Genomic DNA, 72,089 nt, shown 5'->3' with positions numbered 1-72,089 from the left:
GGACAAATTTTCAAATTAAAATCAGCACACAGATAGCTAAACAAGTCTCTGGCGGCTCAGTTTTCAAATGTGGGTACCTAAAGTTGGGCACCTAAATCTGCAACGAATAGAACTGGTCAGCAGATGTATAATTTTTTTCCCCATGAAAAAAGTTAATTGAAATTTTTCCTACATTATTTTCAGCTTTCATCAAAAAAAAAATCAGTTCATAAAAGACAAAACGTTTTCAGATTCCAAGAACTATAAACTTTTGTTGTTTTATTGTGTTTTGAGGTCTGTGGTTTTACAAACCCTTAATCAAAAAAGTATTTTGCATCTTTTTTTGTGGAAAAATATTTCCACTCGTTGTAGTAATTAGACATCTGAACAAACTGTTTGATTTACAGACGGCTGAGAATTAAAGTCAATTTTGTAGGTGTTTTCCTGAAAATCAGGCCATTTACTTTGGGGCCTAAACACTGGAATTGGAAAATGTGGCCTTAATACTTGTAAGCTTAACTTTCAGGTCTTGTACCAGGAAATCCCAGCTCATCACATTACATACAAATAAACTTGTTTGGGAGAAAATGAGCTTTTCCTGCATGTTTGCACCAAATTTTATTGCCGTAGAATATTTCAAAATTAAAAAGAACATTCTTGTCTAAGCAGGATCATCAACAGGCTATAACACATGAAATTATTGCTCTCCTGTCAGAGCAGGAATTAACTTAAAAACATTGTAAGAATAGCAGTAACAGTACCTCACGAAAGGCATTTTCAGAGCATTTGGCACTGCAGGTTGCATGGTCTGGGATCCATTCAGCACCTATTGAAGTCAACAGGAGGGTTAACATTAAAGAGAGCAGATTCAGCCCCTATCTGCTTATGAGCATCAATAGAGATCTCATCGCACTGCAGTAAATGGGGATAATTGTCCAAAGTGGACTGGGGAAAATGAAAAATGTGTTGTAGGTTTGGATGGAGGGCAGGGGAGAAGATGATGAAGGAGGAAGAGGAGGAGGAAGGGTGAAATCCTGGCCCAAATGAAGTCAGTGAGAGTTCTGCCCTTGACTTCAAGGCAGCCAGGATTTCACCATGTCCTTAAAATGCCCCTACATTCACTCAATCGTATTTAGTCTGTCAAGGCTTTAGCTGAACTCTGGCTCAGGTTACAATTCAATGTCATTACTGTACAAGGAAAAAATATTAGTTTCCTACCAACAACAATTTACTCAAAATGCTAACAACTAGAAAGAAACCACGTTTTCCCTGGCTACTGCGTGTGGTTTTTTTCTTAAAGTCATTTTGCGTTCAATGTCACTTAAATAGCTAACCTGGAAAGATGAGGGATTTCATCGTTGACTGGCATGATGTAGATGTAAAGTGTCCCTTGGACTGTGTGCTTGCCATCTGTCAGCTGCATGGTAAAACTATCCTCTAGGCTTTCTGTGTCATCATGCATGTACACTAGCATCAGTCCTATAGGAAGGGGGGGGAAGGAAACTGGACAGTAAAAACTTAGAACAGAACACTCAAGTCATCTTCAAAAGGACATCAGTCATGGGATTCAAAACCCAATCACTAGGATTGAAAGTACAACTACAAGGCCTGGGACCCAGTTATTCCATGGCCCAATCATGCTCCTGTTGAAATGAGTAGGAGTTCCATGGAAGCAGCAACAGCCTTAGGACATGATCCCTTTTACATTGGATCATGGCAACTGAGATCCACTTGGCTGCTCTCGCTGTTATTCCTGTTCGTGCACAGCCAGTGGAGAACAATCTCAGTGGAAGTCCCTCCACTTTAATAGTTCATCACCATCCAAGTTTGGCGAGCTTCAGTGGAGACCATCAGTGAGTTCCGTACAAGAGGTGAAATCATGACAGCTTCTTGAATGTGTTTTCGGGGCCTTTAAAATAGTTTTGGATAGCCTGGGCCTGATCCAGCATTTCTTCCACAGCTAGAACTGCCATTAAAGTCAATCTCTCTAGGTATTTGCATAGCCCTCAGCATCGTAATATCGAAGTGCTCCACAACCATTATGGATTTTATGCTCCCAACACCCCTGGCAAGGTAGAGAAATAGTAAGCCAATTTTTTCTCAGAATAAATGAGAACATATGCACAGGGCAGATTAAGTGAATTGCCCAAGTCACAAAGGAAGTCTGTGGCTAGGGTGGGAATTAAATCAAGGTCTCCAGAGTCCTAATCTAACATCCCATCCACTAGACCATGATTCTACCCTTGTTGGGAGAGCTGGCTACAGAAGAAATGTGGGATCAGGCTCTTCATGGACCGGACTTACCTAAAATTGAGAGAGCAATTGACTTGAAAAGCACCTAGCTAAATAAATCAAGAGTTTGTCAAATTCAAAAGGGATTTGAATACAACAAGAAGGTATTTGAATATGCTGGAATTTTAAAACAGCATTAAAGGAAAGACATTCCTAAAAATAATTGGGAGTTAGTTGAATAAATAAAGTTGTCCTGAGCAATTGCAAGAGATACAGCAACAAATATTTTACAGGTTCTTATTCCTTCCATTGCTGATGACAATTTTTATGCAGCACCTTAACCAAGTGCCTCTCTATTTAATTTAGATTTATCTCCTTGCCACAAAATGTGCTCTGACAATTCTAATAATTGTTATTCACCAAATGTATCATGTGTTTGCTGGGTTAAAATGTTTCTGTGCTTGCAGACTCTTACGCCTGTAAGGTTCCACTCTGGCCTGGGTCTTTGCCAGTACAGTGCAGCTTGCAAAAGAGAGGCCTAAGAAAACAGAACTCAAATTCAATCACATCTGTAAAGGGTTTTTAACTCATTGTATAAAAGCTGAACAAGCTTCTTATTTTTAGGAAACAGCAAGCAATGGACTGTGTTTCGTGGATGGCCCTGGTATAGATGGAATGCACAGATATATTCCCTTCCAGTTTGCAAAATAAGCTTTTTTCTAATAAATCAGCTTCAGGAAGCTAATTTCCTCTAGTCTCAGTTTTTTCAAAAACGGAAGCAGCCATTATGTACAAGTTCCTTAAGGGCCATTACACTTCTCTGGAGTGTGCAATCCAAACAGTGTGGAGGATGGATCCAAATGATGTATTCATCTTCTTGAAATCGCTCTGTGGAACATGCATATGTTCAGATGTGCTCCATCTGAGAAAGCTCTAATGGATTGAATCCCTACATATCCTTAGCTGGGGTCACTGGGCTGGATCCTTAGCTGGAGTAAATCAGTGTGGCTCCATGATTTCACTGGAATTAACAGAGCAAGGCCAATTTACATCAGCTGAGAATCTGGCCCACCAATACCCCACAATATCCTATGGTCATTTTTGGTTTAGTTTAAAAACAAATATTTATGGAAAAGTACAATTAAATAATTGAAAAGGACCCATTGAGCTTGTCAGACTTTCCTGGGAATAAGAAATTAAGATAACTAATAGTAAATTTTCCAGAAGCTTCAAACACCTGTCTTATATCTTGCTTCAGATGATGAGGATATCAACTTTAAGCAGTCAAATCCATTTGAAACTATAGGAGAAGTATGCATAAGATTCTAGGAAATGTTCTGTACATACATTAATGCAACTCTATCAAGTTTGCAATAAATAGGTTTTTTTCCCTTATACACAGTTTAATCTATACACAAATCTGAGATTTCTTTTTCCTCACTCCAAGGCCTTTCTCTGTGAAAAAGGTTTGTATCTCACTTAATTCAATTTACAGAATTACTGTTGCTAGTTTTTTAAAAATTTAAATTTGGTCTTTACAAATTTTAAACACACAAGTGAAACAAAGCTCTGTGGTTGGTTTCTCAGCTTAAATCATAATCGTTTTTGGGTTTTTGGGGTGCCAAATAGCCCACAGCCCTGTACTGCTTCTCCTCCACACCCTGCTCCTTTCTCCTCACTTGGCAAGAATAGGACACAGATGCCAAGCTGTGCAACATACTTTATCTGCTGCATCTGGTTCTTTAGCAGATTCTAGAGGCAGTTGTATTGGCAGCTTCCGAGATGCCTTTGGGTCCATCACATGGTTAAGCTACAGACTGAACTGGCCAATTCTCTTTCACATCATGTCCCTTTGGCTTGGCTTGGCTTGTGTTGTGGAGGGTATGTACACTTTCATCCATTTATCAACAATCTCTTGTGGAAATCTGTACAATCAGTATGGAAGCTATAGTGTGGTTAGAAAAAAAGGGGGGAGAAGGGAAGGAAGATTTGCGCAATTACTCCTTATATTTGCAAAAAACTCCCATCTCACTGACCTTCAAGCAAGCCATACATTCTATACAGTATGTACACTATAAATTATCACCATAGCCTCGGTTCTTTCTGTTTTCAAAGTGAAATCCCCAGCTCATTTTGCATAGATCGTATTAAGGAAAGTGCAATTCATCCTCTTTCTTGAGTCTGAAAAGCTTAAGCATATATCGAGCTCGTTGCAATGAACTGTGGTTTCCAGCAGAGGACATCCGCAGCTCATACAACGTAAATCTAGTTATATCAGAGGCAAGCTCTTGCGCTGTGAAGCTGATAAATGAAAATTATTAAACATTCAGAGCCAAGGATCTGACCCCAGCCTTTTAAAAGTCTTGTTCAGTAAAGACAAAACATTCTATGAACAGATGACCATATTCCTCCTGAACAGGCCACAAGAGAGGCTGTAATTAATCCAAGTCTCATAATAGTGTGTTAACACTGTGAGACCAAGGAGACCATTTTGTACACGTGCAATCATATATAATCCACATAGCCCTGATGCAGCGAAAGTGTACGAACAATAAAAGGCAGTAAAAGAAAGCTAAAGTTCCATTACTCAGACCTTGCTTGAGTTCAGCCAAGGAAAAGCTGTGAATCTGTAAGTCTTGATAAAGGACTGCTGAGTTCAGCTCCTTGTACCAACCAACATCTCCGCCATAGACTCCATTTAATATCAATCTATGAATGGGTGGGGCAACGACAGAGAAATGAAGTGAGCTGTAGCTCACGAAAGCTTATGCTCAAATAAATTTGTTAGGCTCTAAGGTGCCACAAGTCCTCCTGTTCTTTCAGTGCATTATGAGGGACATCAAGATCTTCAGCATTCAAAGTGCCAGGCCCCAGCTCACACATGTCACCTTCCATTATCTAGGGGAAGAGGAAGAAGTAAAGGAAATTTCTGAGATTTCTGAGATGGAGAATGAGGAATTTTTAAAGCCAGAGTGAAAGATATTGGAGGCTATCAAAGGAAATTTCCCAAGAGATTCCTCTCAAAGTTTACTGTGCTAAGAGAGAGATTAAAAATCAGATGGGAGACACTGGTTTCCTATTGTTTGTAAAAGCAGATTTCTGGAGACCAGATGCACACAGGGGAGAGTGAGAGAATGCAAGGTTTGGGCAAGTCTTTTAACCAGGACTGACTGAGATAACCTGGCAGATCTGCTGCAATTGCAGGGGGCACCCAGGACAGATGAGAGGGGGAATAGCAGTGGGTGAGATTGCATTATTTACCTTAAATACATTTACGCAGGCTCCTTCCTCCCCACAACTGGAAGCTAGATACTCCACAAGCATGCCCAGATTTGCTTGCACTGCCTTCATCCAGGGAACTCAAGATTTCATCAATGATCAAAAATCTATCTGTGTTATGAGCTCTCCCTGCCCCCCAATAAATGCACATTTGAAAAAATACTATATTTATCCCCAGTATACTTTTTTTGCCCTTCAAACTTGTGTATAACACAGTATAGAGCAGACACTTTGTTTAATTTCAAGTCATGAAAAAGCAAACAAATGTGTGTAAACAGTTCAATACCTTCTTACATAGCTCATCTAGGATATTGGTTTGATTCCATTAGTTAACTAGTTTTTGTCATTTAATTGGGAAGAGGAATGTGAACTGATGGTCCCACTCAAAGTGCTGTAGCTCAGTGCTATTAGAGAGGGCCTCACTAAATTAGAAGTGTCATCTGTTTTGATTACAGATTTTATTTGCGCAGAACTGGAGTGTTGGACAAATACACTTATGAAGCAAATGCTCTCACAAAGGACCATGACAGATCATTTTTTCACAACTGGAAAGTTGGAGGCAAGCTGCAGCCCTACCTAATAAAGCTTGGATTCGTTACATAGGCCTGATCCTGAAATCCTGGCACAGGCAAATGGCATCTTGACATCAATGAGTATTAGAATCGTTGTAAACTCAAGGGGATGAGACAAGGCCACCTTGCAGGTAATGGAAAGATTAGGAGTCAGGGGTGTAAACATCTGTGAATACCTTGTTTCAGATCCATTTGAATGAGCCAACTCTTGAATCCTCTCTCAGATTGGCTCCTGTTCTCAGTTCCTCCATTCCTGAAGTTGGGGAGGGAGCTGGGGGGGAGGGGAGAAACGGGGGGACGGCGACACACAAAGGTAGCTTTAAAGCACCTTTGTGATCCCTGTATTCTGGGGCAGACAAGGGCCTGCCCAGCTCCTGGGGTAAATTAGAGTAGCCTCCAAGCTGTTCTAGCTTCTGTTCTGGTTCCCATCAGGCCCAAGGAACCAGACAATAGCCACAGCACAGTGCAATCTAGTCACACCCGGACATATCCCTATACCAGGGGCGGAGGGGGGGTGGGATCGAGAGCAGATCTGGGATAGAATCCATACACCAGTGCTATACAAGCCAGGGATGTCCTCTGTGGAGGATGTATTACCCATTTCCGTCACTGTTAGGCTGCCAGCACAGCATAAAGGGTTTTTTGCGTAACAGTAAATCAGGCCCAATTTGTTCATTTGGAATTTTTGCCTTCTGAACAGAAAAGACTCATTAAATATTTAATATTTCAATTAAAGAGTCACTTTGAAAAAAAGTTAAATATTCATTCTTCTGCAGTGCTGTGAGCTCAGAGCAGCAGCACTGGTCCAGGGCATGAGAACCAGAACCTGGGACTGGAAACCCAAGGGAAACTGTTCAGCCTACGTTCACTGTCTGAGCTGACTGACGTACAAAAAATAAACAGTCAAGTAGATTTTTAAATCCTTACATTTTTAATAGTCTCAGGTGTCTCATGAATTTTGTGCTCACAGAGTCCCTTAAGAACTTGGAATGGATTCCTTGGCATTCTCACTTTATACAAGGAATACTCAGAGAACATAAGAATGGCCATACTGGAACAGACGAAAAGCCCATCTAGCCCAATATCCTGTCTTCTGACAGGGCCTGGTGCCAGAGGCTTCGGAGGGAATTAACAGAACAGGGCAATTATCAAGTGATCCATCCGCTGTTGTCCAGTCCCAGCTTCTGGCAGTCAGAGATTTAGGGATGGGGTTGCGTCCCTGACCATCTTGGTTAATAGTCATGGACATATAACCCCCTTGAACTTACCTAAGAAGAAAGATATAAACGCCACACACCTGAATCAATGGATGGAGGTACTTGATGGGGCCAGCGGTGAAAAGGGGGTAGGTCTGTTGTACCAATAAAATAAAAACCAGCAGGATCTTATTAAAGGGAAAAAGGCAAAATACCACATTTATTGTGAATACAGAAAGAATCATAGTAAGCAGTTAGTTATAGCTATAACATTCCATTCAATCTCATATTTATTCTCACATTCATTCAAACAAACACACACACACACCCACACACACAGGTTCTGCAAGGTTGTTATCATAGTTACCAGCCTTAGAGTTGCTCATGCCAAGCCACTGGCCAGGTGGCCTGGACATGAGGAGGGAGCAGGGCCTTGTCAGATGCTCATCTGATGCTCCTGGAAGTTGGTTTGCAGAATCAGACCCCAAAGTTCTCACTTTTTAGAGTCTATTTTTATAGGAATTTCTTCCTATGCCAGTCTATGGGAATTGCTTCATCATGCTGTTGCTGAATCAATCAGCAGATAGCACATTCCTGACGGCTCCAAGATGTTATCTTTTTCTTTGGTTCTCCCATTCTTGAGGCTGTTGGGTGGATTCCAGTCTGCCCTCCGGGGGGGGGGGGGTCCTCTGGTTATTTCCACTTGACGCCTTCTTCAGCCGATGGACACTGGATTCTTAGGCTGGCACCTCCCTGATCATTCAGTTATTATCCACACCAAGCATCCATCCACATACATCCTCTATCTCTATTTTAATCACAATTGTTAATACAACAAAAGGGCGGGGAGTCTCTGGGTGCTGTTGCTGTTGTTAGAGTATTGCTTTGAGTCTCTCTCTCTTGTGAATTGCTTTGAGAATAGACTCTGTCTTAGAATGTACTAACACAATTAGCAGCTTGCAAGTTTCACACATAGAGGGAGAGAAACAGTACCAAAAACCAAGAGACCTCTTAATTAGTAATACCCTGGAATTTAAACTCTGGGGAATCAAACTCATTTGTGATTTTAATACAGAACTTCTTTAATATGATCCAACAGGTCCAGTAGCAAGGGAGGGAGACAGTCGCCAAGGGACAGTAGGTAGCTCCTCCCCCCGGGAGTCTCCAGCACCCACTGGCCAGCTGGGGCAGAGGGGTGCTGATTGGCCAGCATTTCCCAGCTCCCAGGATTTAGCCCCGTGCAGGGGTCATGGGGAGCCTCTTTCAGTTCCATTCCAGCAGCCCACTCTATCCACCCAAACTAGAAATGGGGATACAGCCTAACAGATGCTGTGGGTCTAGCAATCACCTGTTTAAGGGGTCAGAAAGGAATTTTTTTCTCCCATGGGCTAACTGGCAGAGGACCAGGGAGTTTCTTGGCTTCCTTGCAGCACCTTCATACCACCAGGAGTTGAGATGGAGCTTGCTTTAGTACCTGACTGAGGTGGAGTTGTTTATTCATTGTAATTTACGGCTGGTTTCCAGTGAGATTAAGAGAATAAAATTAATGGTTCCCAGAGGCAAAATTCCTGGGATTTTTAAATCTGTGAATTAATCACAAACAATTGAATATGTTATTGATGGCGGAGCCAAACCTGAGTAGCACTACGACTCTGTGTACCAGGTTGAAATGCCTCTCACTGAAATTTGGCATGGCAGCCCATCCAGCATTTTGGGAGCTCTCTCAAATGGGGGGCCCAGGGAAAACTGCCCCCTTCCCCCGGGACCCTGGTTATGGACCAATATACCACTGTGTTAAGTGCTGTACAAATACAGAACAAAAAGACAGTCCCCTGCCCCAAAAGCTTACAAGCTGTATATCTGTTCCTATTGCCCACACTGCTCCATTCCAAGCCCCAATGCCTTTGTCAAACCCTATTCCTGAGTACAAAACATACCTCTTTCCATTGAGGGAAGAAAACTAAAACTATGCATCTTAGCTGACCAGTCGCATCTAAGCAAACACAGTTTAAATTACATCTATCAAACAGTGAATATTTGCAATTGCTCCTGATCAATCCATAGATTTAAAAGAAAAAAAAAACTTGACAAACACTGGCAAAATTAATTGAAATAATGAGCAAATTTGAGGAAATTACAATTTGCTTGCAGCTATTCAACAATTCATGCCTCCTAGACTGTTTGCCAGAAGCTGGGAATGAGCAGCAGGGGATTGATCACTTGATGATGACCTGTTCTGTTCGTTCCTTCTGGGGCCCCTGGCACTGGCCACTGTCGGAAGACGGGACTTTTGGTCTGATGCAGTAGGGCCATTCTTATGTTCTACCACTGTACTCTGCCCACTATTCCACACAGTTGTCCTTGCATTAAATGTACATAATATTATATCTGACAATTTACAAGGTCCAATCCCTGAAAATAATCGTGCTTTGGGATGACACAAAATGCACAGTGATAACACGTGGTCATTGCCCCTTTCACTGTCACCTTCTGCTGCAGTAAAACATTTCAGCATTCTTCAGAATGTGCTGTTGGCATGTTGGTATTGCCAAAGGACATGGCTTGGATGGGGTCAAAGTGTGTATCAGTTGGTACCCTTTGTATCAGGTAGATTGATAGTTCTCTAGTATTTAAAGTGTTGAATCAACAGACTCCTAGGCATTAGAAGACACAGTGCTGACAACTATGTAATTTAAGTAAATGAACTGACATTATTCAAGTAGCAGCCCCTTCACTAGTTCCATCTTTTCCAGGACACGCAGGCTACGTCTACACTGAAGGGCTGCAGCTGCACCACGGTTGTGCTTCGGTTAGTCACTGCAGCAGCAGGAGGGGTTCTCCGAGTTAGTCCACCTCCCTGAGAGGCTGTAGCGAAGTCGACAGAAGAATTCTTCCATTGACCCGCGGGGCTTAGGCTAGCATAGCTCAGAGAGACATGGCTATGCCAATGTAAGCTTTCAGTGTAGAGCAGCCCTTACTTTTAACAGCACTGAAACACTGATGCTCAGGAATGAATGAAGAGGGTTTCATTTGTTTTATTTATTTATTTATCATTGTTCTGAGATGGATGAAACCTTGTTATGGGTTGAGCTCAAACCTCATTCAAACTGATCTGTGAATCATTTAAGACAGGGTACGGTTAAGGGGCCATACCCAAAAGAACACCTCAGAGAGTCTGCCCAGAAACGAACATTTTGTGGACAGAAGGCTCCACTGGGGATTGTGACTTGGTGTGGGGGAGGGCTGTGCAAGAGGGAAGAGAAATCATACAGAAACTGAGGACAGGCCAGGATACAGAGAGAGGAAGAGGCAAAAAGCAAGCAGCCTCTGAGCACAGTGTGACAAATTTCAGAGTAGCAGCCGTGTTAGTCTGTATCCGCAAAAAGAAAAGGAGGACTTGTGGCACCTTAGAGACTAACAAATTTATTAGAGCATAAACTTTCATGAGCTACAGCTCACTTCATCGGATGCATACAATGGAAAATATAGTGGGGAGATTCTATATACACAGAGAACATGAAACAATGGGTGTTATCATACACACTGTAACAAGAATGATCAGGAAAGGTGAGCTATTACCAGCAGGAGAGCAGGAGGGTGCGGGAACCTTTTGTCGTGATAATCAAGGTGGACCATTTCCAGCAGTTTACAAGGACAGAGCACAGTGTGACTCTGGAAAAAGTTAGAGAGAGAAATTTTGGGTCTGTTGGAGCTGTAAGCTAAAAACTACTGTTTTTAGTTTTGATTCCTCCTGCGTTTGGAGAAGCAGGACTCTGCATGTTTCTTATAAATAAACAAGATTGCGTCAAAGAAAATGCCATACTCCATCAATTTCTGCTTCCTACTGGCACATCCCCAGGGCCTTGAAATTTGAGTAGCTGCTCACGTTGAAAAGAGGCAATATTTGTACTGCTTTGCATAGCTTCAGAGACACATGAGAGGCACCGGCTTCATTTAGAATTAGTCGTAACATGCAGATTTCTCCGTCTCCCTTTCCCTCCACTCAGCTTAGACTACAATGGGGGGGAGGGGAAGGAATTGCAATTTTTTCAAAGTGCAAGTACTTCTGGGTAATTTGCCATCAAAAATATACAAACTTGATACAAGTTTATTTCTTTAATAAGGATTCTTCTAAATGATCAGATTCCAAAGTTTATAATACACATATATAGTAAAATAATAAATGTCAAGATTAAAAAAGGGAAGCAAAATGGTCCAGTCTTCTATTTTATGTCCAAATTTATGATGGGGATTCATTTTTGTACTTTTTCCCTTTTAACTTACTCTGTGATTATAGTGCATTGTTCAATTAAAAAATGATTGCTTACCCTCTCCCCATGTGATCTCAATATTCCGATTGTGTATCCCTTGAAATGCATCAATGATGCATAATATCAACAAGGACTCCAGCTTCCATTTATCTTCCAATATTTCATAATCCACTGCAGAATATTCTCAGCTGCAATTTTTGCTTTCAAGTTTGGCCACCATGTGTGTAGCATTAATTTCTCTGTTCGCATGTAATTCATTCAGGGACTTACACCAGCTGAGAACCACATATGGAGGCCCAGATTTACGGAGCTTTTATTTTGTGCCATGGAAGCCGCAAGAAACAATTTTCTATTTGAATGTTGATTGTTTACAGTGGTCTTATCATTCACTAGAGACAGTGCATTATAAAATCGTATTCTGCAACAATACTATCCAAAAATCTAAGATTTAACAAACCAGCTTTATTTTATTTTTAAGGCATTTTTTTAAAAATTCCCCACTCTCTTTTAATGTTTGTTATTAGATAATATCTACCTCTTTTTTTTTTTACTGGTCCAGTTTCAGACAGTTTCTGTCCCTGTGTGTGCCACCATAGCAACTCTCAGGGCTACATTCAGAAATGAATTTGTGAGAATGTGGATCTATGCAGGTGTCACTTATTAACAGAGGGACCTGGAAGAAGGTATAAATCACACTAGCTTAGATTCACCCTAAGATTCACCTCTGAACTTAGCCTTCTCCCTCTGTCTTCCCTCTCTTTTCCTTTGGCTGTGGCTGACTCCAATGACAAATTCCTTCTCCTCAGAATAGAAATATTGATTCCCCCACCCCCACCCCAACATCCACCCTTTCTAATATTCATATTACTGCATTTGGAATTCAATATAAAAACAAACAAAACCCAGGCAATACTAGGCAATTTGGTAAATGTATGGATCTTAACCAATTTCAGCCTATAGATCGAGCTATTTGTAAGAACAGTACTCATTCAATTATGCACAATGTGCAATTTGCTATTCAAACTGTAGGATTACTCATTAGATCACATAATATTCAAACTGGGCAGTTTCTGCTGGAAAATGCTGATTCACTGAAAGTAAAACATTTCGCGGGAACATGTCAGTTTTGATTAAGCTTTGAAAGGAAACCTGCCTCCTCACCCACCTGCCCCCTCAGCAGCCCGGTGAGTTTATTTCATTTCAGTAACACTGAAACATGTCCCACTGCAAGAACATTGTGTTGTTTCCAAAAGGAAATATTGTGAAATTGCACTTCTGCAAACTGGACCCAACAATCTTTTTCCCGTATGAATGTGAAAAAACTTTGATCACTAGAATGCTTCCACTCAACTCTACTAAAGTCCAAGCTGAAACTAGCTGGGGGATCTAGTGAGGCAGAATGCAATAGCCCAAACTGGAATATAGCTACATCACTGGGGTTAACATTTCCATTTTTGTGAAGACATGAAGGAGATTTTGCATGACCACCAAAGGTCAGGAACTTGCCTGAGGTCTCATATAAAAGATGGCACCTCCAGTAATACAGATTCCCATAACACCATGTCAGCATTCATTCAGCGTTCACTCTGATAAGAGTGCCACCTATGGAATCACTAAATGGTGTGATCTTAACATTGTGGCTAATAGTTTATCAAGATTCAGAAAGGGACTGGACATTTATATGGATAACAAGAATATCTGGGATTATAATAGTTAACACTAACAACAATTTTAGAATGAATGCTCAGGATTTAAGCCAATCTGACTGTTTTAGAGAACAGGATGAGACCTAAAGTGGGGGACAGTTTATCCAACATATGCCAAATGCAGCATCTGGTGCTGGCCACTGTCAGAAACAAGATACCGAACTAAATGGATCAGAGTCTGAACCAATATGGCAGTTTCTGTGTTCTCATTTCTAATTTCAAATGTCTCTTCTTATTGTTGCTGAAAACAAGTGTGCAGCTCACTCTAATTCCTTTCAGGCAAACAAATCAACATTAGTTATGGCTCATCTCTGTGTTCTTGGAAGTATTAGCTTTAAATCAATAAATATCAGCAACAGTCAACTTCTTCTTCCGCCCAAAAATAGTTCTATAAACTCCCTTGCCATAACAAACTATAAAGGACAGGCCATCACACACTTATAAACATTGCAACATACAGTAATCCAAGTTACCAAATAAACTACAAGTACTAGATACCATAGGGCATCTGGCTTTATTGAATTTGCTTTATAACAGGTAATAATAACATGACAGCACAGCTGACATGTGGAAGAGCATGTCGGGCCAACTATTCAACTTAGCCACAAGCCAGCCTCCAGGATTGTATCCACAAAAGTGAGCATATGCTCATTTTGCAGCCACGTGCCCAGAGTGAGTGTGCAAACACGGGGTTCTGAATGCAAAACAGGTGCACACCAAACTGAAGACTGGAAAAAGGCTAATGTAGTGCCCATCTTTAAAAAAGAGAAGAAGGAGGATCCTGGGAACTACAGGCCAGTCAGCCTCACCTCAGTCCCTGGAAAAATCATGGAGCAGTTCCTCAAGGAATCAATTCTGAAGCATTTAGAGGAGAGGAAAGTGATCAGGAACAGTCAGCATGGATTCACCAAGGGCAAGTCATGCCTGACTAATCTAATTGCCTTCTATGATGAGATAACTGGCTCTGTGGATGAAGGGAAAGCAGTGGACATGTTGTTCCTTGACTTTAGCAAAGCTTTTGACACGGTCTTCCACAATATTCTTGCCAGCAAGTTAAAGAAATATGGGCTGGATGAATGGACTATAAGGTGGATAGAAAGCTGGCTAGATTGTCGGGCTCAACAGGTAGTGATCAATGGCTCCATGTCTAGTTGGCAGCCGGTATCAAGTGGAGTACCCCGGGGGTCGGTCCTGGGGCCAGTTTTGTTCAATATCTTCATAAATGATCTGGAGGATGGTGTTGATTGCACGCTCAGCAAGTTTGCAGATGACACTAAACTGGGAGGAGTGGTAGATACGCTGGAGGGTAGGGATAGGATACAGAGGAACCTAGACAAATTGGAGGATTGGGCCAAAAGAAATCTGATGAGGTTCAACAAGGACAAGTGCAGAGTCCTGCACTTAGGACGGAAGAATCCAATGCACTGCTACAAACTAGGGACCAAATGGCTAGGCAGCAGTTCTGCAGAAAAGGGGACCTAGGGGTTACAGTGGACGAGAAGTTGGATATGAGTCAACAGTGTGCCCTTGTTGCCAAGAAGGCCAATGGCATTTTGGGATGTATAAGTAGGGGCATTGCCAGCAGATTGAGGGATGTGATTGTTCCCCTCTATTCGACATTGGTGAGGCTCATCTGGAGTACTGTGTCCAGTTTTGGGCCCCATACTACAAGAAGGATGTGGAAAAATTGGAAAGAGTCCAGCGGAGGGCAACAAAAATTATTAGGGGACTGGAACACATGACTTATGAGGAGAGGCTGAGGGAACTGCGGATGTTTAGTCTTCAGAAGAGAAGATGAGGGGGGATTTGATAGCTGCTTTCAACTACCTGAAAGGGAGTTCCAAAGAGGATGGCTCTAGACTGTTCTCAGTGGTAGCAGATGACAGAACAAGGAGTAATGGTCTCAAGTTGCAGTGGGGGAGATTTAGGTTGGATATTAGGAAAAACTTTTTCACTGGGAGGGTGGTGAAACACTGGAATGCGTTACCTAGGGAGGTGGTGGAATCTCCTTCCTTAGAAGTTTTTAAGGTGAGGCTTGACAAAGCCCTGGCTGGGATGATTTAGTCAGGGATAGGTCCTGCTTTGAGCAGGGGGTTGGACTAGATGACCTCCTGAGGTCCCTTCCAACCCTGATATTCTATGATTCTATGATTGTGCGCCTGTTCTTCGCAATTCCTCCCAAAAATGTTGACATTAACTTTAAAAGGGCAGGGTACAAATTAAAATTGGGAGACCATCAACTGCATCTCTGGAGCAAATCTCACCTACGTACCCCATTTATTTAAACAAGCTATTTGAGGGAGGAAGCTTTTTTTTGTCATGTCTTTGTACAGTGCCTAGAAAAACATAGGGCTCCTAGGCCCTATTGCAATACAAATTATAATGAACATATGCAGTGAAGTTATTAACTACTGTGCCTGTGTTCATTGTTTTCCTGCTTAATGTGAATTGCCATAAATGGGAAAAATATGCCCTTGACATACAGAAGTGGAAGCAAACTGTGAGAGCAGCCAAGGACCTCTATGGTCTATAGAGCCACGGAGTAAGTAAAAAAACCAATTACTGCCCTAAACTAATTTGCGTAATGATTTTGGGCCAAGTGGGGAAAAGAGCCTGACAACAATTTAACATGTTAATTGTAAAGATGGACCAAAAATTCTGAGATCTGAACATCTGCAATATCTGGGATTGTCATAAATATAAAGGGAAGGGTAAACCCCTTTGAAATCCCTCCTGGCCAGGGGAAAGCTCCTCTCACCTGTAAAGGGTTAAGAAGCTAAAGGTAACCTCGCTGGCACCTGACCAAAATGACCAATGAGGAGACAAGATACTTTCAAAAGCTGGGAGGAGGGAGAGAAACAAAGGGTCTGTGTCTGTCTGTAGTCGTCTTGGCCGGGGACAGAACAGGAATGGAGTCTTAGAACTTGTAGTAAGTAATCTAGCTAGGTATGTGTTAGATTATGATTTCTTTAAATGGCTGAGAAAAGAATTGTGCTGAATAGAATAACTATTTCTGTCTGTGTATCTTTTTTGTAACTTAAGGTTTTGCCTAGAGGGGTTCTCTATGTTTTTGAATCTAATTACCCTGTAAGATATCTACCATCCTGATTTTACAGGGGGGATTTCTTTATTTCTATTTACTTCTATTTTTTATTAAAAGTCTTCTTGTAAAACACTGAATGCTTTTTCATTGTTCTCAGATCCAAGGGTTTGGGTCTGTGGTCACCTATGCAAATTGGTGAGGCTTTTTATCCAACATTTCCCAGGAAAGGGGGAGTGCAAGTGTTGGGAGGATTGTTCATTGTTCTTAAGATCCAAGGGTCTGGGTCTGTAGTCACCTAGGCAAATTGGTGAGGCTTTTTACCAAACCTTGTCCAGGAAGTGGGGTGCAAGGTTTTGGGAAGTATTTTGGGGGGAAGGACGCGTCCAAACAGCTCTTCCCCAGTAACCAGTATTAGTTTGGTGGTGGTAGCGGCCAGTCCAAGGATAACGGGGGTAATATTTTGTACCTTGGGGAAGTTTTGACCTAAGCTGGTAAAGATAAGCTTAGGAGGTTTTTCATGCAGGTCCCCACATCTGTACCCTAGAGTTCAGAGTGGGGGAGGAACCTTGACAGGGATAATATGGGTCCGCCTACAAATTTCACAGGTGACACCTATTCTGTAATGGACCAGACAAATATTCAAGATTCAAGCACTTCGAACTTTGTGAAAGCCTGGATCAGAACTTTACAGCTCAGGCCCATCTCTAGTTAGTGGAAAGGTTTATGGCAGAATTTGAACCACATAGTGGATCTCAGCTTTGGTATTCTGCTCTTCCTACTTGCAGAGAACTCTTATGGTCTCCAATAAGGGATCGCTCCCAGGAAGAACAGGATATTAGCAGAGATCATCTGAGGGGATCAGAGGGTATTTTTTTAACCTTTGGAGAGTAAGATCAAAGTTACCGTTATGTTCCCAAATTGCAGGGCTGGGATTTCATCATTAACTGGATTGATGATAACATAGAAAGGCATCTCTGTGGACTTATGAAGACCATCATAAACAGAGATCATGAAATGATCAGCAGTGGGTTCTGAGCATTCATGCTTGGACAGAACATAGTTGATATAACCAGCCCAGAGACTTTGAAGACTGAATGAACCTTGGTAGAAAGTAGATGAGATTAAAAATAAAGTAGGGGAAGTTTAAACTCAGACTTTGTAGGTCAGACTCATCTCTAAATATTATTGATAAGACCAAATAAACACCAGTGAGGTCTAGTAGACTGTGGATTCATTCCTCAAGGGAATAGTGGAAATCCTTTTGCTTGAATCACTGAAAATTATGCTAGACAAAGCACTCATGAATACACTGTGAAGAACTGCATGCTGAATGATGGACAAGATAACAATAAGTTTCTATGATTTGACGCTGTTTAAATAGATAATGATTAGCTAACTAGAAGCCACTTGCTGCACTGTATTTCCTCAAGATGTTCTCTCTCTCTCCTACCAATACCCACCATTATATAACCAGTTGTGAAGCATTACCCAATAATCTTTTACCACATTAAACTCCAATAAGTCCCTTTGTTATTAGGAATACATCACAAAAAGTCTGTAACTCACTTATATTGTTCCCAGCATTGCTTTTTTCATAGCCTGGTGAGGGAAGTGTGTCTTCTAGGTAACCATACTGAGGATTTGTCTCCAAGAAGAAGGTTAGTTCCTCAGGGATGGTGTCCTTATCTGAGGCATTCAGATAGTCCAAACTGATACATGCTGAAGACCCCTCATCCACTGTGAACATGCATCCTGACAAAAGCCAAGTCAGCATTATTCTAACTATTTGGAACAAATCGCTTAGTTGCATCAGTTATCGACATCTGGTTAATTGATTAAACCAAAAGATTACCAAGTACCAACAACTGCCCGAGCAGTCAATTAATACATGGACTGTCAATAGGAGTAGCTGTTTGTAAGGGGGTGGTGATATTTATTACTATCGGGTTAGAGTGAGAGTTTGTTAGCAAAGGGCAGTGCATAGCTGCTCTGCCCCAGGAGCAGACCAGGGAGAGAATTGGGACTTTCAGAGGCTCAAATCCCTACCTGGTTCCTCCCTTGCTCCAAAGAGGAACAGTCTGGTATCAGGTCTATACCAATAGTGGGTTACTTCCCCCTCTGAAATGAGATGGCCGGTGCATTAGGGAGCTGGAATTCAGGCTCCATCTACTCCTGGCCAACTTGTAGGAGGGGAGGTAGCTCCCCCATGGAGTGAGGGCTGTAGCAAGCCCTCTAGAAAAAAAGAAAGTAAGGGAAATGGTAGCCAGGAAGTCTTAATAAATTAACTGAAGAGTCATTTTAGATCAGGTCTACGAGGTCTATTTAGGTTTATTATTTTGTTTGCTTTTAAAACTATACTTTTCCTTTCCTATGTACTATAAGGATTTATTTAAATAAACATACATATTAAAAAATATTCTCAAAAACTACACATGCATATATGATTTCTGAAAATAATTCTTTAATATATATACACCAATTAATAACAGAAGCACATAGGGACAAAATCAGAAAGGCTAAGACACAAAATGAGTTATACCTAGCAAGGAACATAAACAGCAATAAGAAGAGGTTCTTTAAATACATTAGGAGCAAGAGAAAGACAAAGGAAAGTGTAGGTTCTCTATTTAGTAGGAAGGAGAGCTAATGACTGATGACATCAGGAAAACTGAGGTGTTTAATGCCTATTTTTCTTCAGTCTTCACTAAAAAGCTTAATGGCAACCGGATACTCAACACAAACAATATTAACAACAAGGAGGGAAAATCTCAAGGCAAAATAGGGAAAGAACACGTTAAATAAGTGTGACAGGTTGGATCACAGAAACCCCCTTGGGGCTGCCAACTGATATGCCAAGACTACTTCTGCCCCTGCTTTCCCTGCCCTCCCAGCTGGGACTTCAGAGCCCTCCCTGGTCTGAGACAGACCCACTAGCCTGCTGCAAACCCAGACCCAGGTCTGAACCACATCCCCTAATGTTGTAGGCTTAAACTACAAAAGTTTTTTTTTCTCCTGCTGATAATAGCTCATCTTAATTAATTAGCCTCTTACTCCACCTTTTTGTATTCTCTGTATGTATATATGTATCTTCTTAATATATGTTCCATTCTGTGCATCTGATGAAGTGGGCTGTAGCCCACGAAAGCTTATGCTCAAATAAATTTGTTAGTCTCTAAGGTGCCACAAGTACTCTTGTTCTTTTAGCTTAAGAAGTGTTCCTGTCTTTAACACTCAGATGCCCAATTCGCAAATGGGGTCCAAACCCCAAATAAATCCATTTTATCCTGTATAAAGCTTATACAGGGTAAACTCATAAATTTTTCACCCTCTATAACACAGCTGTTTCTCCCCCCGCCACCCAGTATTAATACATACTCTGGGTTAATTAATAAGTAAAAAGTGATTTTATTAAATACAGAAAGTAGGATTTAAGTGGTTCCAAGTAGTAACAGACAGAACAAAGTGAATTACCAAACAAAATAAAATAGAACACGCAAGTCTATGTCTAACAAAACTGAATACAGATAAAACCTCACCCTCAAAGGAATTCCAGTAAGCTTCTTTTTACAGACTAGTCTCCTTCTAGTCTGGGTCCAGCAATCACTCACACCCCCTGTAGTTACTGTTGTTTGTTCCAGTTTCTTTCAGGTAACCTTGGGGGTGGAGAGGCTATCTCTTGAGCAAGATAAAGACAAAACAGAGGAGTCTCCCAGGGGTTTAAATAGACTTTCTCTTGTGGGTGGAGTTTGAGTGAGATGGGTCCTGCCAGGGTCAGTCCTGGGTCCACTACTATTCAATACTGTCATTAATTACTTGGATATTGGAGTGGAGAGTGTGTTCATACAATATGCAGATGACACCAAGCTGGGAAGGGTTGCAAGCACTTTAGTAGACAGGATCAGATTTCAAAAAGACCTTGACAATTTAGAGAATTGTTCTGAAATCAACAAGATGAAATTCAATTAAAACAAGTGCAAAATGTAAGAAGGAAAAATCAAACACACAACTACAAAATGGGAATTACTGGCTAGGTGGTAGTACTGCTGAAGAGGATCTGGGGATTATTGTGGATCACAAATTGAGTATGAGTCAACAATATGATGCAGTTGTAAAATAGGCTAATATTCTGAGGTGCATTAATCAGAGTGTTGTATGTAAGATGAGGAGGTAATTGTCCTGCTGTACTCAGCATTGGTGAGACTTCAAGTGGAGCACTGTTTCCTATTCTGGGTGCCACACTTTAGGAAAGATGTGGACAAACTGGAGCGAGTCCAGAGGAGAGCAAAAAAAATGGTAAAAGTTTAGAAAACCTGACCTCTGAGGAAAGATTTTAAAAACTGGGCATGTTTAGTCTTGAGAAAAGAAAACTGAAGGGGGACCTGATAACAGTCTTCAAATATGTTTAGGGCTGTTATAAAGAGGACAGTGATCAATTGTTCTCCATGTCTACTGAAGGTAGAACAAGCCGTAATGTGCTCAGTCTGCAGCAAGGGAGATTTAGGTTTGATATTAGGAAAACCTTTTAACTATAAAGGTAGTTAAGCTCAGGACTAGGCTCCCAGGGGAGCTTGTGGAATCCCCATCACTGGAGATTGTTTAAGAACAGGTTAGACAAACACCTGTCAGAGACCATCTGATTTTCTTGATCCTGCCTCAGCACAGGGGGCTGGACTTGATGATTCTCAAGGTCCCTTCCAGCCTTACATTTCTATGATTCTACGATATATGGGCAAGACCTGACTTTTTATTAAGAAACATGGTTTATATTTATGACTGGACAAGCCAAGTGGAGCCTTCATGCCAGCTAATGCACTTCTTAGGTGTGTAGCGCCAAGTGCCTCACTAAATCCCCCCAGGATGCATTAATCAGCACTACTGCACTGGCTTGTATCTCTGCCCATATCTAGTTGATGCCAGAGGTTAAATTGTCTTCTGACAGCGCTGGCAGAGTTTAAAACCACAAACTTGTAGAAATATGCACAGTTCAGTGTGCCAGTTAGTGTCAATATTATTATGGGACTGAGGTCTGAACTGACTTCCCACTGGGCCCCTCTGAACCACCCTCTTCCAGCCGACCTATCTAGGCATTTGTAGCGTGCCTATCATTGTAGTATCTAGCCTGCCTCTAATTCCCTACTGCTAAGACCCTGTCCTTTTGGAAGATCTTACGGGAGTGCTGATATCTCATCTCAAATCACATCACCACATACATGTCCACGATCAGAGTAGGACCACAGTGCACCTCTCACAAGAGAAGCAACAGAGCACAGGGAAAACTGAACAGAGCTGAAGCCCAGCACAGAAGCAGAGCTGCACATGATGACACAGCCAGGATGGGATTTAGGAAGTTAGCAAGGGGGCAGGATGGAACTGAAAGTACAGTGGTAGGTTGCAGGAAGGGAAAAGGGAGCACGGCAATGGATGCAAACTCGTGTTTTTGAAACTGAATGAGTAGCCAGAAGTCCCAATGAAGCCACAGAGGATTGAGAGTACTCAGCACTTCATAGAATCATAGAATATCAGGGTTGGAAGGGACCTCAGGAGGTCATCTAGTCCAACCCCCTGCTCAAAGCAGGACCAACACCAACTAAATCATCCCAGCCAGGGCTTTGTCAAGCCTCACCTTAAAAACGTCAAAGGAAGGAGATTCCTCCACCTCCCTAGGTAATGCATTCCAGTGTTTCACCACCCTCCTAGTGAAAAACTTTTTCTTAATATCCAACCTAAACCTCTCCCACTACAACTTGAGACCATTACTCCTTGTTCTGTCATCTGCTACCACTGAGAACAGTCTAGAGCCATCCTCTTTGGAACCCCCTTTCAGGTAGTTGAAAGCAGCTATCAAATCCCCCCTTATTCTTCTCTTCTGCAGGCTAAACAATCCCAGTTCCCTCAGCCTCTCCTCATAAGTCATGTGTTCCAGTCCCCTTATCACTTTTGTTGCCCTCCGCTGGATGCGTTCCAATTCTTCCACATCCTTCTTGTAGTGTGGGGCCCAAAACTGGACACACTACTCCAGATGAGGCCTCACCAATGTTGAATAGAGGGGAAAGATCACGTCCTTCGATCTGCTGGCAATGCCCCTACTTATACAGACCAAAATGCCATTAGCCTTCTTGGCAACGAGGGCACACTGTTGACTCATATCCAGCTTCTCGTCCACTGTAACTCCTAGGTCCTTTTCTGCAGAACTGCTGTCTAGCCATTCGGTCCCTAGTCTGTAGCGGTGCATGGGATTCTTCCATCCTAAGTGCAGGACTCTACACTTGTCCTTGTTGAACCTCATCAGATTTCTTTTGGCCCAATCCTCTAATTTGTCTAGGTCCCTCTGTATCCTATCCCTACCCTCCAGAATATCTACCACTCCTCCCACTTCTCAGGCCCTAAGGACTTGAGCCCTGTAGAATAGTTGAAGAAGGACTCAGCAAGAATTTTCAAAAGGGATGGTAAAGGGTGATGTGCGTCTGTGTATTTGGGGGAGGTTGGGAGAAACACCAATGTAGAGAAACAAACATCAAAGCAAATCTTCCCCATGGTGCTGGCATCAGCAGTGGCTATTCACAGATTTAACTGACTTCCTTTTCAATATGCCATCTTCATAGAGAAGTCCCTGCCCCTTCTCAAGAACTGAAAGCCAACAACTCATAAATACCATGGGCCTGATTCTCAACTGTTTGCATCCGAATAAAACTCCATTGATTTCAGCAAAGTTACACTGGCAGACAACTGAGGAATGCAATGGAGAATCAGGAGACAGAAGCTTAGACAATCTTTTTCTATGGCTGAACTTTTCCCATGTTTGATGGTGGTCCAAAAGGTAAAAACTCCTTTTGGAAGTTTGATTATGATCATTTCAGGTATTTTTGAGCTCCACAAACATGAAAAATAATTTCCTCCCTTAAATGTGTGCTTGCATAACTCAAAATAAGCCAAAGCTAGAAACTTTTAAATTGGCTGGTTTTATAGCTGTCATTAACAGGGAAATGAAAACAAAAAACAAAAAACAAATAGTCATATGAAGAAAAGTTCAGTGGTCCAAATTTTGACCTCAGGTTGGGTGGTGTAACACAGGAAAAATTAATAGGACTCTATAACAATTCTTTCTTTAAAAAAAAGAAATCCATAGAATTTAGTTTTAAAAAATGATAATCTTAAATTTTGTAGTATTTTTCCAGAAGGAGTAATTTCAATTATTACTTGTGTATTATAATATGTAATTTAATGGGACAAGTTAATGTTGCAATAGAAATCTTAAACTTTCAGAATTTCCTGGTCTTTGTTTGCTCACTATCTCAACCTTGCTGTTGCAGTGAGGTTAGTTTTATATTTAGTATCATTATTTAGTTTGTACTAGACCTGGACAAAAAGGAGCAGGAAAAAATAACCAAAACCAAAACACTGATGAAAAAATTCTAACCAACTCTAATTTACACTTTTATCGTGTCCTTCATCCAAAGTTTGCAAAGCCTTCTATAAAGAGAAATAAATTAGACCCTGCTCCAGAAGCGCTTTTAAGCACATGTTTAATTATAAGCACGTGAGTAGTCCCTTTGGGATCTGCTCACATACTTAAAGTTAAGCATGTGCTTAAATGCTTTGCTGTACTGAGCTCTTAAACCTCTGTAATTACCTTAAGTAATTTTTATACCTATTTTACAAAAAGAGAAACAGAGCCACAGAGATTTGAAGGTCAACATTTTCAGACATGTCCACTAATTTTGGTTTCTTCCCTATTTCAGTTAAAGGCGCCTAGAGCCTGATTTTCAGAAGTGCTGAGCACCACTCACTTCTCCAGCTCTACTCACTAGACTATGCTCCTTTCTCCTATGAGAGGAGCATGAGTCCTGCATTAACGGATCCCCGGGTTAACAGTGAGAATAGCATTTAATTTCTCCATTTAATGGGTCAGCCAAGTTGAATTACTGAACAATGAGGTGCTTGGGTTTCATTACCAAATGCAACCAAAGAAATGAATAATAATTTAAAAAACAAAAAAAAAAGGAATTAAAATAACGCGACGAATTAAAGGGAGTTCCAAAATATCATGTTGCTGAAATCCTTCTGCTAAGTGTGTGCCTGCACAGATGGAGCGGAGCACTGTCACCAGTGACCTTGTTCACTCTTCCGCACCAACTCCATTTTTCCAAGTTTCTTCCTCCTACTGGAGCTACGGACCTTCCATCCTCAGCGGTATTGTGATTTGCCAGCACACATCTTTGAAAGGAACGTCTTTAAGCACTCATTTGAAAACAAAAAAAAGAGAGACAGGAAAATGATTTCCCTGGAAAGTGAGCAGAATAACCACCATTGCACAGCATAACATTGCAGCACTAAATGTACATCACCCTTGTTATAACTGGAGATTGTCAGTAATCATTATCAGAGATCTAGGCTGTGAAAGCGTAGTAGTTAATCACCTGCTCTTATCTGGTGGTTTTAAAGGATCCACTTACATATATATGTAAGTGCTTTCTGTCAGTGGGAATGGGATTATACAGGAGTCAGAACTGACATGGGTAATTTCTGATGAACTCTATTCTAGAGATGGACCTGACTTAAAGAGCACAGAGTCTCAAAAGCTTTGCGAAGTTTCAAATCCAGACATGGATTTTTGAATCTGTCTCTACATCTATTCTCATTCAGACTTTCTGACTTCTAACCTGTCCTACTCTAGTTTTTTCACTCATGTTTTCCAAATGGAGCAGTCACTTAGGACTAGACTGTACCTAGCCTGTCCAGATGTACAAGGTGAGGGGAAGAGTGAGTCTTCTCCCATTTTGTGTGACCATGCAGAGGATACACACAGTACCTATCACTGAGCTCCCTCAGTGTAGAAGGGCCCTGATACCGTAATGCTGACAGCCATGCTAGAAATCCACTGGGAGCGTGGAAAGACAGGGCAAGCCCATACTGAAGCTACTAAAAAGTTTTAGAAGCAGTTGCCACTGTATGCTCTCCTCGGGGCCCGCTGCAGGCCTAGTGCCTGACCCGGCACAGTGACTGCAAATTACCATCTCTACATTCTCTACTGCTGCACAGTGGCTAAAGCCACAGGGCACAATTCTGCCCTAAATCCAAACTCTGTTCAAAATAGTGGGTTGGAGTCCTACTTCTGTGCATCTAGCCGTGGCATCTGTTAGAGCAGCCTTAAGGTGGCTCTAAAATTACTCAGCTAGAATGACAGAGCACCACTCTCCTATCTCACTGGGGCAGTGATTGGTAAAAGAGCCAGCTTCAGCAGCTTTACACCAGCAGAGCGTTCTTCTCCACAAATAGGAATGCTCCACTGCCCAGCTACAGCCAGAATCCAGCCCCTTTACGTCACCTGAGCAGTGCAAAGAGAAGAGGCCACAAGCTACAATATTGTCCACAATTTAGCCCTCAGTGTTCTGTATTTCGCTTAGGAGCTGAAATGCTATTTTTTAATCATGTTGAAATGCTACTTTTAAACAGTAGGGCAAATAATAAAATTGGGCCTGATCCTGCAGGCCTTACTCAGGCAAACTCCTATTGCCTTCAGGAAACGTTTAGCCTAAAAACAGCAGTATCTGGCCTATTGTAATTAACTTGAAAAAGCAGATTAATGTTATAGACACCTCATGCCTGTGTTGTGTAGGGTTTTATTGACTTCAGAATGTTTAATATTTTGAGAAGTAAACTAGAAAGACGTAGCCAAATTAAGTATTTTCTCTAAACTGTCAGTGTTACTTGCACTGGCAAAGTGAATGGGATAAATTGGATTAGATGCTGTCTATACTTCAAATCCTAATTGTGAAGGATCCAAATTTTTTATCAATGCGTGGAGGCAAACGAAAAAGCAAATACTACATTGTCTGCGAAGCAGCAGATAGCTCAGTTTACCGATTAGTCAAACGGTTTTGATAGCATGACTAATCTCTGAACAGAAGCATTCCATGTCTTTTGCGTCCTTTGCAATGAGGTTTATGACAGCACAGCTCTCCATCCTGTGTCATGAAAAACTTTACAACCTAGAGTACAGAACAGCACTTCCAAGCTTTTGGTGTGTATTCTGGTGTCACCCACAGTAACTCCAAACCAGAGTAGGCTGCAGTGGGTGAGAAATCTACTTTCTGAATTATAATTTGGAAAAAATTATAGTCCGGAAGTTCAGGTTGAATACATTAAAATGTGAAACGGTGTTAGGAAACATACCCAGATGAATGGTGGGACATTGGTTGTTGATGGGGAGGACTGTGATGTTCAGATCATAGACGGGGAGACTGGTGTGAAGAGGCAGTGGTGGAAGGACAGCTCTATTAAAACAACAACTAGTAGCTTCTCCATATGAGACAATGAGGGTCAAGATGGCTACACAAGGACTATGTCCTATTTCACCTCCTAGAAAGAAACAGAGAATAGAGATACTGAAATCACACTCACAGAAGAGCAAACAAGAAGAGTAGAAAAGATCATCTGACTTTTCCTTGGAAAACAAGCTATCAATCAAGTATTTTCAAAGGCTGAGAACTTTGGAGCAAAAAACAAAGGAACTTGTGTGTATTTGGAAATGTTTTAGATTTGACTGTCAAATAAAATTCAGTCTCATAACAGCCATTGAATTTAACAGACCAGCTCAACAGACCCTTAAGTGATGCCATTTAATGCTCTCCCACATATCTTACAGATTTGCTATATTACTGGAAAGTTAATACTAGAATAACAAACGAAATAGTGCATAGTATTATCCCTTTTATAGCGTCTTCGGTGTGAGGAGCTCAAAGCTCTTTGCATACTTTAACGCATTAAACATCACAACAAGCCTGTCAGGTAAGGAAGTCCTGTATTATCATTTCCATTTTACAGATGGAAGAACAGAGTCAAAGCGTTTAAGGGATAAGCTTTCAATATCATCAGCTAGTTTTTCTCTGATTTTCAGAGATGTTGAGCACCCACAGTTCTGAATGAAGTGAAATTGTGGATGCTCACCATCTCTCAAAGTCAGGACATATGGGTCTTCAGTTGAATGTCTGCACCCAAAAAATGGATGCACCCACAATTAGTAGATACTTAAAAAAATAGGTCTAAGGTCACACAGGAACTCTGTGACAAAGCCAGAACACACCTCAGATGTCTGGTTTCTCAGTCATGGTCTAGAGCCACAAGAAAACAAATGGAGTCAGGAATGTCTAAAATATAGGTCAAAAAATGTGTTCTCACTGTGTCCCTTCACAAGATTTTGACAGATGCCCCAAAAAATTCTTTTCATCGAAACTTTCCACAGAAATGTTCAAATTTTTGACAGAAATTCCAGTACTGAAAAATGTACCCAAAATTGAAATAGTTCAGTGTTTTGACCAAAAAAATTTTTTTTTAATTTTCTACAGAACTCACACACTATTTTTTACTAAAAATTTCATTTGGTCAGAAACCTAGTTTTCTGTTTAAAATCAGTTTCAACAGAAAAATTTTGACCAGCCCTACACAACACAGTTCACTGTGGGGAGGCTAGAAATCTGATATCTAACTCTGTGCAGTGCACAAATCCATTTTATAACAAGAGTCTTCTGTTGAGTACAACAGGCAATAAGTGCCACACACAGAAAGCATTATAAGTGGAATTTTATTGCCCATCCTTAAAAAATAAATTGTATGTACCATACTGTACTAAAATAATAGCAGTATATAAGCAGGATTCGTTTCTCTAGACTGGGTGGGCTTTATTAACTAACAGGTTACAGTTTTTCATTTCAGATAGGCCAATATTCTTAAAAACAGCTTTATCCTTAAGTATACAAAAGGGCTAAAAAAAATCCCAACAACTAAGGGATCTCATAGAACACAGTGTCAGAAAATTCAAGAGAACACAAAAGACCCCTGCGTCCATAAAGGCTTGCTGCAGCGGATCTCAAGGTGGAGATATATTATTTAACAATCACTAGGAGGCATCTACTGACAAAACAGTACCCACCAGGATGAGCATACAGAATGCTAGTGTGCAACTGGCAATATTTCGAGAGCCCGTTCTGCCCATAGGATGAATAGCAGTGTTCTTGGGGAAAAGAGCAGAGCAACAGAGAAAGCGGTCTCCTATCGCAAAGGCTGCTACAGTCACAGGGTGGGAGAGGAGGAGCAGGGAAAGCAGGTGGTTTTGAACTTGAAAGAAAGATTAATGTATTGAAGTAGTGCTCTGCTCCAGGCTGATGGCATGAACAATAATCTGCTATGCTTGAAATCTGTACAACAGTAGCATTCTTGCTGCTGTGCAGGAGGAATTGAATGATAATGTATCTGGACATAAAAGCAAAAAAAAAAATGTGAGAAACAAGGATTTTTTCCTACTGAAATGAAAGTATTTTTAAAGACAGTCTTTTGATGTTCTCTATTGCAACTGAAACTGCACAAGAAAGGGGGTTGGCGGAGACATCTTCTAATACTCATTACTATATACAAACACAGTTTTAAAGTAAAATCAGAAAAGGTGCAGGAGAGAATTGCAATGAAAATTTAACATTCAAAATATTGGTTTGACTGAGAACAGCAAAGACAAGGACAATTCAGGCGGCTATTCCACCCTTAACTCATCCTGTGCTGTGGTGCCCAGGTAACTCAGAGCAAGTGGCACAGAGCAGGTCTAGGGCTTAACAAATACACTGGGTAGAAACAAACTATCAAAATTGTTTCACCCACATTAGCAGGTGATTAAATGTTTGTTTCAGACACCTATGAGATACGTGTGTCAAGCTGTTGTGATGGTATGTCTCTACACAAACATGCACTGAAGTCAAGGTGAATGAGGGTAGCACAATCTGGCCCTAAAATAGGAGTCCAAGAGAGGAATCTGAAACTAACCAAAATACAATCTAACCAGCTGGAAAGAGCCAAATCTTCTTTGACAACAGGTTCCAGTCTCAAGCAAGTTTTAATCACAGAGTTATAGACCTCTTGATAAGAAGGCTTAGAATGAAAAAAATAGAAACAGACCATAATACAATAATCCATAGCTGTGGTGACATTTAGTAATAAGAAAATATAGAGGTAGCACTTAATAAGGAACAAGCAAACTGTGAAAATCAGAATTGTATATTACCAGTATGTACTTAAGTGATCAATCTCTGAGTGACATCTAGCTGGGATAATTTATCCACCATGGATCCTCTCTTTTGAATCACCCCATGCGCTGGACCACGGGCAATCATGTACATCAGTTTTGTGTCATCACTATTAGAATCTGTTGCATAAAGTTATTCTGTGGTGATAACGATGTATCCTCCCTCCGGACACTCCAGTCTTGATTTTAATCCTGCCTGTAGCTCTGGGGGCTTATCATTAACTGGTATAATCTTGAAAGAATGAGAAGGGGAGGGAGAGGAGAGATATTTTCATGTATAGTTCAAAGTCCAAAAAACAGTGTTCGCCTAGATTTTATTCTAACAACAACCTTATTTCCTCTATCACTCCTATGGGGGAGCTCATCTAACAAGCAAGCAATAAACTGGTGCCACTCAGATGTACTCATGTAACACATTTCACACTCTGGGAAGGTTATTTGATCCATAACGGTTATCAGCCGCTGTTTATTCTAATTGTTATGGTCAAATGTTCAGCATCTGAGACTTTCTGGGAACTGGAGTCTATCAGTAACTTCGGACATAGTTGGTTGGGAACAAATCCACCAGCACCACCTACAGATGTAATGAATTCTGGGTAGTTTCCCCAGTTAGATGAAATCCTATAAAACGTGTTCCAATTAGAGTGCAAATAAAAAAATTAAATATTTTCTTTAGAATGTAACTTTACCAAAAACATCTTGATGAGCTATTATGTAAATATCTCATTTCCATCAGCATCCTGAATAGCAAACTCACAGTGCAGAGGAGGTTACAAAGACTATTTCATGTTATAAAGCAATTGGTTGAGATGCAATAGTTAAGACTTAGCCTACGCTTCCATTTCAAGACTTATTTTCTACCTCCCTTTCCTTCAACACTTTAGCCTTTTACTGAAGGATCAGGTAGGGACCAGGGAAGAGAATTTAGTGGGGGAGAGGTGGTGAGAGGTTTGGATTGCTTTTGAATTTTATCTCAATTCTGAATTCCTGGGTTTCCAAAACTTGTTTTTTATTTTAAACTACAACATTGTCATTAGTTTTATTTTACCCTCCACTCTGATGGTATATTCTCTCAGCCTTAACTCCACCTTCATCTATGTCTGGGCATCTAGCTTCTCAGACAAAATATTAAACTTTAACATTACTTATGGCACTTTGAGTTACATTTCAGACCTGCAGCCATTCAAAAAATGTCCATCAATTTGTTATTCAACAGAAAATGGGAGTTTCAACTGAATGAAGTTTTTCATGAAAGGTCTGCTTTCCATAGAAAAATTTAGATTTTTCATTGGGGGAGCTAGGGTGAGGGAAGAATGCCCCAAAACCTAAATATTTTAATTTGGCTGTGCTGCCATGGTGACTCATGTGAGTTGCAGTTTGGCTGTCTTTTATCCCCATTCTCCTCTGTGGGCAAATTTGGTTCCTTGGCCAAATTACATCTCCCACGGTGTACTCCCCCACCATGGTGGGCCTTCTCTCCATGGTGCATCGTGGGATATGTAGTCCAACCAGGGAGCCGGAGAATGTGAGCACAAGGCACATGATCTACAAGTCCCCATAAGGCTCTGTGACAGCATTTCCAAACAGAAATAGTTCATTTTTCATCCATATTTTTTCTGATTTTGAATTTCTGCCAAAAAATTGAAATTTTCTGTGAAAAATTCAAACAGCTATATTCAGAACTCAATACTCCAAAGTTCATTGTTCTATAGAACCCCAAGGAAGGAAGATAGATCACATGATGTAACCCAAGTTATCTATTTTCTAACTTCACAAATGAAGTAGTATTTTGTAGAATTACAGTAAAGGAAATCTTTCCAGATGAGAAGAAAGCATGCAAATAACAGTCACCAAAGCCATCAAACTTGCATTCCTTAATGAGGCAAGATTCCCTTTGAAATGCCAACTGGGCTCCTAGTGCAACTGCATTTACCTGTTCAAAGATAGATTTTAAAAGGGCTATGGTAAATTTCTACCCTGGTTTTAAAGAAGCAGCAGTGTCTGTTACACAGGATTGAGAAGGTTCAATAGCAGGAGAAAATAGCTACTAGGAAGAGAGAAAACCAAAGTGTCTTTCCCCATTTTGATCTATAGGTAGGCTCCTGATTCTGCAAAGATTTATGCATATGCTTAGCTAGACACACACTGTGAGCAGTCTTATTAATGTCAATGGATCTACTCCTAGTGTGTATAGTTAAGCATGTGCATACGTCTTTTCAAGATCAGGGCCTCAGTCATTAATAACTCTGGAGTTGTTTTATAGACATTTCACCCAGGAGTCAGACTCAGCCTAAGCTGAAACCTTTCCGGGAATCTGGTAAAAAGACTGATGAAAATTAAAAATCTACTTAGTCGAGCTGAAGTAACCAATATGTGATTAATACTTTCCAACTATATTTCAGTATAGTACATTGCTGAATTTGTTATTACCTGCACTCTTAACACTCCATCTGCAGTGTTAAATCCATCTGTTGCTGAAAATATGACTATATCTTCAAGGGTTTCTGAATCATCATGCTGGTACCTTTTAACATCATGATAATGAAAAGTGATATTCATTAAGTAATGAAAATTAGAAACCTATAAATAGAAGGTGGGGGGGAGGGGAGGACTAAGGTCTAGCAATGCCCACCACTTACAAATGATCCTGTGAGATGCTTCTGTTTAATCTTAGCATATTGGTCTAGATCTTCAGCCAGCATAAAACAGCATCACTCCACTGGATTCAGTGGAGTTACACTGATTTATGCCCGCTGAGGATCTGGATCATGATCATTATTCAGAGGTAAGCAACAGAAATGAGTCCATGACATGAATCACAATTGTCTTCACTAGTGAATATAAACAAAGAAAAAATCCCATGTGTGCATAGTTGTGAAAATGTCTTGCACGACATGACATGATGTAAAAGACATTTATGTCCTCACCTCTAACAGGTGAAGAACCCAACACCCCAGTCATGTATATTTTTGGATAGTATTCGATTTAGATAGCCCTGTTTTCTAAATGCACTCTAAAATTAATGACAAAATGATTTTTTCCCAAAAAATTTCTATTGGAGAAACAGAACCGTTGTTAATTCTTTTGAAAGAGAAACATTATTTGTAATGCAGATATTGGTGTTGTGTTTTTTTTTAAAAAAGGTGGAACCCGAATGCATTACCTGACTTTGTAAGACTGCAAATCCTCAAGAGTAAACATATCACCTTCCTGTATGAGTCCATGCAGTTCAATGTGCCCATACTGAGGACATTTCTTCAGCTGGATTCGAAGGTCATCATCCCTGGTGTCTAAGTCTGACACCATTAAATTCTCCCCAGAGATGAAGAAACTGGCACCTTCTTCTGTTGTTAGATGATTGGTGAAAATCTAAAACATTGATGAGCTCACAAAATGCACTGAGGCACTATAAGGAATAGCAAAATAATATAGACGTGAAAATCACGAGTTTAACATGTCAACAACAAATGAGTATTTCAAAGGCAGACTTTGGCATAGGAGTGTCTATATTGGATTTCCTACTGATCTGCAACCATTCTCGGTGCAGGTTCAGAGTCTGCTTCCCAGATTTCATCCAACGTCTCACCAGAAAGAAACCCACCTACATTGCCCCATGTTAACTTTCAGATGGTGCTATCACACCACATGGATATGGGGAAGGTAGTTCTGGTTATTGTTGCTGTCCTGTGACTGGGATGGAGACAGCTTTCAATGTTGTACCCACATAGAACCATGACAGCCCATCTCTGCTTTCAACAGATAAACACCACCTGTTTTAGCAATCAGATGAGACCCATACTTTTCTTGGAGAAGCACAGTTAGATATTAAAAACCAACTAAGCGAAAAAATACAGGCCATTTACCAAACAGGAGAGTAAGTGCCATAACTGAGCAGGAGGATATTGTGATCTACCACATTTCCTTGTATAGGAGGGAGGTTTGGGCAGAAGTGTCTTTAACCAATCTTTTCTTAACTGCAAAAAAGTTCACCTCAGTTAGATACAAGTGAACACATATACAGGTGATCTTATTTAACTAGGTGGCTTGCCCAACACTGCTTGGAATCTGGATCAGCACATACAGTCCTCCTGTGCTTTCAAAGCCCCTCAAATAAGTTCTAAAACCCTCACAGAAAGACTAAACTGAGGCTCCTCTTCATCTGCAGGCAGACAGGCCCAAAACACCCAAGGATTCCAAAGACAAAGAAGCCTCCATACACAAACCTACAGTCAAACAATGAAACAAGAACATCAATAACCGCCGTGATGTATTCGCTTTGTATGTATGAGTAGGGATGATGCTGCCCTGCAGTGGCTCATCCATGGAGACGATAAAGTGACTCACTACTAATTTCAGCTAAAGGAGTTCTCCTTGCACTCAGTGGTGGAGGCCTGTATGTTTGGAACTGAATCCCCCAAGTTCTACTCCCAACTCCCTACGCGTGTGTAATTTATGTTCTAATTGCATCTGCTGTCTGCAGCATGTGGATTTGTCGTACCACAGAAACTAACAACCATCTCCACAGCAAACTAATAGCAACCCAGCAAAATAAAAGACAAGGAGACAAAGCCTTCCTTTTAGAATTCACCCATTCTCAAGGAAGTAGATGGGAAGAGAGCACGTCAGAGAGACAAGGTCAATGAGGAACATGTGGTCGCAGATAACAACATCATTCAGTCCTCAGGAAGGCTTTCAGGCTTGACATTCACATCAGTAGGATTCAAAGGTCCCAAGAGTCCCTGGTTTAGAGCTTAACAGTACTGCCAAAAATCTACTTGGCATGAGTTATCTTATCTCCAGCCCTCTCGTGAAAAGCTTGCACTGTAGCTTGATGAAAGGTAGTTAGCACTAGCAGGTGAGTCATAATATTTCTGTCCTGTAGCTGTGAATCAAAGAGCAGGAAGAAAACCAATTTAATAACATATTTGTTTCCATCACATTGCTCATAAAATACTGCCCATTTCAGTGAGTGAAACCATAGACAGATAATGTAAAGTATTGTTTAGAGCCTCTCTCTCTTCTCCTCTAACTCCAACTAGAACAAAAAGCTTTCTCTATCTGCCTGCCTGAGAAAAGTTTGCTGGCTCTACATCCCCATAAACAGACACTGGGACAGCACAGGGGCTATAGAAAACCACTGACTGTCCACTGAGATATAAGGAAGCTTATGAAGAAAGATAACTTTCCCTTAGAAGGAGGAGAGCTTGCCCCCTTGCTTCAATAACAGACAGAGCAACTAAGGAAGGGCTAGATGCTTTTGCCTAGAAATCTTTGAGTCATAACTTAAACTACTACAAGTTGTGCCCTAGTACTCTATCAAAGAGGCTTTTCTAATGGACAAGATTTTTTTTTTTTTTTTGCACTGTGGTGGTTTTCAGGGCCTATCAATGGCTGGAAGGTGTGACAAAGTCAGTCCTGACACAGATATCAGAGAGTGGTCCGATTGGGATCCAGCTTCCGCCCACTACTAAAGGACCTCCCCCCAGCCTAAGGGGAGTATCCACAGGTCCGGGATTCCAAGCAAGTACGGGGGACAACTAAAGATAAAACAGGGACAGGAGTGAGGTCAGAGGGCTATACAAAGAGAATATAAGAGAGTAGTGGAGGGCAGATATATCAGCCCTAGGATGGTAAAGGCCCTGTGACCTATGAGCTGAAAAAAGGTTATCTCAGGATAATCAGAGACACCTGAGGCCAGTTAAGGGCTGCCAGTGACCTTTCAAAACCCCTCTTCTGGCAAGAGAAAGGAGGGGAGAGATAAGAGAGAACCTGCAGCAGAGGTACCAGCAGCAGGAAGCAAAAGCTTGTCCTGGGTGGAAGGCTGTCTCTCCTCCAGATAGGGAAAGAAAGTTAACAGCTGCTTGGGGAAGGTCTGGCAACTAGGAACCAGCGTAAGGTAACTACTGGAGAGGGGGCAGGGGAAAGTATTTCTGTTTGCATTGTGAGTTGGGGAGGGGGGGAAGTTGTTTTGCTTAAGAGAACTTCTTGGGATAACCCTGTGGCCAACCATGGAAATAGGGAAAAATAAAGCCAAACTGAAGAAAAAAACCTCCAGAGCCAGAGTGATTTGTTCCATGACTCCCACTGCCCAAGGGAGAAACTCTGAGGCCGCTGAGTTAAAGGAGGGGGCCTGCCACAAAGGGTATAGTTAGATAAAGAAGACAGAGATCAGAGAATGGCCCCAAGCACAAATGCACATTAGATAACTGTACTAGTTTTAAAGAATAGGGGCCTGAAGTAAAAACTCAAAGAAAAAGCAGCAATGAAAGTGACTAAGCTTTAATTAATTAAACTTAATGTTTATTTTCTTCTTAATAAGCTTTTACTATTATTTTGGGAATATTATCAGTGATCATTTTCTACTCTGAATATGATCAAAACCTTGCCAAAAAGAAAGGAGTACTTGTGGCACCTTAGAGACTAACAACTTTATTTGAGCATAAGCTTTCGTGAGCTACAGCTCACTTCATCTGATGCATTCAATGCGTCCGATGAAGTGAGCTGTAGCTCACGAAAACTTATGCTCAAATCAATTTGTTAGTCTCTAAGGTGCCACAAGTTCTCCTTTTGCGAATACAGACTAACATGGCTGCTACTCTGAAACCTGTCAAAAGTTTGCCAGTGACTAGAACTGCCTGAATAGCTCAATGAGTTTTGCCTCTTTCTGTTAATATTTTTGTGGGCAGATCAGTTTTCTCAAAAGCATCCACCATTCATAATTATTTGCCAAATACTTCCTGCAAATAATTCTAGGTTTGTAGTTTGTTCATGAGTAGTTCACTGTATTTAATATTCTAAATTCCATCTGCCTTGGACAAATAGATCTCAAGGAAAGACTCAGTTATCTGACTGGAGCGTGTTAACTGTAAGAGTAGGTTCCAAGTGTGTACTTAAAAGTCACTTTCCACAGCTATTCTCTAATACTGACAGAAAGCTGGCTGTTTTGCTGAACACTCCTGCCAGGGAACACATTTGCTAAAATATTTGTGGAAAGTATACACAATAGGAGCATGAATATAGATGAAGCAAATTCAGTGAATAATTCCAACTAATATGACCAGAGAACGTTTAGCCTGTTCAAAAGAATGAGAGCACACTGGAAAGTCCAAGCATACCACTTTTGGAATGACTCATCTGCCAATTAGTACCATACCACTGCCCTGGCATATAGGGTCTTGCATTCACATCCCATTCTCACCCTTTCACTGTCTAGGCCAACAAGAGGCATAGGAATCACAGAAGTAATGGTCCCAGCTCAAAAGGGAGACAAAATGCTTCAAAATACCTTAGCAGACACTGCAAACTCACCAAATGGGATGAGAAGCAATGCTGGACTTGCTGGGTCCCACCTCTCGCTAAAAGTTGTTAGTACAGAATAAGCCCAATGCACAGAGAGCAGAAACACCCTCCCCTATCATGGAAGGCTGCTGTTCTTTTTAGTCAAGAAGTTATTAGCAATGTTGAATGGGAAAGGCTTTAAAAATTGAGCATGTGAATAATTATGTTAAAGCTTCAGACTGGATGCTGGAAGGACCTCAATTCATAGGAAGAAGCCAGACAACAATTGTGTGGGGCAAAGGAATGTATCCCCATAAAATAAGCAAAGAAATAATTGGTTGACTGGTTTGAATATTTAAAGCACCATGATCTAAAACCAGCACACACTTAACCAGAATATATTTGAATCAATCATCCTTTCTGTCATAGATTCAAATCCCACAACTCTCCTGTTCACTCTAGAGCTGTACAGTGGAAAGTCATTAGCAAGGCATCATATGTCGACAGATAATTAGGATACTTGATAAATACCTCAGGTGCTTCATCATCCACAGGCATCACTGTGATGTTAAAGTTGAATCCAGCCACCACTCCTTCCTGCTGGTCACTAACAGAAAACTCGAACTGTACAAACAGTGGGTCAGGACCAATCTCTCTCAGTGGGGGCATGTATGCCACTTTTAAATGTACTACAGCGGTGGGAAACTGAGGTGACAGTATCACACAGACCTTTCAAGTTTAATTTCCTGAGTTATGGATGAAGAACATAATGCGAGATGTGGGATCGGTGAAAACCACTGCAGCCTGACTCACTTGGCATATTCCTCATAAATCAACCTCTCTTACTGTAATCAAAATGAATGCAACCAAGCAGTTCTTGTGGCAAGACCCTCTTGATGTACATATAAAGCAGAGCATTTGTATGTTTTTGAAACATTATCAAGAAGCAAACCGCTCAGGATCATTGGGACTTATTGCAGCCATGCTGGGCCAAACAGATCCTTGGTGTGACTCCATTGAAACAAGTGAATTTGGGCCACCATGAACTCATAGAAACAATGAAAACATCGGGGGGAGATTTTCATAATCACAAAGGAGAGTTAGGTGCCCAAATCCAACTGGAAGCGTATAGGAGCTTGATGCTTATCTTTCCGCTTGTGCCTTTGAAAATCTTCCCCTAATGCCTACTTCAATCAAAAGATCTGATTTGGTAAAATTAGTGCCTTTAAAAATATTATACACTTACCATCTGGAGTGAATTTACCCCAATATTTCCAAGTACACTGCATAAGATGTGGTTTAAGTAAATACCACCAAGCTGCAAAACTTTATGTTTAGTAGCACCCAGTGTACCACTCATTACAGGTGAAATCCAGCCCTCTGCAGTTGGACAGCATCATGACTAGTTACCATTTAAATCCCACTCAAAACAGCACCACATAATTTCTAGTAATATACAATATTCCAATTGTTTACCTGAATGAAGATGTCAGCATAGGAATAGCGGGATCTTGTTTATAGCTTTTCATGCTGTCTGTAAAAATTAGCTTAGCCACATCATAAATTCTGTAAGAGGGGCAAATGTTAGATCTTTTCTCAATTGGCTTATAAAGTCTAATTTAGCCTGACAGTTTCATACATACCCAGGAGAAGATGGAGAGAAACATGATTTAGTAACCATGTACATTAACTGATTATCTGGGGACTCAGGGTCTGTAAAGTGGAGGTGATTCTCTGTGATGTGTACAATCTCAGTTTCTTTGACAACTTGTCTTGTAGTCCCAGGAACTTCCTCTGGCAACTGGTCTTTCACCGGCATAACATGAATCATTACAGTCTACATAAGAATTGAAAAATTTGGGGACATAGACCATGAAATCTGATCATCAGCAGCTAGAGAATTCTACTCTGCTGCTAAAAGTAAAGCACGTTAGGAAATGAAAAATACAATTTTCCTTTGATCTTGTGCTTTTCATACCTTGATATTTCTATTCATTTATTTTATTTGTGCAATCCTTCCAAAGAAAACATGGGAGGGAACTAATAGCTACATCTTTAATGGTGCTCCTGATCTTTTTAATTCTGGTGCAAATCAGGAGTAACACCATTGATTTCACTGAAGTAAAACTAATTTTACACAAGCGTGAGATGAGAGTCAGGCCAATGAAGTATAAAGTTAGCTTTAAGCAAGACATTTGCTACAAAAGTTCCATCATCCACATATAATATTGCAGAGCAAGGAACTATCTTCTGGGCTCCCCACCCCCCACCACAGCATGCTTGACAATTGTCAAAAAACTATCCAGACTCACTTGAGTACCTGAAAGATTAGGAGGTTCCTGACAGTCAGATAAAATGAAATCAAACGAGTCTTGAAAAATCTCTCCTTCAAGGTGGTGATAGTAAATGAGGCCATGGAAGACATCCCTTTTCAAGAAGGTTGACACAGGAATACCTTGAAAATATAATAGATACAGCATAAATAGTTTTCAGAAAACAATCCTTTGCTTTTCTTCCCTTCCATTAACTGGTAGTCCCATCCCATCACAGTAGTATCCTAGTGGATGAGGCAAATACCTAGTATGTTTTTTATAGCTGTTCCTTATCCTTAAACAAAGCTGCCTGTCTGAAAAAGTTGCTAGTTATTCAACTGTTGAGTAATACGAGTTGACTGTTTCTTTCAGAGACCATCGGCATTCTACCTGGTCCATCTGGAAAGTGTTTCTTGATAACCAAGCCACCCAGTGCCAGAGAGATTATCTTGCAGAGAATATAATCATCACTTGAGTCAAAATCAGATGACATCAACATATGCCTGGTGGCTGAACTTTGTGACTTTGTCCTCACCCACAACTATTTCACATTTGGGGACAATGTATACCTGCAAGTCAGCTGCACTGCTATGGGTACCCGCATGGCCCCACAGTATGCCAACATTTTTATGGCTGACTTAGAACAACGCTTCCTCAGCTCTCATCCCCTAACACCCCTACATTGCGCTACATTGATGACATCTTCATCATCTGGAACCATGGAAAAGAAGCCCTTGAGGAATTCCACCATGATTTCAACAATTTCCATCCTACCATCAATCTTAGCCTGGACCAGTCCACACAAGAAATCCACTTCCTGGACACTAAAGTGCTAATAAGTGATGGTCACATAAACACCACCCTATACTGGAAACCTCCTGACCACTATACTTACCTACATGCCTCCAGCTTTCACCCAGACCACACCACACAATCCATTGTCTACAGGCAAGCTCTACGATACAACCGCATTTGCTCCAACCCCTCAGACAGAGACAAACACCGACAAGATCTCTATCAAACATTCTTACAACTACAGTACCCACCTGGTGAAGTGAAGAAACAGATCAACAGAGCCAGAAGAGTACCCAGAAGTCACCTACTACAGGACAGGCCCAACAAAGAAAGTAACAGAACGCCACTAGCCGCCACCTTCAGCCCCCAACTAAAACCTCTCCAGCGCATCATCAAAGATCTACAACCTATCCTGAAGGACGATCCCTCACTCTCACAGATCTTGGGAGACAGGCCAGTCCTTGCTTACAGACAGCCCCCCAACCTGAAGCAAATACTCACCAACAACCACATACCACACAACAGAAACACTGACCCAGGAACCTATCCTTGCAACAAAGCCCATTGCCAACTCTGTCCACATATCTATTCAGGGGACACCATCATAGGGCCTAATCACATCAGACACACTATCAGAGGCACATTCACCTCCACATCCACCAATGTGATATATGTCATCATGTGCCAGCAATGCCCCTCTGCCATGTATATTGGCCAAACCAGACAGTCTCTACACAAAAGAATAAATGGACACAAATCAGATGTCAAGAACTATAACATTCAAAAACCAGTCGGAGAACACTTCAACCTCCCTGGACACTCAATTACAGATCTAAAAGTCACAATTATTCAACCAAAAAACTTCAAGAAACAGACTTCAATGAGAAACAGCAGAACTGGAATTAATTTGCAAACTGGACAACATTAAATTAGGCTTGAATAAAGACTGGGAGTGGATGAGTCAGTACACTAACTAAAAACTATTTCCCCATGCTAATTTTCCCCCTACCATTACTCACACCTTCTTGTCAACCGTTTGAAATGGGCCATCCTAATTATCACTACAAAAGTTGTTGGGGTTGTTTTTTTTTCCCTCCTGCTGATAATAGCCCACTTTAATCGACTGGTCTCATTAAGAGTTGGTATGGCAACCCCCATTTTTCATGTTCTCTGTGTGTGTGTGTATATATATACACATAGAGAGAACATATAGGTGTGTGTGTGTATATATATATATACACACACACACACACACACATAATAGGAAGATACAGTAGGAATCCTACTGTATTTTCCACTGCATGCATCTGATGAAGTGGGCTTTAGCCCATGAAAGCTTATGCGCAAATAAATTTGTTAGTCTCTAAGGTGCCACAAGTATTCCTCGTTCTTTATGCTTTTCTATGAGGACTGTCTCCCCTTCTGCCAGCTGAAAGACAATGTTGCTCACCAGGAATGGTGCACTGTCATCTTTAGGGAGGATGTTAATTGGAAACTTGTGCCTAATGTTGTGCCTTCTATCAAAGATTCAGAATATTGCATAGTCCTTGGTTGCATCACTATCATCATGCTGAAAACGAACAACTCAATCTTTGAGATCTTTAACTGTGAACTTGAAGCCTTTGCCTCCTGTTATATAACTGCAGGATGAGAGTTACCATGTGCTGTTTTGATCAACGTAAATCACCAACAAAGTTTTCACATCTGCCCAGCCATGACACAAAAAAGCTTCTGCTCCACTATGTAAGGGCTTGATCCAAAGCCTGTTGCAATCAACAGGACCCTTTCCATTCACTTCAATAGGTTTTAGACCAGGCCCAAAGTAGTAGAATGATAATGTTTTCCAGAGATACACTGTATTGTATCTTGATTGACTTACTGACCTTGATTGACAATTTGGAAACCATGAAACCCGCAAGATCTGCACGCTGCAAATGGACAAGGCAGCATGCATCTAGGAATCACTCGAACTCAAAGAACTGTTTTTTTTAACAGCATTAATAGCTCCTCATAAATATTTTAAAACAGGTACATGATTGTTAAACAGGCCCTTATTAGAGCAAAAAGATACTTCAGCTATTTCTGGACAAATCCATTTGTTTATCTGAAGTTTCCCAAAAATGAAGCATTAAAACCATAATGGTGTTCCTCCTCCCCCTGCTGCCACACACACAGAACACTAACAAAATAAATCATCCAAAGTCACTGTGAACAATAATCTCCAAGGAAACGTTTTCCCTTATTCTCTTTTTCCTCCCAAGCCCATATGAAATGCTGCCTTGTCTGGTTTGGTCATCCATCTATTTTATATTTTAAACTCCCAGGACGGGGGGAGGATCTTGGATCAGACTGAGGGCCCTTCAAAACAACTGGAAACACAGAAGATCCAACCTGCATATAGGAGAATATTTAGGCAGAATACAGCCACTGCAGCGGCTCCTACACCACCTCCCCTCCTAGCTTCCATTGAAAAGGGCATTTCAGAGAGAAAGGGCACGTGGCTGAGTATCCTTATTCCCCAGAAATTCCCAGCTGCTGAAACAGCCACTTGGAGTCTGTGGGAAACAGCGTAATAAAAAGCAGCCCTGAAAAGCACTGAGGTAACACTCAAGGAGCGAAAGTTGGCAACACTAATATTACTACAACAGAAGCAGAATAAAGGAAGGAGTATGTTTTCAGAATAGCTCTGGTTGAAAATTTTCCAACAAAACAATAAGGTTAAGCAAACCAGAGAGACTGCAGTGCATCAAGGGAGATGTAATATGGGTGAGGAGCTGGACCCTAGGAAAGACTGGGACATGAGGGATCCGAAATTACAAACTTTCATGAGGCACTTGGTCAGCTCAGGCAGAAACTGAGATTAACATCAGTAGGGAACTTAATGCTTCATTTTGGGTCAACAAACAGAAATGAAATATTTTGATTTGTGAATGTTAAAACATTTTGTTTCAATGGGAAGTTTCATTTTCATTCTGAAGCATAATTTTTCAAAACTTTTCATTGCACAAAATGTTTTTCTGTTTTGATTTTTTGATCTAATTGAAGATGAACACAAGGGATGAAATATCAGAATTTCCCATGGGACAGAAATTCCATGTTTCAATCAGCTCTACTCAGGAGACCTTTGTCTACAAAATGCACTACGGGCATGTGTTTGAAAAGGGTTCTATGAATTTAATGCATGGATGTCTGGAAGCAAGTAACTGAAGCTTCAGGAGAGGCTGCATTTGCATTGCTAACATCAAGAAAAGGAGGATTTGTGGCACCCTAGAGACTAACCAATTTATTTCAGCATAAGCTTTCGTGAGCTGAGCTGTAGCTCACGAAAGCTTATGCTCAAATAAATTGGTTAGTCTCTAAGGTGCCACAAGTACTCCTTTTCTTTTTGCGAATACAGACTAACACGACTGTTACTCTGAAACCTGTCATTGCTAACATCAGTTCTTCACAGTGAGATTATTGGGGAACCAGTGTTGCAGAGTCTGAGTTAGATCCAAATCTGAACTTTCTCAAAGTTCAAGGATGTTCAGATCAGTAGTTCCAATTCAGATGCATCTCTAAAATGAGGCCACGTTAAGAGTTTCAGAGAGCTGGAGGGATAGGTGAATCAAACAGTAAGCACAAATCTTACAGATTCTTATAGTTTCAGGGAACTTTAGCTATTTAATCCAGAACATCTTAAAAAAGAAACAAAATATCAAACCCAGCCCAAGGAAGTGGTCGGGGTATAGGAGTGTTGGTATTTTGTTCTGGGAAGCTCACTGTGAAAAGCAAAGTTAAGCAATCTGTTCAAAATTAAATAATCAATTCATCAAGACAGTTCACATGCCTTCATACCCATCTGTGATACAATGTACCTCGAACTGTGATCCATCCATGCTGTGGTCCTTCCACCACCAGCAGATGGTGGGTCCACTTCCCCAACACCCCACTGCACAAGAACACAGAAGAAACCTTTTCAGAGTCAGGATCTGCAGTGTGAAGGGGTGCAAAACCCCCTGCATAAAATCCCATTCTATCCCGTCTGTCTGCTGCATATCAGAATTGCACACAATTTGCTGCATTTAAGTCCTCCCTGGCACAGAAGGAGAGGGCAAGATTTGCCCTTAGGAACAGGAACACCAATTCAGAAGAAACACAGTCAGCTCAAACCTTTGCTCAGTCAAACCAAACTCCAGAATTTGCAAGTTTCAATATATTTCTCAAATTTGTGTTCTCAAATTTAAGTTCTCAAATCCTGAATTTCCTTATCCTGTCCAGGACAGGATAGAAAAATTAGGTAATAGTGTTGGAAAGGCTGTTTTTTAAAGTGTTTGCAATAAGAAATAAAGGAAAGTACTGAAAACCTTGCAAGAAAGCCTGTTCTCATGAGATCTCCAGCTTACTTTTAGTAAAGCATACTTTATATCATGCCTTAATTGTGTTAACATTAATGTATTTGTATTGTACCTTTGGCATCCTCTTTAGGCTGAACTGCTTTTGCTAAGAAGAGGAGATCTTTTATTAATATACATGTTTCTGTTGGAAATTTTGTAAGTGCAGGGTTCACGAGAACCGTGTTAATTACCCAGTAAAAAAAAGATTGCAACATTTCATTGTACTAAAACAGGCAAGCTGAGTGATTACCGAGTCCAGAAGATTGCCAGATATTAGTGGTCTGTTGTACTGCAGCCCGGAGCCTTACAATTCTGTTTGGCCTGGAGGAGAATTGCTTGTCTGTGGGGTGAAATCCACTAAGTAGCAGAGTTCCTGGTGGGGAGGGGGAAGAAAAAAAAAGCTTCCTTCTTGCCAGACATGTGGAATTTCAAGGCTCCAGTACTGTAGGTGACTATAAGGGCACATTATTAGAACTGGTAACTTTAACACAGAAAGTCAACTTCACAGAGTACATATGTTGCAAGTGCAAACTGGAATGAAGCACGTTTATGTTCAATAAATTCCAGCATCATCTCATTGTACTTGAAACGTGCTTATCTTAACTAAACCACAGAATCTTTTGGGTTTTGTCCATCAGGAGTTTGAAGATTTGGCTACTCCTAAAATAAGAAGAAAAAAAATCCATCAAAAACAAACCAAATTCTCCTCTTGCTTACGATGGTGTAACTCTACCAGTGGGATTACTCTGGATTTACACTAATGTAAGAGGAGGGGTTCTGGATGTTTGTTTTTCTAGCACCTGCTAGATATGTACAAGAAAATAAAACGAAATACAATGTAACAAAACATAACTGTCTTAAATGACAGATATAAAAAAAAATGAAGAGGCCCAATTTAAAAATAGAAGGGGAGAGGGAAGGTAATTATAGAGCTAAGAGTAGTTATTCTGTAGTCCCACTGAGGAATCTACAGGCTAGTCTCTATACCAGAGATGTGTCTATAACACAGATTATTTACAGTACACGCCAAAGCATTGTGAATTCATACTTTTAAGCAACCTTAGATAAAATTCCTCTTACCCATGTTCCATGCAACCCTAGGAGCATCAGTCTTTGCACTTCTTGTTGAAAAATGGACCATGATAGGAGAACTGCTCATGAAGGCACTAGCAATTGCTTGAAACTCAACCTAGAAAAACAAACACTCCATGAAAGATGAATGCAGCATTTGGCAACTGGCAAGCTTGCTGTGGATGCAGGTACAGTAATTCTGACTAAGAGCAGTCCAGGTCCATGCCTCACCTCATAGTTCTGTCTCTCAGAATGAGTGATGTTGGGTGGCTGATAGGTAATCTTCATGTGGTATAAATCCTGCCAAATGAAAGATGTAATGGCCTTGGTGTGGTCCTCCAGATGGTAATATACCACTCTAGTGGGTATTTGGTAATGCTGAACACTAATCTGTCTTTTGCGGTTTCTCCAACTTCAGCATCTAGAGCTGCTATTGTAAGTGGGGTAAGAATAAACTGATCAATCTCCAAGATGAACATGGACATAAACGCAGCTCGAGCCTGTGTATTTGGGATGGCTTCCTTTATCCTCACAAGAATCCAAACATTTTCTGTCTACAAACAAGAAAACCCAGTTAATCCCTCTGCAAACACTTCTGCAAGAGGAAATATATGTATATCCAAAAATGTATACATTGCAAGTAATTTTGGGGGACCTATCACCAGATTTAAAACAAACAAAAGAAAGTACTTCTTCACAAAATGCATGATCAACCTGTGGGACTCATTGCCAAGGGACACTGTGAAAGTCAAAACTATAACTGGGTTCACAAAAGAATTAATAAGTTAATGGAGAATGAGTCCATCAATGACTATTAGCCAAGATGGTCAAGGACACAACTCCATGCTGTAGGTGTCTCTAAACATCCAATTGCCAGAAGCTGGATGACAGGGGATGGATGACTCAATAATTGCCCTGTTCTATTCATTCCCTCTGTCCCAGCCACTGTTGGAAGACAGGACGCTGGGCTAGATAGACCATTGGTCTGATCCAGTATGGCCATTCTTATGTTTTTTCCATAGTACCTGGGCTCTATTAAACAAAATGAAACAACTAATATACAATTGACCATTAAATCCCTTTCAACGTTGCCCCAAACTTTTCACACCTCCAACTAACAAATATTCAATAACTGAAAAGCCTGAAAAGTAAGGAAAAGAAATCAGAAATGCACAATGCAACAATAATAAATTGGCACAGGCTCTCAAGAATTGCCAGCGAGAGCCAGTTCTAGAGCAAAGGACCTTCAAAAAGAATGCACAGCCACTCACCCTGGTCATGCACCATAAAGGAGTCAACCTTATCATATATATTAAAGACTGCTGGAAGATCTAAAAGCAGCAAGGCAGTAGCCCACTGGATAGGGCATTCAGTTGGGAGTCTGGAAGCTTGGATTCTATTCCTAGTTCTGTCACTGACCTGTTGTGTGATCTCAGGCAAGTCATCTCCCCTTCCTTTGCTTCTGTTTCCTCTCCTACCCTTTGTTGGTCTGGGCCATTTATTCTGTAAGCAGTTTGGGAACTGTCCCTTACTATGTGTTTGTAACTTGACAAGCAGAATGGGACCCTGATCTCAGCTGGAGCCTACAGTGCTGCTGTAATACTACTACTAATAATAAATAATAATAATAATGGACAACTGATCTCTTCCCATGGTCATCAAATAAGTAAGTGCAGACTTGTGTCATACCTAGGTTTAAAGCAAGACCAATAGGATCCAAGGAAGCTATAGGAATCAACGTTTAGCTTCAGTTAGGTCAACTTCCATCTTCTCGATTATCTTCTTCAAAAGGGGAAATCTCTAGTCAGAGTGGACAGTGGCAAGATTGTTAATCTCAGAAGAGGGGGTGAAGTCCTGGCCCTGTTGAAAACAGTGAAATTTTTGCCACCGAATTCAATGGGGCGCAGATTTCACTCATAGCCATTGGCACAACTATTGCTTGCGTTAGGGTGGTAGGTAATTTGTCCTGGAGAAAGAAGGCAGTCCTATCAATAACAGGCCAAGCACTCTCTATTTGTCGTTTTTTTTTAGCCATGCAAGAGTCAAACAAGAGGAGATATGTTTTTACTGCCCACTCCTATTAATGCTTCAGACTCCCAGCCAGTGCTCATTTCTCCAGATAACATGGCTTTTGGATGGGTGACACCTCCTCCTCCCCTTCCACCTCTTGCTCCAGCAGCTTTTTCAAAATTTGCAAATGTGGTTTTTCTCTTTTCACAAATATAATCCATTTAAAACAATGATTAAAATTGCCCCAGTTTCATACAAGTTTTGTAAACGTGAAGCAGGCAATGTCAGAAATTATGTGTGTGATGAAATCACTAATATGTCTATACATTGCACAGTCTCATTAAGACACTTCAAAATGTGAGTCATGCCAGGGTAATGCCACTCCCAGAGAGACTGAAGCCTGAGTCATTCTACTCAGGCCCAGGGGTGCACCCAAGTTAAGACCAATAATTCAACACGGTGCAGACACCCAGCTGGCAGGATTTTATTGCTTTTCCAAGTGATTGTCAAAATCTGTTATCTGCTCTCACCTGTAATGGAAATAGGCTCTTTTGATCTCTGATCTCCCCCTGGATGGGGATGTCATCTGTGTCAGGGGATGGGGGGAGGGCTGAGGTGTTGCTATCTGAGTTGCATCTCCAGGAGAACCTCACAGTCGGTGTTTAGAATATGTACCTCCTTTGATCCTGGATGGCAGGCATTAAACTGTACATTTAATTCAAACAAAGATCTTGTTGCAATAATTGCAAAAAGATCTTTTGCTTGGCCAATAATTTGTATGAACTTGTAATTTAGCCTGTAAGCTCTTTGGAATAACTGTAGGCACTCTACATACAAATGCCCAGATCCTGTGCAGACTTAGACATGTAAATAACTTTACCTATCTGAGTAGTCCCATAGACTTCAATGGGACTACTCAAGTGTAATAAATAAGCACTTCCATAGGTGTTTCAGGATTGGCACCTATGTTTGTACAGTACCTAATACAGTGGAATCCAGAACCTGACTAGGTCATCCACATGCTATCGTAATATAGTTATTAAAGATTATTGAAATATGGGGAGTTTCTCCCTTTACAAAAAGAAAAGGAGTACTTGTGGCACCTTAGAGACTAACCAATTTATTAGAGCATAAGCTTTCGTGAGCTACAGCTCACTTCATCAGATGCATATCATGGAAACTGCAGCAGACTTTATATATACAGAGAGAATATGAACCAATACCTCCTCCCACCCCACTGTCCTGCTGGTAATAGCTTATCTAAAGTGATCATCAGGTGGGCCATTTCCAGCACAAATCCAGGTTTTCTCACCCTCCACCCCCCCCCCACAAATTCACTCTCCTGCTGGTGATAGCCCATCCAAAGTGACAACTCTTTACACAATGTGCATGACAATCAAGTTGGGCTATTTCCTGCACAAATCCAGGTTTTCTCACATCCCCCCCACCCCCATACACACACAAACTCACTCTCCTGCTGGTAATAGCTCATCCAAACTGACCACTCTTCAAGTTTAAATCCAAGTTAAACCAGAACATCTGGGGGGGAGGGGGTAGGAAAAAACAAGAGGAAACAGGCTACCCTGCATAAAGATTAGCCACTCCAAGTCTTAGCCACTCCAAGTCTCTATTTAAGCCTAAATTAATAGTATCCAATTTGCAAATGAATTCCAATTCAGCAGTTTCTCGCTGGAGTCTGGATTTGAAGTTTTTTTGTTTTACGATAGCGACCTTCATGTCTGTGATTGCGTGACCAGAGAGATTGAAGTGTTCTCCGACTGGTTTATGAATGTTATAATTCTTGACATCTGATTTGTGTCCATTTATTCTTTTACATAGAGACTGTCCAGTTTGACCAATGTACATGGCAGAGGGGCATTGCTGGCACATGATGGCATATATCACATTGGTGGATGTGCAGGTGAACGAGCCTCTGATAGTGTGGCTGATGTTATTAGGCCCTGTGATGGTGTCCCCTGAATAGATATGTGGGCACAATTGGCAACGGGCTTTGTTGCAAGGATAAGTTCCTGGGTTAGTGGTTCTGTTGTGTGGTATGTGGTTGTTGGTGAGTATTTGCTTCAGGTTGCGGGGCTGTCTGTAGGCAAGGACTGGCCTGTCTCCCAAGATTTGTGAGAGTGTTGGGTCATCCTTTAGGATAGGTTGTAGATCCTTAATAATGCGTTGGAGGGGTTTTAGTTGGGGGCTGAAGGTGACGGCTAGTGGCGTTCTGTTATTTTCTTTGTTAGGCCTGTCCTGTAGTAGGTAACTTCTGGGAACTCTTCTGGCTCTATCAATCTGTTTCTTTACTTCTGCATGTGGGTATTGTAGTTGTAAGAAAGCTTGACAGAGATCTTGTAGGTGTTTATCTCTGTCTGAGGGGTTGGAGCAAATGCGGTTGTATCGCAGAGCTTGGCTGTAGACGATGGATCGTGTGGTGTGGTCAGGGTGAAAGCTGGAGGCATGCAGGTAGGAATAGCGGTCAGTAGGTTTCCGGTATAGGGTGGTGTTTATGTGACCATTGTTTATTAGCACTGTAGTGTCCAGGAAGTGGATCTCTTGTGTGGACTGGACCAGGCTGAGGTTGGTGGTGGGATGGAAATTGTTGAAATCATGGTGGAATTCCTCAAGGGCTTCTTTTCCATGGGTCCAGATGATGAAGATGTCATCAATATAGCTCAAGTAGAGTAGGGGCTTTAGGGGACGAGAGCTGAGGAAGCGTTGTTCTAAATCAGCCATAAAAATGTTGGCATACTGTGGGGCCATGCAGGTACCCATAGCAGTGCCGCTGATCTGAAGGTATACATTGTCCCCAAATGTGAAGTAGTTATGGGTAAGGACAAAGTCACAAAGTTCAGCCACCAGGTTAGCCGTGACATTATCGGGGATAGTGTTCTTGACGGCTTGTAGTCCATCTTTGTGTGGAATGTTGGTGTAGAGGGCTTCTACATCCATAGTGGCCAGGATGGTGTTATCAGGAAGATCACCGATGGATTGAAGTTTCCTCAGGAAGTCAGTGGTGTCTCGAAGGTAGCTGGGAGTGCTGGTAGCGTAGGGCCTGAGGAGGGAGTCTACATAGCCAGACAATCCTGCTGTCAGGGTGCCAATGCCTGAGATGATGGGGCGCCCAGGATTTCCAGGTTTATGGATCTTGGGTAGTAGATAGAATATCCCAGGTCGGGGTTCCAGGGGTGTGTCTGTGCGGATTTGATCTTGTGTTTTTTCAGGAAGTTTCTTGAGCAAATGCTGTAGTTGCTTTTGGTAACTCTCAGTGGGATCAGAGGGTAGTGGCTTGTAGAAACTCGTGTTGGAGAGCTGCCGAGCAGCCTCTTATTCATATTCCGACCTATTCATGATGACAACAGCACCTCCTTTGTCAGCCTTTTTGATTATGATGTCAGAGTTGTTTCTGAGGCTGTGGATGGCATTGCGTTCTGCATGGCTGAGGTTATGGGGCAAGTGATGCTGCTTTTCCACAATTTCAGCCCGTGCACGTCGGCGGAAGCACTCTATGTAGAAGTCCAGTCTGCTGTTTCGACCTTCAGGAGGAGTCCACCTAGAATCCCTCTTTCTGTAGTGTTGGTAGGGAGACCTCTGTGGATTAGTATGCTGTTCAGAGGTATTTTGGAAATATTCCTTGAGTCGGAGACGTCGAAAATAGGATTCTAGGTCACCACAGAACTGTATCATGTTCGTGGGGGTGGAGGGGCAGAAGGAGAGGCCCCGAGATAGAACAGCTGCTTCTGCTGGGCTGAGAGTATAGTTGGATAGGTTAACAATATTGCTAGGTGGGTTGAGGGAACCATTGCTGTGGCCCCTTGTAGCATGTAGTAGTTTAGAAAGTTTAGTGTCCTTTTTCTTTTGTAGAGAAGCAAAGTGTGCGTTGTAAATGGCTTGTCTAGTTTTAGTAAAATCCAGCCACGAGGAAGCTTGTGTGTAAGGTTGGTTTTTTATGAGAGTATCCATTTTTGAGAGCTCATTCTTAATCTTTCCCTGTTTGCTGTAGAGGATGTTGATCAGGTGATTCCGCAGTTTCTTTGAGAGCTTGTGGCACAAGTTGTCAGCATAGTCTGTGTGGTATGTAGATTGTAATGGATTTTTTACCTTCAGTCCTTTTGGTACGATGTCCATCTGTTTGCATTTGGAAAGGAAGATGATGTCTGTCTGTATCTGTACAAGTTTTTTCATGCAGTTGATTCCAACTTTTTGGTAGAAAATAAAAAACTGCAATATTTCAATTTGGAAATGCCTCTTGCAGGGCCTATGGAAATTGTTGTTTGGGTACCTCCTGCTCCCATTCTCCTGTCCTCCACCTCCCATGATGAACCACTGTATCCCCTGTTGGAAAGGAGAGGTAATCCATCATGGGAGTCACTGGTCAAGAGTTTTGATAGAAAATTTTCCAAATAAGCCCTAACCCTTAAATAATAATCCAAACGAGATAACCAAATACTGCACCCTACAGTATTTCAAAATGAAATTCTTCACACCGGTGAGATGATTTTATCTGGGCCCTTCCAATCTGGTTATTTCTGTCCTTTAGTTCTACAGTTATGCATTTTTTGTAGAAAGAGTTAACCATTCACCAGCTTAAAAACGCAAGAAAATAAAATGTGTGTTACTCTTATTTATTTTCTCTGTCAGTCTTCTGCAAGAAGGGAAACACAGTTTGCCTTCATCTTTCTTCTACTTTCAGGACTGAATGATTCCTCAAACAACATTTTGTTTTGAAACAATTCTTACATCAGTAAAACTACTTGGGATGCTGGCAAGGTTCCCTTGTCTCTGGAGAATTGTGCACTTGTTCTATGGCCCAAAGCCCCATTCACATCAACTCTGCTCTACAGATTTACCGGTTTTGCACAAGGAAATTTGGAAGATGTAGAGCAAAGTCAGAAAGGCTCCCACAGCACAACTCTATCTCCTTGTCAAGAGTAATACAGTGCATTCATTTTTAACAAGTTTTCAAATAAAAAGAAGCTCACTCCGCCCCACGAAAAAAGTACTGTAGATGTATTGAGTGTTTTAAAATGCATCACCTCTCCTTGCTCTAGTGTTTTTCAGACACTTGTTTTTCATCCAGCCACGCCTATGGATATTGGGATCCTCTGCTACAATCTGGCCAAAAGCAGGAAGTGAAGAATGTCTCAGAAGACATGATCCTGATGGTGCAGACCATACCGAGCCCATCAGCATTGTACTTGAAAGTCAGTGCTTCTGTCCACTTGCTTAGATATGCCAAGAAACTTGGGAACGTCTAGAAAGCTTTTTCCAAACTGAGTAATACTTGATTTTGGATTCCTGATCTCTACATGAAGAACAAAAGTCTCTACAATGTTTCCAGTTCAGTAAACCTAGATGTGAGAGATTTAATATTGTATTATATCCTATATAAAGAAATGCAATTTGTTTTAGCCATTTATATAGCGACCTACAAATGCATGTATTGTACAATTTTCCTTTCAGCAAAATCTATACTGTAAATAGACAATCAATAGGAATTGAGGGTGCTCAATGCCTCACAGAATCAAATTCTTAAAAATAATACTTTGAACTTGCATTATGGGCCAAATCCTCAGCTGCCACAAATCAATAAGTCAATTTGCAGTAGCTGAAGATTTGACCCCATACATTTTTGATTCCCTGGGATTGTCTCTGTAAATACAATTAAGGTTCAGAATACCTCCCAGAAACAGATAATATACCCATTTTATAGCTGGGATAAGTAAATCACACTAAGGTTAAAGGATCTGCATAACCACATAAAGGCAGTCAGTGGTATTGCTGAGGATAGAGCCCAAGATTCCTGACTCATATATCGCTGCTCTAGCCCCTAATGACTATCCTTACTGAACTCAGTAATATCCTATCAATACTTTCAATGCTGCTCCTTGACATGCTGTTCATTGCCTTAGTATTCTCTTAAGATCTATGCAAACATCTGCATCTATGCAATCTTTGCAAATTATTTACAAGATAAGATCTTGTTTCTATCTTCAATGCACAAGCATTTTAAAATAAAACCGTATATCAAAGAAACGTTCAAATACTCTGACATTGTGCATGGTCTTTGAGAAAGAGTTGTAAGTCAGAAAAACATAGGTACATTGCACCAAAGTAAACCTTTGGGAGATCACTGTGAATTTGAATTTCTGCTTTGCTGTTAAAACAAGATGTAATTTAAAGACAAGAAAATCATTGCCCGTTTCCTGGGGGAGACGTGTCTTTGAGGATACTAGCTTATGCCTATGGTTTCACTAACAAGATCTTTGCTTCCTATCAGTATTCTACATGGCAAAATTCATCCTTGTGCAGAGGCCTAGCTATGCATAACTTAAGTCCTAATAAGACCTCAAAGAGCGCTTAAGTGGTACATGGGCCTTATACTTGCTCTTTGCACAGGAGTGAATTTCACTCTGTGGTATTATACTCGTCCTCTTCCCAACTTCTGTTAGACTGGTAGGTTACCTATGAATTCAGATTTAAAAGGAATAATATTAGAAAACCTCTGTTGCACTAAATGCTGGTATTGTAACACTTTATCTGTAACTGAAAGCTCTTCATCTCCGTGTCACATTTAAATGGAGCTATCCAAGCATGATTACGTAGACCAAAGTGGCTCTTTGTCAGTATAGGAGAAGGTCTAACTTGGGTACGGGGAGGGTTGTTAACAATGGCTGGGATTTTCAAAGATATCTAAGAAGTTAGGCACTCAACTCCTGTTGTCTTTCAATAGGAGTTGGTGCCTTAATCCATTAGGCCTCTTTGAAATTCCAGCAAGTAATGGGTCAAATCATTACCTTTATCTCCATATGTGAAGGGTATGAAAACCTCAGTTGTGTGAGGAGGGGGGAAGAGAAAATGCCTATGAGACATATACCTCCCTGTTCCCTGACGTAGCAAAGGGCTTACCACAGGGATGTGAATCAGTGTACAAGGTGTCTATAACACAGAAGACAACTTGGAATGGGCCTTGGAAGGTTTGCTAACAAGGCATTGCAATCTACTGTAGAGTTCATAGAGCCTGAGAGAGTGTCCTGACTTGTCGTATCCCTTTTCCAAGTTGTGAACCTACGTTTAGGAGGACTTCCACAGCCCAGGAGAAGACCTGTTGGCAGAGCTCAATCAGACCTAAGCTAACAGAGCTTCAGGGATGAGGTACAGGAAGATAGGAAGCAGCGTGGTACTACAGAGTGGCCCTGGTCTCTGGCAGCTCCCCTGAGAACCACCAGTTTGAGGATCATCCTGTAGAAGGGAGGGGCAAACCTAGCTCCACCTAACACAATAACATGTTTGAAATTTCACAAGGGCAACATACCTGAATTTCCTGTCCTCTATAGGGATTTTTCTATGCAGGGGATCAATTTTGGATGAAGTTTCTACTGTAATTTAGAACGCTGCACCACGTTCTGAGCAACCTGGGCAGGAGGGGTCTTATAAATAAATGATGAATTTTGGGGATTGTAAAAGGATTACAGCCCTGATCCTATTCCAGTTGAAATCAATGGCAAAGCTCCCATTGATTACAACTGAGCTGGAGAAGGATGTAAATGAACATACTTTTTCATCTAAAGTTACTCTAGAAGGAAAGTAACAAAAACAGCAACCAAAAATCTAAATTAATTTCACAGATCAACTTTGATATAATTTTGTTTTGTTTTCAGATTTTCTTCTTACAGATTAAAATTATTTCACTCAGATACACATACAGGGGCAGGCATTTTTGCTCTACCTTAACATTCAAATTTTGTAAACGAATTTCAGGGTTTTTTTATTGTTATGATCCCTGAAGCCCAGCAAATGAATATGCTCTTGAAAGGAAATTAATTAAATATCTGCTATGTCTGCACAAATGAGAGCCTACCGGTAAATTTGTAGCCCTCACATGGTCCTCTTCCAGAAGTGGGCAGCCATTATGAATATATTTTACTTCATTGGGCAAGAAATGGCAGTCAAACATCTGTTAAGATAAGAGGCATCAACAAACTGACAAAAAATAATTTTATGTAGTTTTATCAGGCAAATCCTGTAGGCTTTAGTCAGGAAACCAGTGGGAATTTTGCTTGAGGATTGGACTGCCAAATTGAACACATACTACACTTTCTGGATAAATTATCCAGTTAAAATGACTACATAAGATCAAGTAAAAAAAGTATTACTTACCACTGTGTCCATTAAATCACCCACTTTCATGGAGATGTCTTGAACAGGGCCCATTCACTCTCGGAAAAAAATTTCCCTGGGGGCAGGGACTACCCAGTCAATATTGGGAAACATAACTACAGGGCTTATTGCACCTTTGTCTGAAACATTTGCTGCTAGGCACTGTCAAAGACAGGATATTGGACTAGATGCACCCATTGGTCTGATCCTGTATGCAATTCCTATGTTCCTAATATGTATCACACCATGTCAGGGAAAGCATCTATCTTCCTCTTTCATTCATCATAATTTGAATGGCTGGGAATTTCTTGGAAACCAGAAAGGTCTAGTTAACTTCAATGTCTCTTAGTATCTGAACGGCACTTGGGGCAGTTCAATTTCTCAATACTTGCCCATCCCTATATCTCCCTTTAGGTGCAGGGCTCGTTACGGAGAAAAAGAGGAGGCCACAGGATGGGTGTACAGGAGGAGTGGTGCAAACTGTGCAGTGAACATCAAAACTGTGAAGATGGCTCTTATAAAAGGGCTTTACTAAATGGATGGAGCAGTAAAAAAATAAGTAAAGCATCAACAAATCACAGTGGCAGTTACCAGAATATTTTGACTAGTTTGAAAAAGGGGATCATAGGTGACATGTTGGAGGGACACAGAGGAGGGCACCGGCTAAGGGGTGAGCATGTGCCCCCCACGTGACCTTCCCAACGTGTCTCCTCCCCACCCCCAGCCAGGGGCCCCCGCGCTCTCCCCATCCTCTCCCCTCCCCATGTTATCTCAGGTGGGGGCTCTGTCCTCCCACTGCGCCGGCTCCCCCCGGCATGTGGAGCCACTCCCCAAAGGCTGCCCGGTGTAGCACAGCAGTTACCTGGGACAATGCAGCGTCCCAGGCAGTGTGGCTGGAAGAGGAGAGGCTTTGGCCCCGCTTCTTCCCTTCCGGCTCTGGCCCCACCCCTTCATCTCCCTGGCTGCTGGCCTCTTGCCCCTCCCCCAGGCAGTTGGGGAGGGGCATGTAACCCTTTGGGGCCCCCCCCAACCACCGTGCGTCTCCCCTGGGATCACTGATTAACGTATCAGTCTAAGCTGTTCTCTCTATTGACTTCAGTTCAGATGAGCCTGCTCAGGAAGATGAGCCTGCTGAAATTAATTGCCAATGGGCTTTGGTCAAGCTGATTTACATTTCAGACAACAAAAACAAGAGAAGCAACCGGTCAGAAGTCCATCTGCATTGTGATAGGTTTTGATTCCCATGAGAAGGAGCACTTACCTGAGGTGTAGGTTTCCCAACTCTGTGTAACTGGCTCATTTAAAACCACCTCTACCTTACAAGGGTTCCTCTCTTCGGCGACATTAAAACGTAATTCATTATCTCTCACATACACCACCTGTCCCCTTTCAACACTGATGCCTTTATTTACAAAGACAAGTTTTGCTGCTTCCACATGTCCAAGATGCACCAGAAAATCCAACTTCAGAAAACTGCTCACAGCTTCCATCTTTTGGACTGAGCTAGTTCCTTTTATAAGGCAAAGAAATCCCTGGATGAAAGTAATTAATTTCTGCAGTTACCAAAGCCCTTTTTTGCTCAAGAGCGGCTTGAAAGCTCTTGCAGCTTTGCAGATATTAAAGGGTATTTTGCTTCCTGTTTTATTTTCAAAGTGAAAAAAAATACAACCCATTTTCTCTCAGGCTGTTGTGGTTCCTTGCTCCACATCACCCAGTTGCCCAACTGGCTACAGTTGAGTAGCTCACCAGTGTTGTTGGGTATTACAGCAGCATAGTTTGCAGTTCGTTTGACAAGCATTCAACAAATGGCAATCATTCCCCTGGCATTCAAAGAGATTAAGGTCACTCTATAGGAGGAAGAAAGAGATGCTGAAATGAAACAGTAGCCTACAATAAAGTAAGAGAAATCATGATATCTTTACCTCAGAAGCAGAGGAGACACAAACAATAATGAAAATGCTAGCTTGATTCCAAAAATATCCAAATTTTCAGGGTTGGTTTCAAGAAAAAAAAGTCAATACATGGAACATAATAATTGTCACAGAGCATATTGCAGAACCTGCCTGCACCCTTTCTGTATATAGGATCACAATTATTTGGTACTGTGCTCCAAGGCCTAAGCAATACGTATAGGGTTTAAGTGGTACATAAACCCTCTGCACGGGGTGAATTTCACCCCAAATGTGGCCAAACTAGTCCACTATAAAAGTAACAGCTCACCCATTGAATTTATTATAGTCCTTTAGATAAGCGTATCCTAGCTTTTAAGAATGCTCCCTATTTGTAGGTGGGGCTTGTCGACATGGGGATACTCAGTAAAGTTAACCCAAATTAACTAAAATATGTGAATTAATTAAACTGCATTAAACTCCTGTGTGGAGACTCTCATTCAGACCTGAAGTGGCCTTAATTTGGTATGCCTTAATTAACAAAGCTAAACTAAACTGAGACCACTTCAGTGTCAAATGAGTATGTTCACATAGGAGTTTAATGCAGCTTAACTAATCCAGTTGTAAATCACATCTTTTCGTTAATTTGGATTAACTTCACGGAGTGTCCCCATGTAGACAGCTCTAAGAATACTACACTTCAGTTCCCATCTTCATTCTGAGTACATTCCAAACAGTCCATCTGTGTCATGTGCCTCCATACAAAGTGGGGCTAATAATGCAAAAGAACCATTTTTCGTGAAGTGCTTAAAAGTCCTAGATAAGTGCTAAGCTTTGTTACTTGTAGCGTGAGCCAGTGGTTATAGCATCAGTCTAGGACTCAAGCCTCCTTGGTTCTATTCTTAAGTATTACTGACATGACTGTGTGGGTCAAGTAACTTAAAGACAAATAGAGTGACAAAGAGATACCATATAAACAGTGCTAATTGCCTTAGCCATTGGGGCATCCTTTCTTTGATTTACAAGCTGAAATTCATAAAATTCTAAAAAGGATCTCTAAATAAATGTTCATATCCTGATCCCAAAATAATTCAGGGGGCCACTCAAAGCTTGACAAGATATCTTATGTTGTGCCCCAAAGATCAGTAACTTCTGGCTTTTGTGATCCACCGGAGAAATGTTAGGCTTTCTACGGAGAACACCCTACTGCCATTTTCTGAGTGTTCAAATGTTGGAACTGCCAGCAGGAGTGGTACAGCAGATCATAACCATTTTAATAGGCTCTCTCAGACATGGGAGTTCACACATCATAACACCACCTTGAACTGAACTTGGAAACAACACATGTGCAGAGTAAGGAGCATTGATGTTATATGCTCTTTAGTACCCACCTCCATTCAAGAAATGAGTCACCAAATTCTAAACCAATTGAAGCTTCTATGTGCAGCACCACAAAGCAAAAATTATAGTAATGTAGTCTTGAGATTACAAAGGCATGAATTACTGAAGTCCTAAACAGAAGGAAATGGAAGATACCCTCCATGCTGCATCATTTTGTGACATCCTCCATCCAGACTGAAATTCATGCCTGCAATTTTGCACCATGCAAATTTTGGCATGTTCAAAGCACATTTTCGCATATGTACATTGGGTAATTATATGAGCAATTCAGAGATCACATTCGAAACTGTGGCCCACTGGTAAGTGCAAAGAAATTTTTTTTCAAACAATTAAATCTCAGAGCTGTGGAGTTTTAACAAAGTCTGTTTTCTGTGTTCATGTATTTTATTAACAAAAGCCTGTTTTTTAGTTCACACCAAGATCTATCATACAAATATGGAAGCTTACAAGGAAGTTGTATTTAATTTAATGTGTGTTTTGAGTCTTCAGTTAAAAAAAAGGCCGTCAAAGTTGGCAGTGTCCCTTCATTTCAGCTGTACATGCTTCCATTAAGAAGTCTCTACTAAAGGAAATTATTTTTCTATTCAACAGAGGAAAAGTTAGGTCTGTGGAAAGTGCATGACTGAAATTCATCCCCAGGCAGAGGGACAGAACAAGACTATGCACTGATTAAATCCCATTTAAGTCCTACTTTCATCACTTAAGTGATGCATAAGGCTTTTTCCTGGCTTCCACCCATTAGGTACCATGAGTACACCCATTGAAATCAATGAGATTACTCACTGTAGTAAGCATTACTCTCAATAGTAAATCAGTGATATTCTGGCCCTATTCAAGTCAATGGGAATTTTTCCATCAACTTTAACAGAGCCAGGATTTCATCCAATATATTCAGGATTAGGCTTTTAGATCCCAATCTCTCAAAGATTTATGCATGTGCTTACTTTTAAGCATGTGGGTAATCCCACTGAAGTCAAGTGAATTTCAAACTTCAAAGTGATTATTATAAATCAGATAAACAGTAATAAGTCACCAGGACCAGATGGTATGCACCTAAGAGTTCTGAAGGAACTCAAATACGAAATTGCAGATCTACTAACTATGGTATGTAAGCTATACCAGCTTCCATACCAGATGGAGGATAGCTAATGTGATGTCAATATTTTTTTTTAAAAGGCTCCAGAGATGATCCTGGCGACTACAGGCCAGTAAGCCTAACTTCAGTACCAGGCAAGTTGGTTGAAACTATAATAAAGAACAGAATTATCAGACACATAGATGAACACAATTTGTTGGGGAAAAGTCAACACTGCTTTTGTAAAGGGAAATCATGCCTCACCAATCTATTAGAATTCTTTGAGGGGGGGTCCGCGAACATGTGGACAAAGGTGATCCAGTGGATGTAGAGTACTTGGACTTTCAGAAGACCTTTGACAAGATCCCTCACCAAAGGCTCTTAAGCAAAATAAGCAGTCATGGAATAAGATCCTCTCATGGATCAGAAATTGGTTAAAGGACAGGAAACAAAGGGTAGGAAAAATAGTCAGTTTTCAGAACAGAGAGAGGCAAATAGCAGTGTTCCCCAGGGATCTGTACTGGGACCAGTGCTGTTAAACATATTCATAAATGATCTGGAAAAGGGGGCAAACAGCGAGGCAAGTTTGCAGATGATACAAAATTATTCAAGATCTTAGTCTGCTTTGGACTTTACTAAGAGATACAAAGGGATCTCATTAAACAGGGTGACTGGGCAACAAAATGGCAGATGAAATTCAAAGTTACTAAATACAAAGTAATGCATATTGAAAAACATAATCCTTGCTATACATACAAAATGATGGGGTCAAAATTAGCTGTGACCACTCAAGAAAGAGATTTTGGAGCCATTGTGGATAGTTCTCTGAAAACATCTGTTCAATGTGCAGCAGCAGTCAAAAAAGCTAAGACAATGTTAGGAACCATTAGGAAAGGGATAGATAATAAGACAGAAAATATAATGCCACTATATAAATCCATGGTACACCCACATTTTGAATATTGTGTGCAGTTCTGGTCACCCCCCTCTCAAAAAAAATATATTAGAATTGAAAAAGGTAAAGAGAAGGACAACAAAAATGATTAAAGGTATGGAACAGCTTCCACCTGAGGAGAGATTAAAAAGACTGAGACTGTTCAGCTTGGAAAAGAGACGACTGAAGGGGGATATGAGAGAGGTCTATAAAATCATGACGGGTGCAGAGAAAATGAATGAGGAAGTGTTATTGACTCCTTCACATAGCACAAGAACTAGGGGTCACCCAAGGAAATTAATAGGCAGCAGGTTTAAAACAAACAAAAGGAAGTACTTCTTTACACAATGCACAATCAACCTGTGGAACTCATTGCTGTGGATATTGTGAAGGCCAAAACCATAACTGGATTCAAAAAAGGATTAGATAAGTTCATGGAGGATAGGTCCACCAACGGCTATTAGCCAAGATGGTCAGAGATGCAACCTCATACTCTGGGTGCCCCTAATCCTCTGACTACCAGATGCTGGGACTGGACAATAGGGGATGGATTGCTTGATGATTGCCCTCTTCTGTTCATTCCCTTTGAGGCATCTGGCATTGGCTACTGCCGGAGGACAGGATACTGGGATAGATGGACCACTAGTCTGACCCATATGACCATTCTTATGTTCTTAAATTAACTTATGTTTTTAAAAACACACTAAAATACCTTAAGGTATGTCTACAATGCACACTTCTTTCAGCAGCATGTGTGTACATATGCACTTAACACCCCCTCCACCAGCATAGATAGCCACAGTGAGAGGCTCTGGCAGTGGGGAACTGCTGAAACATTTCACCTCTGCCGGAATGTTTCACTGACAGGTGTAGCTACACAGCATAGTATGGATGCAATTTGCTTTTCACTGCAGCTTGGCTTCAATAAACTACAGGCCGCCAACACTGGTGTGTAGGGTAGAAGTAGCTTTAGTGTTTTCTCAACATTACATATTTACACATTATACATAGATGTACTCGGTAACACACACACATAATATATTAACAACTTTCAGCATTTATTAAATAGCAAGACAGATGTATGATTTCCCCATCCTTCAATTTATTAATTATAATAATATACAGATATTTGTACAATTTAGTTTGCTTTAATGGGAGGGGGTTTTAGTTCAACTTATAGTTTATTTACTGAGTTTTCCCCTACATTTTTAAAACCAGTAAAGACTAATTTTCTTAATTTATATATTACAAACTAGGCCAATTGCTTGTTGTATCAGATTTGGAATGTGTTGCTATACCTTTATTCTCCTGAGCAGTACTAGATTCAGTGCTAGAAAATAGTTTGCACTTCATTTGTGCATGTACTAATTTTGAATTAAAGAGGTCCACATAAATCCTTCTGAAAACTGATACAATTAAGTCTGGACTATTTATAAAAAGGACATGTGGCTGCAATTATAATGGCTAAACATCTTGGTAACACATTGACTTATTAGTGCCATAAGTAGTTTGTGCAACACATGCTGAGTAGTCCTCAAAGGAATAAATCTTAACATTCTAAAAAAGTGAGCTATGTTTGAAAATTTTAAAAATCCTGATCATTTTTAAAACTCATGATAAACTATCAGCATAAAATTTCATTACCCTGCTAGTTCTACACAGGGGGAAGACTCTCTATATGAGGAAGTGGCATGGGGCAGGGAGAGGAAGCTGCCTTTGATGTACCAGTTCCCCTCTTCCTCTGGACCCAATACTGGGAACTTTTCAGGTCTATGATCTACTCTGGGGCTGGAGCGATGGGGACATTCTTATCTGAAAGGTGGTAGTGTCCTGGGGGCACCTGTGACTACTGACTGGGAGTGGATACCAAGGAACCGTTCCTGTTTGGTTTTTGATTTCACATTTGAGCAGTCACTCACCCTTTCGCCTATGTTTACTGTAATTAGGTTGCAGTCTTTTATCCGTGGAGCATTTAGAAGTCCCATCAAGATTGTGGCCTCATTGTGTTAGCCAACATACAAGCATAAAGCAAGAGTCAGGCCCTAAGCCAAAAAGCTAAAGCCCTAAATTTCAGCAAAGTTCTTAAGCACTGACTGCAGTGGGAGTTAAGCACATGATTAAGTGCAGAACTGGGGTCTAAACAGGTAAAAGAGAAGAAAGAAAAAATTATCAGCCCCAATACCTATTTTCAAATTTGCCCTTTCTTAATTTATTTCTGATGTCCCAACCTTTGCTGTGTGTGTCTATTAAAGGACTGAACCAAGAAACGTATTTTGCTATTCGTATTTTGCAATTTGCGCCAAGAGTGACTTAGTTTTGAAAAATGGTTATTTTTGTTGTTTGCTGTATGATATAGTAATTTTGCATAGAAGTATGTTATGTATACACTACTATGATTTCCCCATCCTTCTACTTCCACACTACTATGGTGTGAAGTTCCTCCAGCTATAGCTGGTCTTCTTTATCTCTTGCCTAACACCAATGAGCCCTCCTGCTAATCTAGTATGATCACCATCATCTTGATCGACATCAAGGACTGAACAAGGGACATCCAGAACTAAAAGCACAAACTTGTATAGCTTGGTCTAAAGGACCAGCTCCTGCAGCTAGGAGCTGTAAAAGGCTCACGTCTTCTGTAGACTCACATCTTCTAAAATGCTCACATTTTTTGAGACCATAGGCCTTCTACATCATCTCTCTCACACTGGAATATTGGCAAGGTGGCAGTTTGAGAAGGAAATCTGAAGATGTTATAAATGGCAAGAGTTTTCTAGGTCTCACACCTTGGTGGGCGAACTCTTTACTACATGAGAATGACATATGCACCAGGAATCTTATTTGTAATATTTCACGTGCCTATTGGTGTTTTTTTTAATTGCAGTATGAATGAGATACAAGGAGAATGACATAGCATTAATCATTAAACATTAACTACCTATCATCTCTCATTCACTATTGAGTGATCGACTCCCATCTCCCATCGGGTCCATGATACCAGCTTCCATCACCCCCTTGATAAATTTTCAAATAAGCACCTTTATGATTTCTCCCATACATCTCCACATGCTTGGGAGAAGCTCTCCATAAACATTCCACAAAGATACCTTTTCCTCCTCCTTCAAACTCTCCTTTGCTGTAATTCCTACAAAAAAACTTGACAACAGTTAGGCTGCTGGTCTGCTGAGATCACTGCCTATTGTGCCGATTGTCTCATTGTTCCTTCGTTGTCCTCGTCTATCTGTATTTACCTGTTATTGTCTCATGCTTAGACTGTAAAGTATTTGGGGCAGGGACTGCCTTTTTTTGTCTGTTTGTACAACGCCTAGCCCAGGGGGTTCTGGTCCATAACTGGGGCTTGTAGGTGCTATGGTAATATAAATAGCAAACAATAATCACCCCCAACATCTTATCTATAGCATGTGCAAATTAAAAGACAAAAGTAACTGCAAATCTCATTTGCCTTTCAACCCCCAATCCTTCTGGTTCTCTGCTTTATTCTCCAACATCGTAGGAAAAGCTTATTTTCTTCATTACATGCCTTTCACTGCACTATATCAGAAAATCCTTCTCATCTCCAAAGGGCTCATTTCCTTTAGAATTAAGACACTGAGTCCGTTGTTTCTTTAGCTCCAGTGACCTTTCTTTCCCCACTAGCTAGGGGGCTTGATTTTTTCACAGGAGCACATGTAATATAGACATCATCAGCCCTTTCAGTTCATGTAGTTCTTAGCTCCAGCAACAGCTTCCTTTACTTTGAGATGTTCTGATAGAGACTCTTTCTAAAGTAACATCAGGCCCATAGCAGAATGGGGGGGGAGGAATTAAAAGACCTTAAATCCTAACATTCACATAACACCAAGATAATAATGCATCTGGACCTTATCATTGAAAATTAATATAAGACAAGGGATGTGATACCCTGCTGCTAATTAACAGAGTCCTGTTAGATTCCCCTTTCCCCTTACACTAATTAGTTTAGGGGGGAAATTCACACACACACACACACAAAATATCCATAGGACTCCATTGTTAAGAACATCACTTGCAGGGGAGCTGGGTAAATGTGTGTGTGTAATTTTAAACACCTGATTGCCTTAAGCATGCAGGTGTGGGAGAAACGTTGACTAAGTGATGCAAGTCTTTAAAACTGCCATCAGTTTGCATGAAAATTCAGATTTCTCATTAGCTGTATGAATAATTTAACAGCAGTCTCATAAACCAGGAGAATGATACTTTTGTTGTGTACTGAACTAGTAATGAGGTCACTTGTCACCAAAAAAATTTAAAAAAAAATTCTAAACAATAAAATCTGCAATCTTAAAGCATGATCATTCCTTGCCAGAACTTTCACAGACATATTGTAAAGACACCAGTTATTCTAGGACAGGACATTCCTTTCCATAACACAGAGAAAGCTGCACAAAGCATTTAATAAGTTTTTTAAAACTGTTCTTGCTTTAATTTACCCCCCTTTGCTTCAAATAACAGTTGCAGTACATACTGAATTTTTTAAAAAATACAGTATTAGTATTTAAACATTTTCTAAAATGGATTTCAAATTAGCTTGAGGAAGTCTGAAAGTCCTGTAAGGAATAAATATTGCTTCTAATCTTTCAAAGCACAAACTGTAGCATTAGTGTTATCTGCTCTTGCCAAATGTAAAAAGCATAGTGGTCTTTAGGCACCCAGCAGTGTTTCTTGGAAGGGCAATGAAAGAGTGAATGGCAAAAGCCTGCCAAAAGGAAAATCAAAGCCATACCTGCAAGCTGCAATACAGCTCTAGGAATCCCTTCAGACTTTTCTTTTCATGTGTTTGAAACTGAAACTTTTCAAAATGCTGGTATGGTTCCTTAAAGTCACTTTACTTCTTGAAACCAAACAACTCGGGGGGTGGAAGTGGGGGGGGGAGAGAGAGAGAAAGAAAAAAAGAAAGAAAGAAATAGGCATTAAATGTAATTGTCCCAAAGCAATCTCTTCGGAGGAAAAGAGCCTTAAAATGCAGGAAATCTGTCTAACCCTCTAACTATTCCCACTCAAGCTGCCCCGTAGTCACAGATGTTAGTGATTCAGTTAGATAGCAATTCCAAGCCCCCAAAACAGATTCCAAGTGAGAAAATAGGAAAAGCCATTGGTTGCTATTGGATACGCATTCTGAAGAAAAAAGAAGTACAGGCAGTGAGGAATTTGTGGCCTGGATTAGAGGTTCCCTGGTAATTAAAGAGTAGTGACAAATAGGGTATCCACTGATCTCCTGAACGCAAAGCCATGGAGGTTAAAATCTCAGGCTGCACTACAAATTTGTAGGGAAACATGTCAAATCTTTCTACTGAGATTTACCAACAGAATTTAAAAAAATCAAACTGATGTGGTTTGAGGAAATATGACAGGGTTCTATTGAAATTACACTAAAAACCTAGACAGTTGAACAGCAAATGCTAAGCCAGGTAGAACAGTTTAAAAAAATATTCTATAGAATTCCATAGCATTTTCTGTGACAGTTTATAGTGTGGTCTCAAAAACATGCCAAAGAAAAATTGGCGATGAGCTGTTTTCGGTGAAACTGTGTAACACTTTCCCCTGAGGACTGCCCTGTAGCCCAGTCATTCCCATTTTACAATCGGACCCCACTTTTATCAAAGCAAAAGAGAATAGGCCCAAACGTCACATGTTCCCAAGACAATGTATATCAAGTCTTACTAAAATGATAAAGTATATGCATTGATAATAGTCTTGCCATGACACATTTCAATGAGATAGACAAGTATGTTTGTGTGTGCATAATTATTATGAATTGTAGCTATTATAATAACCCCCAATGAAACAAAGGCCACACCACATAGTGAGAGACAGTCTAGGCCCTAAAGAGCTCATAATGCAAATAGACAAAGGACAGGCGGGGAAAGAGAGTGGTAGAAGGACTGATTCGAGGCCACACAGGAAGAAGGAAAGAGAAGAACAGGATAGAGCAGAGCACTGTTCCCTCTAAGCTGTGCGCGTGTGCGCACACACACACATCCAAAACACCGCTTGCGCAAAAATTTGCACAGAAGCACAACAATTTGCACAGAAGAATTTTTTTGCGCACACGGCCTGTCAAAAATTAGAGGGAATGTTGGAGCAGAGTCCCAGTCCAGTACTCGATAAACTAGAGCACACTGCTTACACTGATGTAGTAAAACTGACCAACACTGGAACCTACCAGACACTGACGGGGAAGGAGGGGCTGAAGGGGTGACCTTCAGAGCCCCTATCCTTCCGTCTGTTCCCGAACTCGGTTTCTTGCTCTCACACACACCCCCAGCAAAGTCAGCCACTTCCTTCACCTCCCTCATCATCGCCACACTTTGGAGAGCACTGAAAGTGGAGTATGGGAGAGTCTTTCTGCCCACAGTGCCAGCATCATAATGGCTTCTGGCAGCCGTGCGAGGAGGGACTGGAGGAGAGACCTGGTCGGTCCCTGCAGCCCTGCTGGATACATGAGAGAGAGAGAGAGACGTGTTGGAGCTAGAACAAGCACACAGGGAATTTCCTAGAAAATCCCAGCAGCCAATTGCATTTTCTTAACATCAAGATTGCAAATAAAAAAAGACAGACAAGCTCTCAGGCCCTAGTCAGACACTGTCCAGGCCCCATCAGTGGAGCCAGGCCCTTTAGTCTAAGAAAACCAGCTCTAGCTCCCTCAGGGTATCTTTACACAATGGGCCAAGTGCTGACCTCACACCGGTTTTACATGAGTATAGCTACATTGGCTTTAAAGGAGATATTCCTGATTTACACCTGTGTGAGAAACTGGCCCTACAGCGATCAGCTTCAAAACAAATCTAACTGGTTTTTGATAGCAGTGGTGTTTTATATACTGTCCTTTTAAAAGAGGAATTGATAGTCCCTGTCAGGAAGGGTTTCCCTAACTCCCCATGCAGAGTTCACTTTACCCATGTGAAGCTCAGAGATCAAAGGCAAAGATCCTCTCATGGCACAGCCCTTGGGATAAACTGCGTCAGTATATTAAAGTTCTGCTCTGGCTAATGTTCTGCTCTGTGTGAAATGAGAAGTTTTATTTCTGTTCCATTTCATATTCCAGTCACCAGCTGAGGAAACAATGCTTTAAAACATTATAGGTATTAATTTGGCGGGGGAGGCATACACACAAGCTCTAGGTGCCATGGCAATTAGCTAAATTTACAATTCAGTTGGAATGAGTGCAGCAAAACAATTCGCCTGCACAATAAAGCAAATTAACTTGACCAGCCAGTAAATAAAGCAACTCATTATACCCCATTCCACCCAAGTCAAAATCCCATACCATCAGCCTTCCTCTAAAACTGTACGTTATTTTTTTTTATAACACGCCCAGAAAAATCTGTAGATTTGGACTGTTTCATACGAAGGAGGCAGAGGGACAAATGCCAGAGCCAAGGCATATTTGCAGAATGTTCTGTTGACTGCCCTGTAATGAGAAAGTTTTTATTTTGAGTGACTCCACTGAGTACAACTGCAGCAGTATGGTACAAGAGCATTCTATGGTTCTTTGCTACAGGTTTAAAAACAGATGATGCACTCACTGAAAACAACTTATAAGGTATTCAAACTTTAGTGCCTAATTCACTGCACCTCTCAATTATTTTAATTGTACCTGAATATTTCTGATGGGAAAACACCGGAAATAAACTGCTTGTGAATAGTTCACTGATTTAGAAACTAGTTTATTATTCACTCATCATGAATATTCAGGTCGCTGTTTGTTTCTCAAAAATGTTTACACAAGTCAGACTTCAGACCTGTTGCCAAGATATTTTTTAATCAAGAAAAGAAATTTTGTTTCATGGCAAAAAAGAAATTTGTTTTGAGCAGAAGAAGAACTAGTATAATCCGATTGAAACTGGTCACCCAGCTGCAGAACAAAAACCAACACCATGTGACTGAGGACACCGATAATTATACTTCAGTTACAAACAATCCGTAGCTCAAATAGCCACATAAAAATCTATCTACATATAGTTACGATTTGGAATAATGAAGACATTAAAATTTTGAACAGGAAAAGGTGGCTAAATAATCATTCAGCCAGTTCAAAACAGAGATGAACTGAACCCTTCTGAGAAGAGGACTTCATTTTATCCATTGTGTGTCTTTCATAAGACACCACCACAGAGACAGCTTGTTTATATAGGTCTGTGGATGCCATATGTTGAACCCGAGAGCCAAACTGTCGTGACCTATAAACAGAAAGTTTGAGTATAGCTGATGCCCTCGCTGCTTGAGACAGTTCCTTTGAAGGGTTAAAGAGGTTAACTCGTCCTGAGGAACTGGGTCACAGATGGGTAACTCTGGATCACTGGATGGGTAACTCTGGGTGGATGGGTAATGGATGGGTAATGGGTCACAGATGGGTAACTCTGGATCACTGGATGGGTAACTCTGGGTGGATGGGTAATGGATGGGTAATGGGTCACAGATGGGTAACTCTGGATCACTGGATGGGTAACTCTGGGTGGATGGGTAATGGATGGGTAATGGGTCACAGATGGGTAACTCTGGATCACTGGATGGGTAACTGGGTGGATGGGTAATGGATGGGTAATGGATCACAGATGGGTAACTCTGGATCACTGGATGGGTAACTCTGGGTGGATGGGTAATGGATGGGTAATGGGTCACAGATGGGTAACTCTGGATCACTGGATGGGTAACTCTGGGTGGATGGGTAATGGATGGGTAATGGATCACAGATGGGTAACTCTGGATCACTGGATGGGTAACTCTGGGTGGATGGGTAATGGATGGGTAATGGATCACAGATGGGTAACTCTGGATCACTGGATGGGTAACTCTGGGTGGATGGGTAATGGATGGGTAATGGGTCACAGATGGGTAACTCTGGATCACTGGATGGGTAACTCTGGGTGGATGGGTAATGGATGGGTAATGGGTCACAGATGGGTAACTCTGGATCACTGGATGGGTAACTCTGGGTGGATGGGTAATGGATGGGTAATGGGTCACAGATGGGTAACTCTGGATCACTGGATGGGTAACTCTGGGTGGATGGGTAATGGATGGGTAATGGGTCACAGATGGGTAACTCTGGATCACTGGATGGGTAACTCTGGGTGGATGGGTAATGGATGGGTAATGGGTCACAGATGGGTAACTCTGGATCACTGGATGGGTAACTCTGGGTGGATGGGTAATGGATGGGTAATGGGTCACAGATGGGTAACTCTGGATCACTGGATGGGTAACTCTGGGTGGATGGGTAATGGGTCACAGATGGGTAACTCTGGATCACTGGATGGGTAACTCTGGGTGGATGGGTAATGGATGGGTAATGGGTCACAGATGGGTAACTCTGGATCACTGGATGGGTAACTCTGGGTGGATGGGTAATGGATGGGTAATGGGTCACAGATGGGTAACTCTGGATCACTGGATGGGTAACTCTGGGTGGATGGGTAATGGGTCACAGATGGGTAACTCTGGATCACTGGATGGGTAACTCTGGGTGGATGGGTAATGGATGGGTAATGGGTCACAGATGGGTAACTCTGGATCACTGGATGGGTAACTCTGGGTGGATGGGTAATGGGTCACAGATGGGTAACTCTGGATCACTGGATGGGTAACTCTGGGTGGATGGGTAATGGATGGGTAATGGGTCACAGATGGGTAACTCTGGTTTCAGGCTAAACTATTAGGAGAGCTACTGGGGCAACAAAGCTAAATACTCCACCACAATTTACTTTCTTGAAGGTGCAACAAAAAAGAACAAATATGATGGAGAATAAAGTAAACATCCCTGGTTATTATAAGCCATAGAGATTGGGAAACGTCAAACGGTTCAGAAGATTGCCATCCAACATCAGACTGCGCATACTGAAACCTCACGCAAAAGTCTTTCTCGTGAGATTCCCAGTGTTTTCTTGCATGCATCCGATGAAGTGAGCTGTAGCTCACGAAAGCTCATGCTCAAATAAATGGGTTAGTCTCTAAGGTGCCACAAGTCCTCCTTTTCTAGTGTTTTCTGATTTAGATCAGACTGGGGTATACTGCAAAGACAGGTCTTCCCTCTGTAGACTCAATGCCTTGGAAACACACGTACTTCACTTAATATACACGGGTAGCTGTATTTACTGCAATGAAACTACTAGTACACAGGTTTCAGAGTAGCAGCCGTGTTAGTCTGTATTTGCAAAAAGAAAAGGAGTACTTGTGGCACCTTAGAGACTAACCAATTTATTTGAGCATGAGCTTTCGTGAGCTACAGCTCACTTCATCGGATGCATGCCGTGGAAACTGCAGCAGACTTTATATATACACAGAGAATATGAAACAATACCTCCTCCCACCCCACTGTCCTGCTGGTAATAGCTTATCTAAAGTGATCATCAGGTGGGCCATTTCCAGCACAAATCCAGGTTTTCTCACCCTCCACCCCCCCCACACAAATTCACTCTCCTGCTGGTGATAGCCCATCCAAAGTGACAACTCTTTACTCTTAGATGTGAGAAAACCTGGATTTGTGCAGGAAATAGCCCAACTTGATTGTCATGCACATTGTGTAAAGAGTTGTCACTTTGGATGGGCTATCACCAGCAGGAGAGTGAATTTGTGTGGGGGGGTGGAGGGTGAGAAAACCTGGATTTGTGCTGGAAATGGCCCACCTGATGATCACTTTAGATAAGCTATTACCAGCAGGACAGTGGGGTGGGAGGAGGTATTGTTTCATATTCTCTGTGTATATATAAAGTCTGCTGCAGTTTCCACGATATGCATCTGATGAAGTGAGCTGTAGCTCACGAAAGCTTATGCTCTAATAAATTGGTTAGTCTCTAAGGTGCCACAAGTACTCCTTTCCTTTTTACTAGTACACATAAAGTTAACCACATGCATGAGTAAAATTTATAGGATCAGGACCAGATTTTGCAGCTCTAACTTCTACTCCCAGACAGAACCCAGAAGTACAAAGACAGATGAGACTATAAAGATAACAAGGTAAAATGTTACTCTAAAAAAAACCAAAGAGTTCCATTTAAACTTGAGACAAGGGTACAGAGGGGATTCTAATGTTAGACAAGTCATTTCACTCATCCTGAGATGCAATGGAGCGAATCCCTGGCAACTTCTGAAGGATTAGTAACTCCCTTTCTCTGAAAAAGCTATACAACGAGAGAGCTGGATTTCTGGACAAGGAAACAGCTGCCAAAATAATTGGTTTAAATCCTGTTAATTAAAGCTCAATGCAAGATTCAAACGAAGGCAGGCAAAGCACACAGCCATATTCTTGTTTATCCATTAGCATAATAAAGTGGACTTAAAGGCATTTGGGGATGCAGAGAGCAAATGTTCAAAGTGGCACACTGGGATTAATGGGATGAGATAGACAAGGAACACTAAAATGGAATATCATGAAAACCTTTCTGACATTGAGATGTATTAGG

This window comes from Lepidochelys kempii, chromosome 8 (assembly GCF_965140265.1).
Source record: "Lepidochelys kempii isolate rLepKem1 chromosome 8, rLepKem1.hap2, whole genome shotgun sequence".
NCBI lineage: Eukaryota > Metazoa > Chordata > Testudines > Cheloniidae > Lepidochelys > Lepidochelys kempii.
The sequence above is the reverse complement of the archived record's forward strand: the minus strand, read 5'-3'. Positions refer to the sequence as shown.